The following is a 72,089-nucleotide window of genomic DNA, read 5'->3' on the forward strand; positions in this document are numbered from 1 at the left end:
GACCAGCTCGACACTGGGAATGTAAACCCTTCCTGTTAGTAAGAAGATTGCTTATGGGCACATTTACATTTGATGGCTGGCTGCACTTGGATTCTTTCTTGTATAATTTATCATTATTTTATGTCTTTCTTGTGAATGTTATGTATCTGTTGCAATGTATCTGTGATGCTGCTGCAAGTAAGGTTTTCATTGCACCTGTGTATACATGTATGTGTGCCTATGATAATAAACTCAACTTTGACTTTAAGTTGGTAAATTGGTTTATAATTGTCACATGTACCGAGGTACTGTGAAGAACTCGTCTTGCATACCGTTCGTACAGGTCAATTCATTTCAACAGTGCATTGAGGTAGTACAAGGTAAAACAATAACAGAGTGCAGAATAAAGTGTAAAAGTTACAGAGAAAGTGCAGTGCAGGTAGACAATAAAGTGCAAGGCCATAACAAGGTAGATTGTGAGGTTAAGAGTCCATCTTATTGTACCGGGGAAACGTTCAATAGTCTTATAACAGCAGAACAGGAGCTGTCCTAGAGCCTGGTGAAACATGCTTTTAGGCTTTTGTATCTTCTGCCCAATGGGAGGGGGGAGAAGAGAGAACGTCCAGGGTGGTGGGGTCTTTAATTATGCCGGCTGCTTAACTGAGGCAGTGAGAAGTGTAGACAGAGTCTGTGGAGGGGAGGTTAGTTTACGTGATGTGCTGAGCTGTGTCCACAACTCTCTGCAGTTTCTTGCAGTCACAGAGAGACCAGTTGCCATACCAAGCCATGAAGCATCCAGATAGGATGTTTTCTATCATGCATTGATAAAAATTGGTGAGGATCAAAGGGGACATGCCAAATTTCTTTAGCCTCCTGAGAAAGTAGAGGCACCAATGCGCTTCCTTGGCAATGGCGTCTACGTAGTTGGACCAGGACAGGCTATTGGTGATGTTCACTCCTAGGAAATTGAAACTCTCAACCTTCTCAGTCTCTCATTGATGTAAACAGGAGTATGTGCACCACCCCCCTTCCTGAAGTTAATGACCAGCTCTTTGTCTCAGGTAGTGTTAAAGAAGCAGGGAGTCTGCAGAAAGACTTGGACAGGTTAGGAGAATGGGCAGAGAAGTGGCAGATGGTGTACAGTGTAGGGAAGTGTATGGTCATGCACTTTGGTAGAAGGAATAAAGGTGTAGAATATTTTCTAAATGGGGAGCGAATTCAGAAATCGGAGGTGCAAAGGGACTTGGGAGTCCTAGTGCAGGTTGAGTCGGTATTAAGGAATGCAAATGTAATGTTAGCATTCATTTTAAGAGGACTAGAATATAAAAGCAAGGATATAATGCTCAGGCTTTATAAGGCATATTGGTCAGAACAATTTTGAGTACTGTGAGCATTTTTGGACCTCATATCTAAGGAAGGATGTGCTGGCATTGGAAAGGGTCCAGAGGAGGTTTACAAGAATGATCCTGGGAACAAAAGGGTTAATGAATGAGGAGCATTTGCTGTCTCTGGGCCTGTACTTGCTGGAGTTTAGAAGGATGGGGGGGAATCTCATTGAAACCTACCAAATATTGAAAAGCCTGGATAGAGTGGACATGGAGAGGATGTTTCCCGTAGTGGGAAAGTCCAGGACAAGAAAGCACAGCCTCAGAATAAAAGGACGTCCCTTTCAAACAAGGAATTGCTTGAGCCAGAGGGTGGTGAATCTGTGGAATTCATTGCTACAGACAGCTGTGGAGGCCAAGTCATTGGGCATACTTAAAGCGGAGGTTGATAGGTTCTTGATTAGTAAGGGCATCAAAGGTTATGGAGAGAAGGCAGGCAAATGGGGTTGGGAGGGAAGAATAAATCAGCCATGATTGAATGGCGGAGAAGACTCGAAGGGCCAAATGGCCTAATTCTGCTCCTATATCTTATGGTCTTATCGTCTCTTTTGTTGACATTGAGGGAAAGTTGTCATCATGATTTTGATCTTCACTTTTACAGAGAGTGCAATCCAGGCACAAGAGTGTGACAAAAGTTCATCCTTCTGAATGTCCTCATCCCTGTTTGCACAGACATAAAATATCTGAACCTGTGAAACCATTGCTCATCAGACAGGTTGACATAAAATATGTGTCTCTGAAGATTCTCTTCACATAACATCTTCACAGGTGGACTTATCTCTGCTTCATTTCCTGAGGTTCCATCCCCTCCTTCAGTTTGTCTGCCATGCCTACCCTGAAGCTTTCAGCAACGGGTCATTGCCAGCAGTGTTTCTACTGAGGCACCTGATGAAGCAGTAGTTCAGCAGCTAAACACTCCAGCAGGCACTCCCTGGAGCTTTTAATTCACTCCACCTTTTCAAGCAATCTGTAATCAATTCTGCAGCTGCCTGTGAGGCCTCCCAATGTCAGCAGAGTGCCCCTGTAATTGTGAGTAAAGCAAGAAGGTAGCACAAGCTTTCTAGAGCATGTTCTTCATCTGTCATGTGGAATTTTGAGATCCAATTTATGAAACCTGTGCTGTATAACAATAAACATTATTTGTGTCTAACTTTGGGAAACGTCAGCAGGATTGTTACTGGGAGGTGACTAAAGGTACCCAGTTCAATCTTATGACCAATGTGATTTCACCCAGAAATTATCACTAATGTGATTTACACTGGGTAAAATCATGGCCACTCAAAAAATACAGCACAATGTGATTCAGTTTCCAATCAAAGTTTCTTGTAATCAGGTTCTGAATAAAGGAACCAAGAGTTGGACAAGGTTAGCCTTTCCAGCAATGCCAAAACTGAAAATAAATTAAACATTCTAAAAATACACAGACACAATATCAATTATAAAAACCATTTCAGTGTCTTTATATGCAGAAAGAAGGAACGATATACCACAACGTGAGCTCAAATGGCTCTGGGCATTTCTTTCTCTCTGAACCAAAATAGCACTTAACGGGTCTTTCTGTCACTTTGGCCGGAGTTCGCCAAGAATGAAAATCATTACCTTTAAATGGACTTTGCACTATGGAGGATATATGGAGGAAAGTATGGCCAATTATATCTAACTTGTTCAATGTCTGAAACTACTTTTCTATTTAAGAGCCATTAGAGTTCCATTGAGATCTTAAATGGAATCTGGCAAACATCCATTAAGGTATTTGCCTGAGGTCACTTCTTTCTCATTCTAGAAAATGTCTTCCTTCTTTTATTGTGAGATCACAGTTCTTTATCCATTATAAATATCAGATGAAAATGGAGTGTTCTGCCTCTAGAAGCAACACCACAAGTAATTACATTTCAATTGAAACTCCTGTTGGAATTCCATTTATTTCAAGCACAGTCTGCCCTGGTAATCTAGGGCATTTTGGCTATGTTTCTGGTTCCAAGTCCTTTAGTCTGACTGATTGGAGTTAAAGGGTTGTGCCGATTGGATCATTCTGTATTGTCAGAGGTAACTTCAGGTAAATAATTATTGTTTTGGTTCTAATCCTTGAATTAGTCCTTTGTACTGTTTCATCTGGTTTTATGTGAACATTGTGATATAGCTGAAGTTACATGAGAGACAAAGTTCGTGTTGGAGAGAGAAGCAAAAAGAGGAGTGTGTTGGAGTTGGGAGAATGCTGCAATCTCACTGCAACTAATTTTACACTCTCCTTTTCTGATGTAGTGCCTATTTCTGATCTCATTTAAGACCCCTTGAACCTATTAAGAACATATTATTCTTTCCATCTGTTCTTATGAATTACTCCATTATTATAATTTCTGCTTATGCTGACATCTGTATTTCACACTGTTTAGTCAATTGTGCTCTGCTCTGCTGACTTGATGGGTTGAATGACATGAGAAAATAAGGAACACAAGCAAAATCAAGACGGTAAATTCTGGTCTTGCCAGTAATGCCCAGACCCATAAAGTAAAAAGAAACAAATACCTTCCTCTCTCTGAGGTATGATGCCTACCAGTAGCCATTTTTCCCTTTGATGAGTATTGACTTCAGTTATACCAATGGTCCTTGCTGCTTAGATGTGAAGGGGAGTTACACCTCATCTCTGGGATTCAACTCTTTGGTCCATGTTTGGAATGAGACTATGATGAAGTGTGGAGGTGAGTGGTCTTGGCAAAACCCAAACTAGTCTTCTATAAGCAGGTTATTGGTAATTACTACTTGATGGTAGCACTGACACCTTCTATGATTACAATTCCCAAAATTTCTTTCAGTATTCATTGAAACAAGTACTTAATACTGATTTTGTGAAATGACCCAATATATCAGGACTCTAAAAATCCTTCTTTTTGTCTCCTTTTGTAATACCAATGGGATTCAAAGTCCTTTCTGTGAAATATTTAAATTTAGCATGTTTATCACGAGAAAAAAAACACTGGTCAAAAACACTGATGAAAGGAGAACCCATAATGGATTTTAAAAAGGAGATGGATAAACATGTGCAATAAAATAAATCCATTGGATATAGGAAAGGACCAAGGAATGAGATTAAACTGATAATTTCAGACTATTACATCTGTTTTGGAGATGTAATAGTCTGAAGGCTTCCTTTGCTATTAAAGTTCAGGGTGAAGAAATTGTGCAGGATTCTTCCAATCATCAATAATCTTAGAAGATCAACAGACCTCCTGGGAAAAAAATGTATGTGTTTAGCCTTTTATGCTCTTTCTTCAGGGCTGCACTTAATTTACGACAGTAAATTTGGAGAAATTTCCTACGTCTGACTATAAATTTTTATGTGTCTCTTTTGCAGAGTCATTAATTTGTTTAATATAAATTGGTTAATATTTTTATTAATAGTGCAGAGAGAAATTAAAGTTAGGAATAGAAGAATTTCATCCAACAATGCCCACCCAAAGAGTTTGTTAAATATGATGAAGAGAAAATTCTGATATTTTTTGATTCTCCAACTTCTTATTGGCTACAAATTTTATAGAATCATACAGTACAAAGGGAGACCATTTGACTCATCATGCATGTTCCAGCTATCTGGAAGAGGTACAAATTAATTTCACTGCCTGGAAATGAATCCCCAATTTTCAGAAACCAAGGGTAACATAAAATATTTCACAAATTAATCAAATGAACTGCTTTACACATAAATATTTTACATTTTTTCCCATTTTAAGATCTTTCTCCTTTTATCAACATCACGTCTGAATTCCATTCTTCCAAAATGTATTTATCTCTGTCTAATACACAACCACAACTTGTACAGATAATAGGATAGAAAAATAGGGGGCTATGTGGGAGGGAAGGGTTAGAGCAGGATAAAATGGTGGCACAACATTTGTGGGCCAAAGGGCCTGTACTGTGCTGTAGTGTTGGATGTTCTATAAGCTTTTTAGATTTAATTGTTGAGACAATCATATGGAATCAGTGTATGAATGAGTGGGGTGTGGGGCATAGAGAGGGGAACAATTAAATTGCTGATCAAGTAATCTGTTCATTCCAAAATCACTAACTGTAGAAAATTATCTCCAAATAAACCTTAAAAAGTAGAATAATGTTCTGGATGTATTTGCATCATTGTTGTAAATAGAGCACACATAGATCAGATTGCTCAGCTGAGCTTTCATTTAACTTTGTCCAGACAATGACAGCAGTTGGCTATTTCCAAGTGAATTTGAGACACCTTCGTGCAAGGTGGTGCTGCAACTGCTTGTGAATCTCTCTACTGCTCATTCATAAATAGAGCTCACTTTATCTATCAAATAATGTGAAAGGCACAGAAATTGCATGACGCACCATGCCAATGCATGATGTTTTAGGAAATGATTCTTCATAAGAGACAGTGTGCTGGTTTGAATTTATTCCTATCAATAATGAATAGGAACAGAATGGTGTTGTAAAGAAGAATATACAGCAAAGAAGACCAGCCATATTATCCAGGCTACCTTTATAATATAACTTGCTCTGTGACTGTTTATAATTAGCTAATAATACCCTTCCTCTTTTATGGTTTCTGAATATCATCTGAAAGGCTTGCTTAATAGGTAATGGAACATACTAGAATTATCCTCATAAATGACAATAGAAATATTTCAAGTGGAAAGTTAAAAACTTATTATTTCTAGATACTGAATGCAGAGAAAATTATTTACCTGAATGTCCAATATTCTCCGATAGTTTAACATCTCACAAATATGGACTTACATGCTTTTGAAGATAATTACTGATACATTACATTAATCAGGAATTGTAATTCAAGTTAGTTAGGAAAAGCATTTAAACAATTTCTTGCAGAATAAGATCCACTGTATTGTGCCTTGTTTACAAATAGCTCTGACCTTACTTTGCTTCTGTCTTTAGTTCTTGGCTTGTTGATTTTCAGAAACCAGCTATAAGTTAATGGAGGGTAATGTCATCATTCAAAATGAAGAATCTCATTTGAAAACAATCTGTTTCATTGATCCCATTTCAAATGCGATTTGAGGGAGTAACTTTGAGACTTTGGAGAATAAAGTTCTCAAAAAATAGCCTAAAATTCATACCAGAGGACAAAAATGTCAACATTAAAACATTTATCAACTACTTTGAAAGAAGTGATTAACCATTAAAAATAATTATGTTTATACCACACATAAAATAACTTGGCAAACATTTCCATAGAGATATATTAATTATTCAAAGTTTCAAAGTTATTACCTGTTAGTATGACTCTCCAGGTAAGGGTGCCTGAAGTAATACTACACTACTGACACGCATGATTGATATTTCACCACACACCAACAGTAATTGCCAATATGTGCACTATTTTGGGCATCATGCCCTGGTTTTATCTTTCTGTTACAGTACTCACATATTGAAAAGCCGATTTGAAATGCCCCTTGTTGTCTCAGCAAGACCTGACTGCTCTACAGCAAGGCAAGGTAAATGACAATCAGTTTCAGAAGGAGCAACTGTTATTGTCATATACGTTAAACCTCAATTAAAAAAGTCATACCTCCTTTCTCCACCTGCAGGTATTCTGTCACCTGCTCAAGTTGTTCCTCTGGGACAATCGCCTCTCCATAGTATGAGCATTCTTGTTGTGCCCCTAAATGCCAGCACTTATTATTTTCTTGATCCTCTCCCTAGAGTTTGGGACACAGCCACACGGCCACTGGCAGATGAAAATGAGAGGTAGAGTTTCCATAAAATACTTCAGGCAGTGCAATGGCTCTGATGGAATTTTCACTGGCATTTGGTCAGGAATCTGAGGAAGTCAGCCATTCATTTCAATTGCAAACCCTGTGAGTCTTAGTTGAAAAGTATTCGTTTGGCATCTTCGTTGATACATTTTTTTTCTCAGCTTTGCCTTTATTTTTACTGTTTTTGTCAGCCAGTCTTGGTCTAAATCTTTACTCAGTAAGAACCCATCAGGTAGACCAGACGAACTCCATTGACAATCAAAGAGCCAAGCAATTGTAAATATCTGGGCATTTTTTGCTAGGTCTAGTTTACAGTTTCAATTTAATAAAAGGGTGTAGCTGCTACTTATTTTGTCTTCAAAGTGGGAAAATGATTATCTTGATACTGGGCATATAAAAGGATAATTTCATTAATAGGTAGTGAGTGTTTGCCTGCAAATTTACTCCATATTACTAAGCCTTAGAAAAGTGTCCAGAGAAAAAATTGGTAAAAGTAAGAGATACAAAAGCAAAATACTCCAGATACTGGAAAACTGAAATAAAAAGTAATACCTGTTTTCTGTGACTTCATCATTTGAAAATGCTTCAGTTTGCAGATGTCACATAAGTGGTAATCAGTACCGGCTAGTTAATGTATGTGTCAGTTGTGCACCTTTACATTGTTCCTGTCAAAGACTTGGATGTAATGTCAGAAAGAGGTTATTCTAAGGTGTCAGCCTTAACAATTCTGTTTTAACATACACAATCACAAATGGGTTCTGGACTGCCATGCTAATGCAAATTCAAGAGAACAGATTTATTGGGAAATTCTCAGGGTGAGTTGAGATGCTCAAAGATTTCCATTCACAGTAGATTTCTGTTGGATAGGAAATTATATCCAATTTTAAATACTGTACTTCAATCAAGGTGGGAAAACTAATTTCTGAAGCTTTATTCTATTTCCAATGGTACTGCTCTTTAGTACCTTAACTCCTTTTATATGAATGTTTCATTTTCAAGACCTAATTTAAAAGATATGAATTGAATTTTGATAATTATAGCAAATGGCTGCATGAGATACAGAGCAAGAATGGACCATTTATGTGAATAGTGTAGTGTTACTTCAGGGACCCTTACTTGGACACATCTGAAGGCAACTAGCTTTGGATGTTCTGCTTCATCACAGAACTCGTAACTGAAATCCAACCTAGCACATCAGGTCTTTTCAAGTCTAGTGCAGCAGAGATCCTGATTTTAATTAGTAGTGTTTGTACAAGCATGCCTGGGTTCCCTGACTGCTTCCTGTTCTATGTCATGACACAATTGGTTGTACATTCCTGCTATGCCATGTACAGTAGTTAAAAAGTCCTGAATAGTATTCCTGTCGTGCAAAAGTCCATAAAGTGGAAAGGAAGTTTAAATGTGGCTCATCTATGGATACAAATTCTTTCTGATATTAATTATGCTGCTTGCGCATACTTGTGAAGGTCACCAATTGTTACTACAAAAAAGAAATTCTGCATCATTCTGCTGTTATACAGGATATTTTCTTCTCAAATACCCAGTTCACCAATTTAAATGCCCTTAAAAATGAGCTCTATACTTGTGTGATTCTGTTAGCACAAGGTTATCAGTTTAATACTGCATCAACCACTGTTGTGTGATCGGCAGTGGCATAACATTTTACACCAACAGTAATTACTAATCTCTTCACCATATTGGGACAATTGATTGACTTGGCTTTGGTGCTAGGGAGCTTTGGCTGATGGCAAACAAACTGAAAAATTCTGGTGCATAACATGAATGATATTTCTGACTATTGAAATGATTGAAGATGTGAACAATTCACTCCTTAATTTCATTTATGCCAATAGCATGGGTTTCTTTGGTGAGAGACTGCAAAGTTTGAACATATCTGGTTGTAATTTTTGCTTTCTTCATCAGATTTCAAGGTCACTCACTGATATAGACCTGCCATTCCACCTTTCCCTCCCTTAGCAATGATGGAATCGAAATTGATGATTTCATTTCACCACCAGCCTTTCTCAAAGCTGCCCACCATTTTAAAATTCTCTATCAATGGTGTCCTTGCCTTTAGCTGCTAATAGGGTGTGATTATGTCTCTAAGCATTTCACCAGTCATCCTGGTGAAATTCTTGGAGACGTAATTACACCCTATTTCCTCAGAGAGGTAAGGGAATGACCATATGGCAACAACTCCCGTCTAAACACTGGCACCTGTGAAATTTTGTTATTGTCCCAGTGAAAAACTGTAAGTGCCCATCACTGCACTGCACTGTATGTAGGTATTGATGACTAATGGACTGACCATTACCTAATTCATTCTCCTGTCTCCATCAAACTTGCCCCAAAACAATGGGAGCAACAGAAGCATTGTTACAGAAAATCAATGCTGAAGGATTCAAGGGCCCACAAAGATAAATCTTCTCCCACAGTGGCACTCATAAGGTGGAGAGTGTCCCATGACATCTAAACTGCCCTGGTGTCTATCATTATTATTGCCTATGAAGAGATTTTTGGCTTCTTTACCAGAAATTACAGGGGTTGTTCAGATGAGAATGACCAGGAGGTCCAGGAGCTAATTAATTGTAAATGTAAGGCGTTCGTGAAGCCGCATCCTCCACTTAACCTCAAGGGAAAAGAAACGGCTCTAACGGCAGATGAAGGCTGAGATTCAAAAGTGAATTGGTGACCTAAAGAGCAGAAGGTGTGAGAAGACCATAGGAGATCCAGCAACTCACTGATAGCCATAACATAAGTAAATTCATTAACTTAGTCAAAGCAATCTACAGTCCAGACAGATCAATAGATGCTAAGAATGGTGGAATGAGTTCTTTGCAGACCGCCGCAACATAAAGCTTTCTATGACATGCATGTCCTTGACTCCATCCCTCAACAAGCTCTCTGTTCCAGGCTTACTGCCACCCCAAACCGACAAGGCAAAAAGGACATAAACAAACTGAACAACAACAAGGCCTCATGAATAGACAGCATCTTACCAAATTCTACTGATGCACCATGGAAAGCATCCTATCCGGATGTATCACGGCTTGGTACGGCAACTGCTCTGCCCAGGACCGCAAGAAACTGCAGAGAGTTGTGGACACAGCCCAGCGCATCACAGACACCAGCCTCCCCTCCTTGGACTCTGTCTTTACCTCTCATTGTCTTGATGAAGCAGCCAGCATAATCAAAGACGCCACCCACCTGGGACTTTCTCTCTTCTCTCCTCTTCTATCAGGTAGAAGATACAAGAGCCTGAGGGCCTGTACCACCAGACTTAAGGACAGCTTCTACCCCACTGTGATAAGACCATTGAACGGTTCCATTATACAATGAGATGGACTATGACCTCACGATCTACCTTGTTGTGACCTTGCACCTTATTGCACTGCACTTTCTCTGTAACTGTGACACTTTACTCTGTACTGTTATTGTTTTTACCTGTACTACCTCAATGCACTCTGTACTAACTCAATGTAACTGCACTGTGTAATGAATTGACCTGCATGATCGGTTTGCAAGACAAATTTTTCACTGTACCTCAGTACAAGTGACAATAATAAACCAATACCAATACCATCTCTGCTGAAGTTCTAAAAATTTGATTGAGAAGAACTTCAGTCACAAATGCACAACCCTATCCCCTACAGATGGGAAGAGGAGGACATGCCAGAGGATATCAGAGATATCACAATCATAATCAGCTTCACAAAAGGGGACAAATCCAATTGTAGTAACTACAGAGGGATCTTCCTGCTGACTGCCATGGAAAACATCATTGCCAGGGTTGTCCTCAACCGTCTGCACCCAGTAGCTCAAATAACCCTGTGGATTTCATTCATCTAGATGCATAATGGATATGATGCTCACCACAGACCCAATCTCAGTGAACACCTATATCAAGCAAGGCGGCATCATCACTCCAACACATTTCTCAATCTTTAACGTGCAATGTTTGATCTCATCTCCCAAAATCTTCCTGCTGGGATGAAGCTTTAAAGAATAACATTCAAATAGCAGATCTTATGACCTATCTCAAAGAGCTTTTTGTCAAATGAGGTTCTTGTGATGTAATTTTTATTTTAATGAAGGAAGTGTGATTGCCAAATTACACACAACAATTGCCATGAACAATATTTAAATATAATTAATTCGTTTTTCTTGGTTTAATTTGAAAGATAACTATTGGCCAGGACAACTAGCCACTGAAGATAACAAGTGAACAAGTGATGCTATACTTCCATTATTTCTTCCAATCTACTGTTGAAATTCTGATGGAAAAACAAGAGAAACCTGATAATTCATTTGATCTCCCATCATCATTTCGGCAGGCATTATAATTCAAAAGAGGAGGTGCATAAAAAATTGGAAGTCCTAGTGTAGTAAGGAAGGCAAATGCAATGTCAGCATTCATTTCAAGAGGACTAGAATATAAAAGCGATGATGTAATGAGATGAGATGAGATGAAATATCTTTTATTAGTCTCGTACATCGAAACACACAGTGAAATGCATCTTTGCGCAAAGTGTTCTGGGGGCAGCCTGCAAGTGTCTCCATGCTTCCTGCGCCAACATAGCATGCCTACAACTTCCTAACCCCGTACGTCTTTGGTATGTGGGAGGAAACTGGAGAACCCGGAAGAAACCCATGCAGACATGGGGAGAACGTACAAAATGGTGTTTACTTGGAGTAAAGGGTATTATGAGGCTCTCAGGCAGGAAATTGGAAGATTAAATTGGGAACAGATGTTCTCTGGGAAAAGTACTGAAGATATGTGGCAAATATTCAGGGGGTATTTGTATGGACCTCTGCATAGACATGTTCCGATGAGACAAGGGAGTTATGATAGGATACAGGAACCGTGGTGTATGAAGGCTATAATAAATCTAGTCAAAAGGAAAAGAAAAGCATACAAAAGGTACAGAGAGCTAGGTAATGTTAGAGATCTGGAGGAGTACAAGGCTAAAAGGAAGGAACTTAAGAAAGAGATTAGGAGAGCCAGAAGGGGACATGACAAGGCCTTGGTGGGCAGGATTAAGGAAAAACCCAAGGCATTCTACAAGTATGTGAAGAGTAAGAGGATGAGATGCGAAAGGATAGGGCCTATCAAGTGTAGCAGTGGGAAAGTGTGTATGGATCTGGAAGAAATAGCGGAGGTACTTAATGAATAATTTACGTCAGTATTCACTACGGAAAAAGATCTGGGGGATTGTAGTGGGGACTTGCAGCGGCTTGAAAAGCTTGAGCATGTAGATATTAGAAAAGAGGTAGTGCTGAAACTTTTGGAAAGCATCAAGTTAGTTAAGTCACCGGGACCGGATGAGATGTACCCCAGGTTGCTGTGGGAGGCGAGGAAGGAGATTGCGGAGCCTCTGATGACAATCTTTGCATCGTCGATGGAGACGGGAGAGGTTCTGGAAGATTGGAGGGTTGCGGATGTTGTTCCCTTATTCAAGAAGGAGAGTAGGGATAGCCCAGGGAATTATAGGCCAGTGAGTCTTACCTCAGTGGTTGGTAAACTGATGGAGAAGATTCTGAGAGGCAGGATTTATGAACATTTGGAGAGGTATAATATGATTAGGAATAGTCAGCATGGCTTTGTCAAGGGCAGGTCCTGTCTTACGAGCCCGATTGAATTTTTTGAGGATGTGACTAAGCACATCGATGAACGGAGAGCAGTAGATGTAGTGTGTATGAATTTCAGCAAGGCGTTTGATAAGGTACCCCATGCGAGGCTTATGGAGAAGGTGAGGAGACATGGGATCCAAGGGGACATTGCAGTGTGGATCCAGAACTGGCTGGCCCACAGAAGGCAAAGAGTGGTTGTTGAAGGGTTGTATTCTGAGTGGATGTCGGTGACCAGTGGTGTACCTCAGGGGTCTGTACTAGGACCCTTACTCTTTGTGATTTTTATAAACGACCTGGATGAGGAAGTGGAGGGGTGGGTTAGTAAGTTTGCAGATGCCACGAAAGTTGGGGGTGTTGTGGATAGTTTGGAGGGCTGTCAGAGGTTATAGAGGGACATAGATAGGATGCAGAGTTAGGGTGAGAAGTGGCAGATGCAGTTCAACCCAGATTAAGTGTGAAGTGGTTCATTTTGGTAGGTCAAGTATGTTGGCGGGATATAGTATTAATGGTAGGACTCTTGGCAGTGTGGAGGATCAGAGGGATCTTGGGGTCCGAGTCCATAGGACACTCAAAGCAGCTGCACAGGTTGACTCTGTGGTTAAGAAGGCATATGGTGTATTGCCCTTCATCAATCGTGGAATTGAATTTAGGACCCGAGAAGTATTGTTGAAGCTATATAGGTCCCTGGTCAGACCCCACTTGGAGTATTGTGCTCAGTTCTGGTCACCTCACTACAGGAAAGATGTGGAAACCATAGAGAGGGTGCAGAGGAGATTTACAAGGATGCTGCCTGGAATGCGGAGCGTGCCTCATGAAAGCAGGTTGAGGGAACTCGGCCTTTTCTCCTTGGAGAGACGGAGGATGAGGGGGGACCTGATGGAGGTGTATAAGATGATGAGAGGTATTGATCAGGTAGATAGTCAGAGGCTTTTCCCCAGGGCTGAATTGGTGGCCACAAGAGGACATAGGTTTAAGGTGCTGGGGAGTAGATATAGAGGAGATGTCAGGGGTAATTTTTTTACTCAGAGAGTGGTGAGTGCGTGGAATGGGCTGCCGGCAACGGTGGTGGAGGTGGATACGATAGGGTCTTTCAAGAGACTGTTAGATAGGTACATGGAGCTGAGTAAAATAGAGGGCTATGGGTAAGCCTAGTAATTTCTAGGGTAGGGACATGTTCGGCACAGCTTTGTGGGCCGAAGGGCCTGAATTGTGCTGTAGTTCTTCTATGTTCTATATTCTATGTTCTAAAATCCTTACAGGCAGCGGCCAGAATTGAACCCGGGTCCCTGGCACTGTAAGAGTGTTATGCTAACCGCTACACTACCGTGCCTGCCTGAGGCTTTATACGTAAGACATTGGTCAGACCACATTTGGAGTATTATGGGCAGTTTTGGGCCCCATATCTAAGGAAGGACATGCTGGCACTGGAGAGTATACAGAAGAGGTTGACAAGAACGATCCCAGGAACAAAAGGGTTAATGTAAGAGGAGCATTTGATGAATCTGGGCCTGTACTCGCTGGAATTTAGAAGGATGGGGTGATCTCATTAAAACCTAGTGAATATTGAAAGGCCTGATAGAGTTGTTACGGACTCAGTGAAAGTCCCTTTAAGATAGAGAGTGTGCGTGTATGTGTGTGTGGGGCGTGCTTACATCAATAGAAGATAAAGGACGTAATGACGTTGTTGAAGAAGAAGAAGAGAGAGAGAGAGAAGGGAGAGAGACACCAGCCTGCTTGTTTTCTCTATCGATGGATGAGAAACAATAACTGGGTTTGCTACTGAAATCCATGTATGGAAGTTGGAAGTAATCCGGTGGAGTTCACTTTGTTGCTGACCTGTAGAAGGAAACAGGTATTTGTGTGTGGACGACCACGATTTGGATGCTTTTCGGGGTGAGGAAGTCACTACCGAGTAAACACTGGAGTGTCGTTTGGGTTCCATCGTGGAACATTTGGATTTCGTATTTACTCTCTCTATGTTTCTCTACGTCTAATCTTCAGACAACGGTGGTTGTTGAAGAAGCCCTTGCTCATGTTTCACCTTATGGCTTGCGGAACTGAACTTTAAGAACCATTCCGGAACTTGGAGTTTGGGATTTTGTCACACACACACACACACGAAGAGTTTAGTTTTGGGGTTAACGTTCGAGGTTTAACATTTTTGAATTCTAACATACTAACATTTTTACTTTTATTTTACGTATTATCATAAGTAGTAATTAATAAAATAGTTTTTAACACTGAATCATGCTCAGAGTGTGTTTCTTTTGTTGCTGGTTCGTGACAAAATTGGGGGCTCGTCCGGGATAGTTCCCAAGGTTAACAAGATTTGTCCGGGATCCAATCCAAAGATTAACGAGTGTCGTCTGGGATCGTTCCCCAGATTGACAAGATTTGTTCGGGATTCAATCCAAAGATTGTTGAGGGAGGTCTGATAAATTCTTTTTAATTGGCTTGTGTGTGTGGAAACCAGCAGCAATGGATATTAAGGCATTTTTGGAGTCACCAACCCAAAAGGGATTGGAGGTGGCGAAAAAGGATGATCTGATAAAGATTGCTACAAGGTTAAACCTTACAGAAGTAAAGCAGTCTATGAGAAAGGCAGATATTCAGAGACTGATAGCTGGCCATTATGTGGAAAAGAAGGTGTTTGAGAAGGAAGTGTTAAAACAGTTTCCTGGCAGAGAAATAGCAATTTCTGAGGCACAGGTGCAGCTGGCAAAGATAGAGGCTGAACGAGAGCAAACCCAGTTAAAGATAGAGGCTGAACGAGAACAAAAGAAATTAGAGGCCGAACAAAAGATAACTCAGATGAAGTTAGAGGCTGAACGGGAACGAGAGCTAACTCAGATGAAGTTAGAGGCTGAACGGGAACGGGAACTAATTCGGTTAAAGTTTGAGGCAGAGGAGAAGGAAAAACAGAGGCAGCATGAGTTACAAATGAAGCGTAGGAGTTCGGAATCTGATTCTGATGATGGTTTTTCAGCCAGCAGGGAGGTTCGATTAGTCCCTCCTTTTGAAGAAGATCAGGTTGATCAGTATTTCCAACATTTTGAAAAGGTTGCTGTGAGTTCAAACTGGCCAAGGAAAGGATGGGCTCTTATGGTACAGAGTGTGATTAAAGGTAAAGCTCAAAAAGCTTATTCTGCTTTGTCTGCTGAGGATGCAGCTGATTATACCAAGGTAAAACAAGCTATATTGAAGGCCTATGAATTGGTACCTGAAGCTTATAGACAAAAATTTAGAGACTTGAGGAAATCTGCAGATCAGACTTATATGGAATTTGCCAATGGAAAGAGAATATGTTTTGAACGATGGTACATGACTAAAAATGTAGATGGGGATTTTGATAAATTGAAAGAATTGATACTGGTGGAGGACTTTAAAAGATGTGTTCCAGCTGAGTTAACAACATATTTAAATGAAAAGGCAGTGGAAACTTTACAAGAAACTGCTAGGTTGGCAGATGATTATGCTTTAACCCATAAATCAAAATGGGGACAACCTAAAACCTTTCAAAAGAGTTACAAAGACAATCCAGGTAAACCGGAGATTAAATTGGGAGGTTATCAAAAAGGGAAGGATGAAAAGAAGCCAGGGCTGGAGAAACCTGTTGAGCGCACTTGTTATTACTGTAGGAAACCTGGCCATGTGATATCTAATTGTGCCCTTTTGAAGAAAAGGAAGGAAGCTGTGCCCAATGCTTGCTTTCAGGCAATTAAAAATCAAAAAGGTTTAGGAGATGCTGTTAAAGATCAGTCCTTGCAAGAGGTAAAAGCGGAAAAGTTGGAAGAGGTGAGAAAGGAATTCCGTTCTTATGTATCAGAGGGTTTTGTTTCACTGAATGATGAGTCACCCCAGGTGCCAGTGAAAATTCTTAGAGATACTGGGGCTAGTCAATCTCTCTTGCTGGACAGTGTTTTAAATTTTGGTGAAGAAAGTGACACTGGTGAGGTAAATCTAGTGCGAGGCGTTACAGATGACACCATGTCTGTCCCTTTACACAGGGTGATTTTAAAGTCAAAGTTCATAGAAGGACCAGTCGAGATAAGGATAAGACCTAGTTTGCCAGTGGAAGGAGTTTCTTTGTTATTGGGAAATGACCTTGCAGATGGAGAAATTGTTCCTGTGGTACGGTTAACAACCAAACCAAGGATTGATGAGTCTGAGAATGATCCAGATGTTTACCCATCATGTGCGGTGACTCGAGCTAGAGCTAAAGAATTAGCAAAGACAGACAGTCCAGTGCAGTCTGATGTGGTTCCTTGTGACAGTCCTAAACAGGAAGAAAATTATGATGCCTTATCTGAGACTTTTCTGTCTTCACTGGAGGATCAACATCCTTATAGTGAGCCTGAATTTAAAGATTTGTCTTTGTCGAAGAAGGATTTTATGGTGGAACAGACAAAGGACCCTGAGTTGACAGAATTGAAAGAAAAAGCACTCTCATGTGAGGAGATTGAAAAAGTGCCAATTGGATACTATGTCAAAAATGGAGTGTTAATGAGGAAATGGAGACCTCCTCATGTTCCTGTTACTGAGGAATGGGAAGTTATTCATCAGGTTGTTGTTCCAAAAGTTTATAGGGATGAAATTTTAAACCTGGCCCATAGTATGCCTTTGGGTGGTCATTTTGGTGTGAGTAAAACTGTAGGGAAGATCTTGAAACAATTCTATTGGCCTGGTTTGAGAAAAGATGTGGTGATGTTTTGTCGAACCTGCCACACATGTCAGATGGTAGGTAAACCAAATCAAAAACCCCCTGTGGCTCCATTGAAACCAATTCCTGCTTTTGGTGAACCCTTTTCGAAGGTGATTGTGGACTGTGTTGGCCCATTACCAAAGTCTAAGACTGGAAATCAGTATTTGTTAACCATCATGTGTGCCACTTCTAGATTTCCAGAGGCAATACCCCTTAGAAATATTAAGGCCAAGATGGTGTCAAAGGCTCTTTTAAAATTTTTTACCTTGTTTGGTTTGCCAAAAGAAATCCAATCTGATCAAGGTAGTAATTTTATGTCAAAAATTTTTCAACAACTAGTCTATGAGCTGGGAGCAAAGCAGATTGTATCATCTGCATATCACCCAGAATCTCAAGGAGCTCTGGAGAGATTTCATTCTACTCTCAAAAATATGCTGAAGACTTATTGCTTTGAAAACACAAAGGATTGGGACGAAGGTATTCATTTACTTTTGTTTGCCGTTAGAGAATCAATCCAGGAGTCAATAGGATTTAGTCCGTTTGAGCTTGTATTTGGACATAGGGTGAGAGGACCTTTGGAATTGTTAAAAGAGCAATGGTTAATGAGGAAGTGCACTTGAGTCTGTTGGACTATGTCCAAAAATTTAAAACTCGGTTGGAGAGAGTCTGCCAGCTAGCGAGAGAGAATTTGAAAACTAGCCAGATAAGAATGAAGACATATTTTGATAGACGTGCTCGGCCTAGGACATTTGCAGTGGGGCAAAAGGTGTTGGTAGTTTTCCCTAGCCAAAATAATCCCTTGCAATCTCGTTTTTCTGGATCCTATGTTATTGAATCTCGAGTGACTGATCTAACATATATAATCAAAACACCAGATAGACGCAAGAAAACACAACTCTGTCATGTAAACATGCTAAAACCTTATTATGAGAGGGATTCAGTTGTGGCCTTGGTGGATGATGTAAAGGTTGTTTCTAGAATGCCTGATGTTGATGTTGAGGAAGGCCAATTTAGACCAAATATTGTTCCATCGAAACTAAAAAACCAAAATATCATGGAGAACCTTGAAATGAAGTTGGACCATTTACAAGTTTCACAAAGACAACAGATGAGAGAATTAATTTCAAAATTTAAAAATCTGTTCCCAGATGTTCCAAACAGAACATCGATAATTACCCATGATGTTGATGTTGGGGATGCAAAACCAATCAAACAACACCCATATCGAATGAATGTGGAAAAAAGTAAACTTGTTGATCAGGAAATCAAATACATGTTGGAAAATGATATTATTAGACATTCTACTTCAAATTGGAGTTCGCCCTGTGTTATTGTACCTAAACCTGATGGAACTGTTAGATTTTGCACATATTACAGGAAAGTGAATGCTGTAACAAAGTCAGATGCTTACCCTATTCCTAGGGTGGATGATTGCATAGACAGAGTGGGAAAGGCAAAATTTCTTACAAGGATTGACCTATTAAAAGGGTACTGGTGTGTTCCATTAACAGATAGAGGACGGGAGATTTCAGCCTTTGTAACCCTTTCTGGATTGTATGAATACAATGTTTTACCATTTGGAATGAAAAATGCTCCGGCAACATTTCAAAGAATGATTAATTCAGTGATTCATGGGTTAAAACATACAGATGCCTACATTGACGACTTAGTGACGGGGAATGATACTTGGGAAGATCACATCTCTGCGTTAGAAAGGTTGTTTGAAAGACTTTCCAAGGCTAACCTTACAGTTAACTTGGCTAAAAGTGAATTTGGCCATGCCACTGTGACGTATCTTGGTTATGTTGTAGGTCAAGGCAAGCAAGCTCCTGTTCAGGCAAAAGTTCAAACAATATCTGAGTTCCCTATTCCCACAGGTACGAGGACTGTTAGAAGATTTTTGGGAATGGTTGGATATTACCGAAAATTTTGTAAAAATTTTGCTGATATTGCTCTTCCCCTAACTAATCTTCTGAAGAAGGGAGTAAAGTTTGTTTGGACAGATTCTTGTCAAGAAGCATTTGAGAAGCTGAAAGCCATTTTATGCTACCATCCTGTGCTCAAAACACCTGACTTTGAAAAGCCATTTTCATTAGCAGTAGATGCCAGTGATGAAGCTGCAGGAGCTGTGTTGTTGCAGAAGGGTGACCTTGATGATATTGACCATCCGGTAGCTTACTTTTCAAAGAAATTTAATGAGCATCAAAAGAATTATTCCACCATAGAGAAAGAATTACTGTCGCTTGTTTTAGCCTTGCAACATTTCAGTGTATATGTTTGCACCACTCAGAAACCATTGACTGTATGTACAGATCATAACCCATTGGTGTTTCTGAGCCGAGTCAAAAACAAGAACAGAAGGCTGTTAAACTGGAGTTTAATTTTGCAAGAGTTTGATCTCATGATAACTCACATTAAAGGCAAAGATAATGTGATCGCTGATTGTCTTTCCCGATGTTAAATGTTAAACATGTATCTGTACTAATCTGATAGTCTGTAGTTGTGTAGCAGGATAATTATTAACATTACTAACTGTATGCGCGGGTAAATTTTTCTTGGGAAAAATTTTTTTTAGGTGGGAGGTGTTACGGACTCAGTGAAAGTCCCTTTAAGATAGAGAGTGTGTGTGTATGTGTGTGTGGGGCGTGCTTACGTCAATAGAAGATAAAGGACGTAATGACGTTGTTGAAGAAGAAGAAGAGAGAGAGAGAAGGGAGAGAGACACCAGCCTGCTTGTTTTCTCTATTGATGGATGAGAAACAATAACTGTGTTTGCTACTGAAATCCATGTATGGAAGTTGGAAGTAATCCGGTGGAGTTCACTTTGTTGCTGACCTGTAGAAGGAAACAGGTATTTGTGTGTGGACGACCACGATTCGGATGCTTTTCGGGGTGAGGAAGTCACTATCGAGTAAACACTGGAGTGTCGTTTGGGTTCCATCGTGGAACATTTGGATTTCGTATGTACTCTCTCTATGTTTCTCTACGTCTATGTCTTATCTTCAGACAACGGTGGTTGTTGAAGAAGCCCTTGCTCATGTTTCACCTTATGGCTTGCGGAACTGAACTTTAAGAACCATTCTGGAACTTGGAGTTTGGGACTTTGTCACACACACACGAAGAGTTTAGTTTTGGGGTTAACGTTCGAGGTTTAACATTTTTGAATTCTAACATACTAACATTTTTACTTTTATTTTACGTATTATCATAAGTAGTGATTAATAAAATAGTTTTTAACACTGAATCATGCTCAGTGTGTTTCTTTTGTTGCTGGTTCGTGACAGAGTGGACATGGAGAGGATATTTCCTGTAGTGGGAGAATCTAGGACCAGAGGGCACTGCCTCAGAATAGAAGGACGTCCCTTTCAGACAGAGATGAGGAGGAATTTCTTTAGCCAGAGGGTGGTGAATCTGTGGAATTCATTGCCACAGCCAGCTGTGGAGGCCAAGTTTTTGGGTATATTTAAAACAGAGGTTGGTTGGTTCTTGATCAGTGAGGGCATCAAAGGTTATGGGGAGAAGACAGGAGAATGGGGTTGAGAGAGAGAAATAAATCAACCATGATTGAATGACGGAGCAGACTCAATGGGCTGAATGGCCTAATTCTGTTCCTATGTCTTATGGTCAAAAGATGAGCTGTTGTATTCTAAGTTATTAAGAAATGTAAATGAAAGACAAATGTCCATAGTGTAGAACCCAACCAAGATTAATGGTACTTATCTGGAAGAAAAGTATTGTTCCTATTACCAGTTCACAAAACATTACTTACTCATAACATGTCTTTTCATTCAATTGATACAAGCATGGATGAAGAGCTCCCAAGATACTACAAAGCTTTTAAAGGTTCTTGTTCATATATTCCAAGTGAAAAGTTCTCTTGTTTCAATGATACATCCAGAGGACTGACAGAAATTGGACAGTTGGTTAACATGGTGTTTTCAGATCCCTAGTAGTGGTTTACTGAAGTGACTTATCCTATTGATACCTACATGTCTGTTTCCTTGGTTAGTGAATAATATCTGGGGAAAAAAGCATCCAGATATAAGGGGAACTATAAAAATAAAAATGGGCAAGATCAAGGTAAGCACAACTCACCTAATTAGGTTTGTAAGAATCAATTAGGATAACAACTAGTATAACAAAGAATTAACAAACTATCCTTATGTAACCTACAGAGTTCACATTTTGTCACATTGAATCCAAATCCTTTCAAATGAAGTTCAGAGCAGAATCTCTTCACCACATTGTCACTGGTTTCCCAGAACCACCTCACATTTCTTGCAAATTTTGCAGGTGGTCATGCAAGCCAAAAGACAGACAACATCAGTTACCAATTAGATGCAACATTAAGTAACAGCACCCATGAATACTGAATATTTCTGATGGGTCTAAATCTGGAACTCTGTCCCCAACAGCACTGTGGGAGTACATTCACCAGCTGAATTGCAGTGGTTCAAGAAGGTACCCCCACACCCACCCCCCATGCTATCAAGGGCAATTAGATGTAGGCAATTAATGCAGAACTTGCCAACGATCCTCAGATCCTGAAAATGAAGAAAAACTAAATGAATGAACACATAGGTAGAAGAGGGGAAGAGCTGTGGTCTTGAATCATCTTGGAGTTCATTCTGAAGCCAAAACTATTGCCAAGAGCTAACAGGAGTTAAATTCTCTCTACATCACCACAGCAGATAGATACACTCTGAGAATGTTGGATCATGTTCCTGTACTTCTCCTACTGTCTGATGACTGTGTTAGGATTTCTACTTTAGCCGAGCATTATTTGTTACCCATTATAACAGAAAAAAATGTGGTTACTATTTTAAGTGTTTATACAGAGAACAATTAACAGTACCACAATCTGGGAGAAGTCAGTTATTTGTAAAATAATATCAGCTCAAACATTTAGCTGATTCATTATATCCCATTTACTTTTGCATTGTGCATTGCCAACACTGCAGTTTAATGCTGTCAGTTCTGAAGAAATGAAATGGTTTGCACTGACCTAGCCCACATTAATAAGATGGCCTGAAGGTCGCAATTTATACTTCCTCTTTTAATGTGGTAAAAACCGCAGGCAGCCCACTGCGCTGCTGTTCAATTACCAACAATTGAAAGAAGCTGACCATCCCAAATGTTAGTTGGAGGCCAGTAATCATCATTTGAGAAATCTCCCCCAACTTCTCCCACCCCACTCTCATCTTCCTGAACAGAGCACAATAACCTTGACTTCACTGACATCACTGTTAAAATCCATTAGGTGCTGGTCTGGTTGGCACAGTGACAGCAAAATAAGATAATGTTCCTGGGAATGCATTTGAACATTGAATTCTGTTTTCATAAACGCATCAATCCCTCCCCCACTGCCCGCACTTGCTAGATATTTCTTCCTCAGATTTGTTTTCTTCTCTACACAACCACCACAGGACAATGCTAGGCATGCTGCATTTATGAGGGTTTCATAAAGCCTCCCTCAATCGCCTGAAACACTGCCTGTCAAACCCACCAAAGAATCACTTTTCCCCCTGTGAGGAAAATTGAGCCACAGAAAAGAAAGTAGCTTTAGATTGCGGTTCTGACAGCAGACAGTTTGACTGTGAATGGAGATATTCTGTACTCTGTTGTTTTCACAAGCTCTGCCTGTGGTTTTAGCAATGAATTTCTCCTAAAGGGAGCAGATTAAGTAGTTTTCCAGTTAATTCACTGTGCATCTTTTGTGCAAAGATCACCTTACACTGTAATATCACAGCTCTCTGTACTTGCAGTGAGAATTTTTGTTCTTTTCTTAGTTATTAGCAGATTTCGTATTATTGGAAAGACAGGTGTTTTTAAGAAGAGTTATATTGCCATTTTTTCAATAAATGGTGTCATCATACACCCAAAAGAATACAATTAAAATGCAAATGACTTTGAATTGCATGGGGCTTTTAGGATGTTCCTGAAACTTGCCATCATATTTTTTAAAAGCAAAGTTTGCATAAACGGAATATTGACTCAATTACATTTTTATTTCTCAAAAATAACAATCCCATCAACGAATAATAGTTGGTCAGCTTCTGTAATAGATGACGAAAATTTTTTAAAAAGTGCAGCGGTTGGAAATCTGAAATAAAAACTGAAGATGCAAGAAACACTCATCAAGTTTGGGACCCCTTGACAGACGTTCTGATGAATGGTTCTGGACCTGAAGTGTTAAGTGTTTCTCTTTCCACAGATGCTGTCTAACCTGCTGAATGCGTCCAGCATATTGTATTTCTATACCTGTAATAGAGGAGACAGGCAAAAGCTCTGACAGACCTGATGAGAGTTCTGCCCTTGCTTTTTTTTTAACCTCTTCGTATACTGATGTCAGAATTCTTCAGAAATTTTGAGCATTTTCTGGTTCTGTGACAGATGAGCAGCATTTGCTGCCATCTTCTAAATATTTGAAGACAAAAGTTACTTGTTTCCAGGTAGGTTTAAAAGAGTTCAGTTGTTGCTTCACAGACAGGATTCTACCCCACCATTTCAATTGATCCATTAATAGTTCACCACATGCAGGCATTTAAAGCAAAAGCTTTAAACCTGATATAATTGACTGAAAGTTCCAATATTCTATTTGATGAGTGCTAGTTAGATGGTTTATTGCCCTCATAAATAACTGATAAATTCACTATATTATACCAAAAAGTTCAACCACATTGGAAAGTAATAAGATCACCATGAAGTTTATTTTCCTTCTGCTCTGTTGCAAAAACATATAACATGAACTGAACACTTCACTCAAATGATATTATAAGTGAACAAGCTTTTGGACTATGAGGATCATGACCAGTTTTGTATTTTCTTAATATTTAGCAAAGCACAACATGCAATGTTGGGGCTTTCCTTCAAGCAGGAAGGGAGCTACATCAGCAGTGATACTAACAGTGTGATGGTGGTAATTGCCATCCATTTCCATGGCTAAGTCTGGAAGGATATTAAGAGCAGTTGTATAACCCACTCATAGAATTGCATTGGATAGAATGACACAAATTATGAAGCACATACCTAACTGACCTATATTGATTCCACATGAGGCACCTCCTTCACCATCTAACTATTTCTGTTTTCTCTTTAAGTTCTCTCTCATGAATCAGGTCTTCCCTAAGTGAGTCAGTGTTTCAACTGGTCCATGTAGCAGTGAGTTCCATGAGTTCCATGTTCCCTGCTCTTTGTAATTCCTCTTGAGTTCTTTGTTTGATCTATCAGTGCCCATTTTATATTCATCCCCTGTTGCTCAAGAATAAACTTGTCCTCACATCCATTTTCATAACTTTACTGGTATTCATTGGACATTTATGCCCCAACCTGTTTATTTTTTCTGAATGTAAAATAGTTCTAGTAAATCTCCTCTACACTTTGTCCATTTCCTCAACATTGTTTGCATAGTATGGAAACCAGAAATGTACTTCAGGTGGTCTAACCATGGGTCTATGTTAGTTAACATTACCACACCAATTTGTATTTTATTCCTCTATAACTGAGCTCCATTACTTCAGTTTGTGCCCTTTTCAATTATCTTACTACATTTTACAATTTACCTGTGTATTCCCAGATCTTTTCACAATAATACCCAAGTTAGTTCCTTATCTTTCAAGGAATGTTTCCTCCTTGGTCCTGCCACCCAAATAAAGCATTTTGCACTTTGTTACATTGAATTCCCCAGTACCTACTCTGTAAAATGGTTACACTTTCTTTATTTTGGTACAGTGATTCACATTATACTTGCTCCCATCAACCAGTTTAGTTGTGTCTGATGTGTTTCATAATGGGATCAAGTTCACCTCCCCAGCCTTTTGATGGCAACTTAAGAAACTGTTGGTGAAGTGAGGCCAAGGAGTATTAGTGAATCTTATCTCACAGTGTAGTGTGCAGTGTAACTATTAAACTCAGCTCCATTTATGCTTCATTTGCAAATTTCCACCTTCCCTATTATGAGTTTACTGTACTGTTTCTGGCATTCTCTGCCCAGTCAATTTCTACAACATTTCAACATCTGTTCTCCTGCAACTTAGCTACCAATCCTGGAGCTGAGTCCTGCCATCTTTTGTTTAAAATCAGGTGGCATCCAAATGCAGGATTTCCTTTTTTTTTGCCAGTTCTCACATTGAGTACTCGCAGGACTGTATATCAGAAACATGCAGGTGTCGGGATTTTTCAGCAGGCCTACCAATTAACTGAATACTGTCTTCCCTATTATTACATTGTCCAGACATGTCATGCTGTGCCCACATCAATGCAAGTCCAGTCATTACAATGTTTATAATGTAGTGGGCCACTTCTGATGAGATGACAAATTGTTCACCAACCCTGTCACCTTGGTTAATGGGTCCGAAGCAGCGGCAAGGACAGTAACTGGCAGTGTACTCAAAGTCAACCAGTAACTTTGCAAAACATCCCAAGACACTTCACAGTAGCATCATCAAACAAAATTTGATATTGGGCCACATCGGAAGATATTAGGGCAGGCAGCCAAAGAGATAGACACAGTACACTTTAAAGAAGGAATAAGGGGAAGAGAAGTTTAGGGATGAGTATTCATGCCAAGATAAATGAAATCAAAGCTATCTATCATGGTTTCCATCTCTTCATTTGACCTCTCTTTCTCATGTTAAGCTTTTGCTCTTCCAACTGAAATAATTATTCTATTTGCTGAAATTTTCTCTCAGTTATTCTCCCTGCCCTCACCACTTTCCCTTTCATTTTAATTTCTGCTTCTTTTAATATGATATTTCTAAACAATACTGCCTCTGTTATACTCACCTTTTATTTTTAAGTTGTCTGTTGTAAATCAATAGCTGCCATTGATTGTAACAAATATTGTGCCTGCTTTAGATATCTGTGAACTTTAGCTGTGATGTTTAAGTCAATGTTGTTATGAAACAGACTTGGCAACAACCAATTCTCGTGGTTCTGCCCATATTTGAGTTATAGGAGCAATTTGTTTCTCCATGTGATAGTCAAATGCTTTTCAGTCAAAAAAGAAATCTGCATTATAGCCAACTTTCTAAATTGTTATAATATATCACAGCTATTTGAAGATCATAATTCTTCTCATCACAGAAAATTATTTTATGGGACAGAATCCATATTTCCCATGTAACATCAAGACTATTTGCAAAAATAAGCAATACTTATGTTGTTCTAAAGCTATGGTGTTTTAAATAACTTTCAAAAGAAAACAAACATAGGCAACCAAAGCTTTGTCTGTGATGTAGAAGGATCACTCCCTGACTAGTATTTAAACAATGGACAGTTCTTTTCAGCCAAAATTTTCCATGTTAACCTTGACGGCATTGATTACCTTTATGACTAATAGGAATGAAAACTTATGTATTGAAAACCTGTAGAGGTGGGATTTTTGCACTCACTCAATGCCAGAACCAGGGTCTTCCTTGTCAAGTATATTGTGGATGCAGAGCAAAATGGATCTACTTAACTCCAAGGACACTGGAGTGCTTTAGCTGTGAGTTTGTGAATTATTCCATTTTCTGCACCAATGATCTCTTTGTTTTCAATACCATTGCTGGGTTGTAGATCCAACCCCATTTATTGCTGTATAGATACCATCCAAATTCATTTCATATGGGAACCAGAATCAGCAGAGACAAAACTTCAACCCATCACTGTGAGCTGGGTTTATATCAGGGTCTCAGGCTGTAATCACAGTGACACCCTAACATATATTATTTTACGTGCTTTACTTTTTAATTATATTGACAAGATTATTACAGAGGAATGGGATATAATTATTTAAATTAATACTTATTCAGAAATATCACTAACTACTTTTGGCAGTACATTGAGTAGCACATCAGCAAGTTGGCACATACAATTAGCATGACATTTAAAAATATTCTCACATGCATTTCATATTCATCATTGTAAATATGTTAATTCAAGCTGAGATAAAATTATTACTTTAGTAGCAGCCCATACATGTCTTTGTTGTATCATTGATCATCAAAACTCCTCTTTGATTCTTTAACAAAACCTTTTGCAAAATGATATATTTTGTCTCATTAAGGAAAAGAAAGCTATCATAAGAAAGGGTAAATATTCACCCACACACACTAATGTTGACATGTACACATTGTAAATTAATTAGTTTTATCTCTTTCTCTTCTATCCATGCTGCTGTTCAGCAGACAGGGAAACCAAACATAAGAAAAGCTTTACTCTGGATGCAAACTTCCTTTCCTTGAAAACTCAAACTTAGTGAAGACATTTTATGAATGCATGAAATACCAGTTCATAATCATAGCATAATAAACATTTCTCGATTTTTCTTAATTCACCTACTTGGTTCAAATGGGTGAGCTATACATTATGTGTAAATGAATGCCCAAGATCACAACTGCAATCATGGAATCACAGAATCACAAAATAATTACAGCACGGAAGGAGAAACTTCAGGTTCATACCACCTCTGCATGGGAATAATCCAACTTGTTCCACTGCCCCATCCTCCTCCTTAGTTCTGTAAATTCTTTCAGATATATTATCCGGCTCACCTTTGAACAAACAATGAATCTATCTTCACTACCACCCAGGCATGAGATTCTGGACCCTAATCACATTTTTAAATGCTTTTATTCATGTGTCTTTTGATTACTTAGCCTGTACCCTTCATTCTATGTCTTCTCTTTCGATGCCAATGGGAACTGTTCTGCCTCTATTTATCCTGTCGATATTCTTAATGATTTTAAACTCCTCCATCAAGTTCCCCTGCAATTTCCTTTGTTCCATGGAGAACTACTCCAGCTTCTCTAGTCTAGCCATGTAACTAAAGTCGATCATCTCTGGAATCAGGAGTCTGAGGAGATTTGGTATGTCACCAAAGAGTCTTGGAATTTCTACAGATGTACGGTGGAGAGCATTCTGACTGGTTGTATCACAGCCTGGTCTGGAGGCTCCATTGCACAGGATTGCAAGAGGCTGCAGAGGGTTATAGATTCAGTCAGCTCCATCATGGGCACAACCCTCTCTACCTTCAAGGACATCTTTAAGAGGTGGTGCCTTAAGAAGGCAGCATCCATCACTAAGGACCCTGACCATCCCAGATATGCCCTCTTCTTGTTCCTACCATTGGGAAGGAGGTACACGAGCCTGAAGACTCACACTGAGTAATTCAGGATTTCCGAACGGTCCATGAAACCCATGAATAGTACCTCATTATTCCTTTTCTCTGCACAATTTATTTATTTTAGTAATTTATGGTAATTTTATATCTTTACACTGTACTGCTGCTGCAAAACAACAAATTTCATGACACATAAATCAGTGATAACAAATCTGATTCTGATTCTGACTCTGATTCAGAATCCTGTCTTGAATTCCTATTGAAGCTTAAATCCAGAGCAGGCAGGCGTGGTCCTTGCCAGTTTTCTGATTCTTTGCAGATTGTGCTTGATATTCCTTGGGGAAGAATTGGCAGCAGATGAGGTGAAGACCAGTCACCCAACTCCCCTCAAACCTTCAAACTCTCCAACCACCTTGCTTCAATAAACCTCTGATTGTTGACTGCTGACTATTCATTTTTCAGGCTGCGTTAGAGTTCACTATTGTTAGTTATGATAGGTGGTTAGGAATAGAAAATAAAGTTTCCTTTCTCTTCATTATTTTTTTACTACAGGGTACATAATCTGTACTTATTTTGCCAGCATTCAGCGGCAGCCTTTGCATAAGCTTTTACAGTTCTCTATTGCAGTTCTAAGTACAACCACTGACTGAATTGGTCTCTAATCAATCACCGTGCTAATTGTTTAGATTGCTGCTGACTCAAAGAATGTAGCTTTGTAGCTGCCTTTATTTTTGCAATTGCAAGTGCAATAGAATGAGACTTCGTGATGTTAAAAATAAATATGTCAAAAGGATTAGCGTCAGAAAAGGTCAAGAAGAACAGGGTTCTCTGTACTGACATTAAAATCCACAATAGTAGACATCAGGACCCCAGTACTTCTTTATATTGTAACAACATGGGGGGCAGTTTTCAAAATACTTCAAACATCACATGACATTACTTTTTACAAGTATATCCATATGTACCCAATACCTCATTGATGATGTGGTTATATTTTTAAGTATTAATTATTATTTTGCTTCATTTTAGATAAGACAAACATAATTCAGTGAGCGCTGCAAAAATTATTGTAGCATTTACAAAGTATATCACCGTTAGATAATAGTTTAAGTTACCAAACATGCATTTTATTTAGATTATCACCTGTATTACCAATTAATCCTGGCTGCAAGGTTTCTGAAGATAATACAATCTTGCAAAAATAATTTCTAGAATATTTTTTGCCTAATTTCTTGGGTATTAGCAGTGAATTACCAAACAGAGAATGGTTACCCTGGAAAATGCAAAGTTCAATGAGTTAATAATGCTCTTGCATTATTTCAACGCACTGTTGTAATGAAGTGGTCTGTGTGGATGGCATACAAAACAAAGTTTTTCACTGTACTTCGTTACATGTGACAATTATAAACCAATTTACCAATTTATCAGTTTAAATTCTAATGTGCTAAAAATCCACTGTCAGCAGTCAAGTATTCCATGCCTCAACAAAACCAACAGCAAACAGATTTGGGGAGTACTTAAATGTTGTTGTAACATTGCCTGTGGTCCAGAAAGCACAGAAGTGTTTTTTTTTCCTGATTCTTTAAAGCTCCCCACAATTGGATATTCACCCTCTCCCATCCTATACAAATCCACTTTGAATCACAGGTTCAAATGTATGGGGTGATTGGAGTTTTTTTTCTATTGATAAACGAGTGAAGTAACTTCACTTTGCATACTGTAGAACACATCTTCTGGTATGTCCTCTTATCAAGTCCCAAATTATTCCCTGAATTTCTAGATTCTATACCCATTATTGGTGAATATGTGTCAATGGGTAAACATTCACCTGTTAAACTTATAACTTGGTGTTTCTCTATAATATTTTCCCTTCTTGCAATATAATATTTTGGATTTTACTGAACCAGGTGATAGAAATAGTATTAAGACAGAAAATGCTGGAAACATTTAATCAGTCAGGCAGCATCTGTGGAAAGAGAAACAGTTACTATTTCACGTCTGATATGCTTTGTCAAAACCATATGAAAAGTGAGTCACAGTTAAGATTTTGTTTCATACCGTAGATTCAGAGCATTGCCCACACATGTGTATGTGCATATGCATGGCCTGACAAGAACACATAAAAACACAAACATTCATAGACACAGAGCGCTCCTTGAAAACACCTAACAGAGCTTCCCCATTCCTCAGTTTTCCTCTTCCTTTCCTGAAGCTGATAACATTTTCTGCAAATGATTCCATAGGTGCCAAATGCCCTATTCAAGCAAGCATTCTTCATACGTGAACCTGATGGTTGGTGTTTGACCATTAGGAGCATTCCAGCTGAGTCTAATTCATTTGTTATCCTCCAACCACTAGAATCCAGGTTCATTAGCTGGTGCATCAGGAGAAGTAAATGGTTGATGTTCCATTTCCTTAAGCTCCTGCAGTAGATTTTCATCTTGCTAGGAGGGTGTACAACTAGTATTCTTGGTCAGTCATCTACTGTGGACAACACCTGAATCACAATGCCAGTGTATGCTCAGGTGGAAGATAGAAAATGAATCCTCTCAGTCTAGTTGTAGGGCTCTTATTGACCTACGTGGCTGAGATCAGTTCATTCAAAAATTCAACCTGGGATCGTCCTATCTCTCTGGTTCATTTTTTCAGCAGCCGATACTTTTGCCATAAAACGCCTAGAAAGACATGCTTTTTTTTAAGTTATTACAATTTGTGAAATGTTAATCATAATTTATAAATATTGAAAAAAATCCATGAATTGCCAGAACTTAGATATTTTAAGCATTAAGATGAACCATTTGTTCAGAAGTTATAATTAATCATATTAACATAATGTTTCCTTCTGCTGTCTACTGTGTCAATCCATAAAAATAGGTCAGGCAAAAGGAAAGCTGACCTTAAACATTCAAAACTCTTTCAGGTTCTTGATTAAAAGTAGAAGAACCTAATCAGCTTCTAACACAACATCCTCTGATGAACTCTCTCACCTCTCCACCCTCTATGCTACCAATACCGATGACATGAAAGTAAAGTCAGTATTAAAACAATTGTCAGTCATTTGCAGAGGATTTCCGAGTACCTTCCATGCTAAGCACATTGACAAATCTTATTTTTTTCCCATTCATACAATTTAAAGCTGAAACTACTTTGCAGGGAATCCATTCACTTGCCCAAATGTAACCCTTCTCACTGGCATACGGATCAGACAGAAATTCACTGTTCACCAGAACATAAAATTATTCTATGAAGTAGGATTCCAATCTCGTCTGAAGATCACAGTATCTTGCTGTAATTAGTAATTTACAGAAGGATCACATTTCTAATTTTTATAGTAAAATACAAGTTTGTGACACACACAATCAACCCCAGCTCTCCCCACTTGCTGCAACTCCCCACAACCTGTCTGACATACTGATAAACATATACTTGGTTCACAAAATATTTTGAAAATTTGAAATTCTTTGACAGGATAACATAATTTTGACTCTCTTTAAGTATTAACTTCCTATGAATTTTCACTCCTGTTTTTCTAACCTTTCAACTATATATTTCCTTGCACAAGAGTTATAAAAACAGAGTTTGCTTTTGAGCTTAAGTTGTATTTACTTTTACCGTCAGAGAGTAGAGGGAGGCAGCAAGAATTAAGCCAGCATGCTAATGAAAGTAAACATTAAGTTTCAAAGCAACTATGAAAAAAATTGCTGATGAAAATACAGCACGTCTTAGTTATAGACTTCATCCTTTTCTGTCATGCGATAGCCCACGATTAGTGCCGGCACCTGCCTTATGCTAATATGAACCTAATTGCAGTCACCTTCGGTCAATGAGCTGCTCACTTCAAATCAGTTGGATTACCTGACAAGCCCATCCACTTCAGTCTTGAACCATCTAGAGAGGCTTCATCAGTTTCTCCTGCCCATCCAAAGAACACCTCTTATCCTTCATAATCCCTGGAATAAACTTGTTTCTGGTTTGCAACAGCTTTTTTTCCTTCTTTGTCTTTTTTCATCAGGCTAATGGAGTCGACAGGTACTCTATTGATCTTTTTTTCCCATGTAGTTTCTTTAGGGATTGACAAATTTCCACGTAGCAGGTCAGAGATGTAGGTTTTTATGAAGTGTTCATCAAGCCCTGCCTGTGATTTTTATTTTCTCCTCAACCTTTTCCAAATGCATAACCTTAGAATGCTCAGATGATGCCCTGCAGAGAGCAGGCTTATTTCTCTCCTCGGGTAATCTATTCGCTGTCTCATGTTAAGATGAGTACAGTTGGCTGATTCAAATCTTCTGTTACAAAGCAGATGACATCCAGCTAGATGTCATGAGAAAAGACACACAATGACAATTCACTTATCCCCTCGCAAGAATCAATTCTCCCACAATGCATCTGTCAGAGAACTCTCACTCAGTAAAAGCAATTTCTCTAACTGTCTGACACCATAATTGCTCTTAAATTTTCAATGAATGTTTTACAAGTACTCCCCTGAACCGTGATGAAAAATTCAACTTTTTTTTCTATGAAACACACTATTAAGGAGAAGGTGACATGATGAAAGGGGTCTTTCTTTTCTAAACTATGCCTGGTGAAGTAGGAATTCTTTCATATTATCAGCAAGCTGTTGAACAGAGGATAGATTACTTTCCATTTATTTCATCAGTCAGATTAAAGGCTCTCCTTCACAATGCCCTTAAACAAGCTGTTTATGGTATGTTCCAAGTTGTACTTTTATGCAGTATTAAATCAACGTAAGCATCAGAATGGATATAATAGATAAATCTTTAGAATATTGGGGGAAACTGTTTCCATATGAATCTACTTTCTTCACCTGCCTGTATCTAGTCATACTGTGGCAAAATGTAAAGATGACTAATCGGAATTGAGGCATGACAGCAGCCTAAATAGTCAGAGTGGGGAATTTTACATGGAAATTTCTAACAAACCTGAATGTGTTCAGTACACTGGATGAAAATGCTTTCACAGCATTGTATAAAGGAAGCATGAATGAAGCTTGTATGCAATTCACTTAATTAACTTGTGCAGAGAATAATCAATTACCCGGCTTGTGTGTTCTATTCTATTTTCAGATCGCATCAATACCTCAGCACTATAGGGACACCATGGGTTATTGTCAATTCTGACTATTCCAGCCAGACCTTAACTCCTGGAGGTTGGAACTGGTCAATCTCTCCTTTATCCTTTTGACAGATCCCCTTATTTACCAGGCATCCTGCTCTTTTAGTTTACAGCTGCAAGGAAATCTGTGATCCCCCACAAGAAGGCATGAACAATTAATGGTTGCTGACAACTAGAGAGAGAAATAGTAAACCCCTCTATTAACATGATTATGTGACAAAAAATTACAACTCTTCTCATTTCTCATTGATCTATACTGGTCGACCACATATTTATAAATGTGGTTCTTCACGGAAACTTATGCTTGAATAACAAAGAGACAAGACCTCACCTGAGGGTATGGCTACAGAACATCCCACCCAGTTTTACTTGTGAAAGGATTGTATGGGTATGATGACATTATAGGCAGAATAGAAGGTATCCAGTCCATACACTGGTGAGAGGAATGTTTTGTTCACCAAATTATAAAGCAGTTGAACCAGCTTTACAATTACTAGGATACTGAAACAGAGAAAAAGAAACAGGCCAGAGGGAGTGAGATTAGCTTTTGAGTGTCCAAACAAAAACTGGCACAGACACGATGGACCAAAGAATCTCCTTCTGTGCAGTAAGCTTTTATGGTTCAATGATTCATCTTTGCTCTGCTCTATAGCATGTACACACAACATGATCCTTTTTTGGTATACAACAATATACACTTAAGATATGATCCAATATTTCCCTGGACCTAATTTCTCTTTATGAATAATTTCTAATTCATTGATTTGTTTTTCTATAAAATGTGTCAGATTATTGTTTTAGTCAGTGTTTTCATTCTTTGCATTCACCATTCGATTGCCTACCTGTGCAATTGACTGGTGGGCTGTATTACTTTAGATTAGGACCAAGATAACCACTACTACCAGCAACAGCAGGAATGGTAGGAGAAACACCAGCATCACAAGAAGGAACAGTAAGAGCAGTTACAATGTGCTCCTCAGAAACCTATAGCCCCATAGGAGAAAATGGGTGAGCAGTACAGCTTGAAGGAATCACAGCCAGTCCAGAGAAGAGGAAATATTAATAGCCTACCGAAATATTAGTCTATTAGAAGCATTAGGTGGCAGCAGACCCACTGAAGCAAGACCTGTTGCTGGATGACCATGTTTTACCAGTGATGTCAGAGTGACCAATACTCACTACCTCCTTGCTTCTAAATCATTTTTGAGCTCTGGTGGATACATTGCCAATATCTCACAGCCACTGCAAGCACAAAAGGCAGATTGCAGGTTGCTTATTTTGCTAGGGCATGCACAGAAAAACATATTTCCGGTGATAGACCAGTCAGACTGAGTGGACACTTGGAATGAAGTTGACTGGATTCCCACAGAGGGATGGTATCTTTGACCATATATGTAATAATCGTACGTACCCAGCTGCAGAGGCATGCACTCCACGAACATGCTGCCAGTGTGCAACCATAAGGAGATCTTTATGCAGGTACGTAGTATTCCTGGACAGCTGCATTGATGTTGCATCTTGCAACAATTCAGTCTCCCTAAACCTTTTGAATCGTTAAGGAAGTTCACCCACTCGCTGCTTGGACATAAAGGAGGAACCCAGCCAATGAAGCCCAGGAGCAATTCACTGAAAGTTGTGTACCAACCAATTGAATCACTGAGCAAGACTTTTTCCATACATATCCAGAGGCTTCCTTCTGCACAAATTAGCTTGGATTTCCAGGATGGTTTTCATGTCTTGTGCTCTGAACAATATTGTACATCAATGACATTTGGATCTGTCAGTGAAATGAGATGCAGGGCACAGAGTCTCTTCACATAATTCTGCAGAGAAGAGAATATGATGTGGTCAATGCATCAGTGCACATTGCTGCTGAGGATGATTGGGATGATTTAAATATTGCAGTTCACTTTGTCCCCAGCAGTCCACCCACCTGACACCACATGCAAAATCCACCTCCCACTTCCCCAAGCCCTAGCCTTTGCCCAGGCATCCCTTTCACAGCCTGCCTTAGCTGAGTGCCGTGTTCAATTTCAAACTTCTCCCAGCTCTGATGATCATTGACCTGAAGCATGAACTTTGTCCCTTTTCCCACAGATGCTGTCTGATCTGCTGAGTATTTCCAGCATTTTTTTAGATTTTCAGCATCTGCAGTCTTTTGCCTTTTGCTTAGTTCAGTTTCAATTCATGTCTTCTCATTTAACACAAGTAAATCTCCACCTACCAGCTCATGGTCAAACATGTACAAGATGGGAAAATGGAAAATAAAGAAATAATATTCATATTTCAAAGAAATCTAGACATTTTCTATCTAAAGTTGTATAATACACTCATGTCCTTGCATTGGTGTAAATGCATTGGTTTGCTCTTCCACTTCCTGGCACTTCTACTTTGTGCAACTCCAGTGGCTGCTCAGATCTTTGCTCTGAAAGCCATGACGTCCTCTGGGATTTGGAATGATGTGGTCCCTGCCACAGACTGCTCCGTCTGCACTAGTTTAGGGAAATACTTATCCTTCATGACATGAGACAGACTCTGAGGGACTGACTGACTTAGTTTGGGGTGAAAAGTGGAAAGAAGTTGTGCTGAATCCTACTTTCTTGTCTACTTTCACCAACATTCCCTCCATGGTCTTCCTTCACAGTAAAGAGCTGAGGGTCAATGATCAATGGATCCATAGGAGCACTGGTAATAAGCCCAGCTAATAATCAATTGACTGGTGCCTTTGACACTTTAAGTAAATGATTCCTCTTTCCTACTTGAGATTGGCTCCTCCAATTTGTCTGCACGTATGCAGCATGTGGGTCCTATGCCAGCATGTACATCGGCTGCTGCTCCACAAGTAACCTGTCCATCAGTGGTCTCTAAGTCAGACTATCTGCATCCAGCTGACCAGAAAGTGTCAGTCCCACTGATTAAGCTGCAGAATCTCCTCTTCTCTCTAGCATCATCATTTCAAAGTCAAAGTTAAGTTTATTGTCATGTGCACATATGTGCACAGATGCGAAGAAAATCTTACTTGCAACAGCATCACAAGCTCATAGCATCATATAAGCAGCATTCACAAGAAAAGCAGAAATTAAACAGAAATTACACTCAATGTTGACAAGAAAGGACATATTTAGAACAAAAAAAACGAAGTCCATTTTAGTGCAAAGTCATCACAGTGGTCATAGTATCGCTAAACTGTAGTGATTAGGGTTGTGCCAATTGGTTCAAGAACCGAACGGTTGAATGGTTGGTTCAACTGATGGTAGCTGTGAGAAGATGGCATTGCCCGGATTTGATCCAGTTCATTTGTGATGTGAGATGCCAAAAGTTTGTCTTACCAGTCCTACACAAATATAAGTTTCATTGTCATTCACATGACTCCCATGATGGTGAAATAACCTCCTCTGATGAGCTGTCATCTTCCTCCTGGAATATAACCTGCTGGGTGCTTGAAGTGTCCATGGAAAATTATCTAACTCAGAGTAATTATTATGCATGTAATCACATTTCACTTGTTGCTAACACGGTCCACACACTTGTTGCTAACACGGTCCACACACTTGTCCACTTAGCTGGTGATCAGAGGGCTGTGAAGTCACATTGGCTTAGCACTTCAAGAGTCCATGGATGTCCAGGGACAGAAAGTTGGCAGGCCTCCTCTGATTCTCTGACTCCCCCCTATGTCCTATACTCTATTTTGCAAGGAGAGAATGAAGAGTGAAGGCAATGGCATGCAGTGGATGAAAACATTTGTTGATGGTGCAGCCAAGCTATAAAATTGCAGAAAGAGAATGAGTGATAGTAGGATCAAAATCAGAATCAGATTTATTATCACTGAGGTGAAGTTTGTTGTTTTGTGGCAGCAGTACAGTGTAAAGACATAAAATGACTATAAATTATAAAAAATAAATAAATAGTGCAAGAAAAAGAATAACGAAGTAGTGTTCATGGGTTCATGGATGAACAGATGGGTTTGTGACAATGTGTATAGGCAAAGAAGGATAAGTTCATCCATAATCCAATTTTGATTCAAGAGGATCAGGGGTTAAAAAGCAGTTGCAAGGATCAGGGCGTAGCTCAATGTACCATGCTACTCACTTTTCCTTTTCTGGTTGGATGATTAAACCACTTTTAGTGTTGAATTTGCGAGTATGTTTCTGTTGCTAATCACAAGTAAAAACAATGCTGCAAAACTCAGCAGATCAGGCAGCGTCTGTGAGGAGAAAAGCAAAGAAAACATTTCAGCCATTGGCCCTCCATCAGGCATGGAGAAGTGAGAAGACTTGCGTTTTAAGTTACAGCAAGAGTGATGGATGGAGAAGACAAAGGGAATGTCTGTGTTAGAGTGTAGACCAAGGTTGACCAGGTGATACATTGCTTTCAGAGCCATCCAGTTAAAAGATGAATGAGTGCAGATTGAGAGATAGAAAAAAAAGAATAAAAATAGCAACATGTCAGAATTATGAGGTGCAGAACATGGCAGCAGCTGAAAGTATGAGATAAAGGTGAGATAAAAAAGATGGTTGGAAATACACAGCAAATCAGGCAGCATGTGGAAAGAAAAAAGCTGAATTAGTGTTACAGGTGGATGAACTGCCCTCAGAACTGGCCAGTTCTGAGATAAACAGGAAAAGCTGGCTGCATAAAATTGTTGAAATGAATGTTGAATTCCTGAGGGCTGCAACATGCCTGAATGGAAGATGAGGAGCTGTCCTCAGGCTTATGTTGTGCTTCATTGGGACAATGTAGTAGGCCAGAGTGGTCAGAGCGGGAGGGGGATGGAGAATTAAAGTGGCAGGCAACTGAGAGTTCAGGAACGCCCTTGCAGACTGAAGTATTCTGCAAGGCTGTCTCCGAATCTGCATTCAGTTTCTCCAAATGTAGAGGAGGCTGTATCATGAGCACTAAATGCAATAGACTAGTTTGGAAGAAATGCAAGTGAATTGCTGCTTCACCTGGAAGGACTATTTGTGTTGCTGGATATTCAGAAGGGACGAGGTAAAGTGTTTCCTGCAGATACATGAGAAAGCGTGAGAAGGGGACAAGTTATTGCTGATGGAGGAGTTGACAAGGAGTCAGAAAGCAAAGTTCTTCCCCTTCCCTTTCTGATGATCACATTGGCAACCATGGCTATGCCTTATTTCTTTTTCACTCGGAGGCTTCTTCCTCTCTTCCATAAGGAAGTGTATCTCCCTGTGAGCCTTTGCAGCCTTCACCATTATACCCAAGGAGATGCCACTAAAAAGGTGACACAGCTTTTGCATGCCTGGAGTCCGTTTTGCCAGATCCCTCGGCTCTGCCCCAGCTCCAATATCCGTCAAATTGCTTGTTTGGAATGACATTTATATACTGGATGTGACATTCAATCACCCTGATCACCAGCATTATCCACTCATGCTGATTGGCTGTGTTAAAGAACTGCTGGCAGAGTGCTACACTTATTTCTCGTGTTTCCTGTGTACGACTGATCCCCACATCATCCCAACAATACTCTTCTCCACCCCCACCCTTCAACTATTGTCCCAGCTGCTAGTGCCTTCAGAATTTATAACCTTGGCTCAGTAAAATATGTCTAAGAGTTAGAAATCATGAGACACACCAAATATCATTTCTACGAGACACAAGAATTTCTGCAAATGCTGGAATCTGGAGCAATACACAAAAAGTGCTGGAGGAACTCAGCAGGTCAGGCAGCGCCTATGGAGGGAAATAAACAGTCAATGCTCGTTTCTATATTATTTCATTATGATGAAGATTACTAATCAAATTGCCACTCATAGGTCTCAAAAAATCAATATCACTCAATATCTCTGTGCACATCTTAATAGTCTATTCTGGCAACGGTGGTGGAAGCGGATAAGATAGGATCTTTTAAGAGACTTTTGGATAGGTACATGGAGCTGAGAAAAATAGAGGGCTATGGGTAAGCCTAGTAATTTATAAGGTAGGGACATGTTCTGCACAGCTTTGTGGGCCGAAGGGCCTGAATTGTGCTGTAGGTTTTCTATGTTTCTATGTTCCGCCTATGTTTATTTCTGTCTCTTGCAACAATAATTGATTAACTTCTGCTTTCCATTTTTATATTGACAATGAATAGTCAAAAATGCATTATGAAGATGCCTGCAGTCTCGTTGGTTTATGACATCAGCAACTTCTAGGTTTGTTCCTGGATTTGTATTGGGTTAACTGATTTTGACTAAATTAATAGTTAGGTGCTGCAACTGGATTAAGTTTTGCATGAAATAAAGAAAATAATCAAAGATTTTTCACCCTCTTGCTGCAAAGTGAATTGGAGTGAATGCCAGCTGAGGAACAGATTGGTTGTTGGCTGTAATGCAACCAATTATCCTCTAGGCATACACAAACCTTTGCTCCATGCTGTGAAATTAACCAATGAGTCTTCAACAAAATCTTCTCAATGTCAAATAGAGCTACATCATTGTCCCCAAAATGGTTCTCAGTTTTCCTGTAATGTTGAATCTCATCTTGAACAAACTTCCAGCACAAGTGGAGCTAATCTTCAGAACTAGTGGGAAGTTATTCAACCTACAGTAATACTCTCCAGAACTAAAGTTACCCAATTCTCAGTGTGCAGATGAAGCTAAAGGGAGAGCTGCAAGGCATTGCTGACACTTTCACTGAAATATACAAGGGGATAGGTCTGACACTCAACATTCGTAGGACAAATTTCCATTACCAAACTGTCCTTGCTGCACCACACTTCAGCAATAAAGGTTCATGACAAGATCCTGGAAAATACGGACCAATTCCCATATCTTCCGAGCCATCCATTGATGAAGCCAAACATTAGTGATGAAATTCACTACCTCCTTTAATGTACCAGTGTAGTCTTTGGTCATTTGAGGAAAAGAGTATTTGAAGATCAAGACCTCAGTCCTGGAACAAAACAAATGGTCTGCCAAGCAGCAGTGATCCTGCCCTCCTTTATGCTTCCAGACTATGTCCATCTCAACGTACTGGAAAAATATTATCAATGCTTTCTCTGCATAATTGTCCATATTTACTGGGAAGACAAACCAACCAGCGTCAGTGACTTTTTCATGGGACGAGATTACCAACCAGACAGAGGAAAACCTTCATTTATATACTCAAGACTCCCTGAAGAAATGCAACATCCTGACTGACTCCTGGGAAACTCTGGCCAATGATCAATTCAAATGGAGAAAGAGCATTTGAGATGGCTTAAGAATCACAAGGCCAGGCATTGGAAACATGCAGAATACTTGTATAACTGGCAGAAGGAGCAAACCATTTCACAAACTACCTATCTACTCACCCTGTCAGGCATCTCCTAACCCACCTGTGGAAGAGATTGTGATTCCCACATAGGCCTCATCAGCCATCACAGAACCTCCAAAGCCATAGTGGAACAAAGTCATCCTCGATCCTGAGAAACTGCAAGAAGAAAAAGAGGAAACATGCACAAGAAGAAGTGCCTAAAGAGCAAATTTAGGATTAGTACTATAATATACACCAGATCAATGACTAATAAATATATCCCTTCAATACTTCTCAAAGGAATGGACAAGGGAGACAACATATTTTTAGTAAGTATTGTGGTTGGTTGCTACAAATGTAAAAAAAATAAAAAGGAGAACTCAAGCGTGAACAAAAACATTGCAAAACAATGTACATTAACCCTCTTCTTTAGTTTTCTCCTCTGACTCCTTTACACAAATACTTATACATCTGTGAGATCATATCCCTTCCTCTCAACAGAATTAGAGGAGGAGACAAAGCAAGGGCAAGTGCAGAGGTCAGTAAAGGAACTGACAGATGGACCAAACATGCAGGGTGAGTGGAATGAAGAAAAGTGCAGGTATATTCTAGTAAAATTCTCATCTGTATTTACAAATTTCTCGAGGGCCTTGCCCCTCCCTATTTCTTTACTTTCCACAACCCACTGAGATCTTTGTATTCCTCCAGTTCTGGCCTCCCTGATTGTCTTCATTAACAGACCTGCCTTTACTTACCTAGGCGTCATGTCTTTTAATTTCATCCCTAAGCCTTTCACCTCTTTACCTCTCTCTCCAACCTATTAAAATCTGCTGTTTTGACCAAACCCTTGGTGATCTATTGGAACACGTCTTTTTTGTGATTTGTTGTCAATTCATGTTCCTGTAAAGTGCCTAGGGATATTTTTGGCATATTAAAGGTGATTTTGATTAGATAATTATAAGATGGCTAGTATATACAGACCTGGTTGGTGTTTTGAATTTTACACAATGAAATTTTGCATCATTGTGTCACTTCAGATTAATATAAAACAATGCAAGTGAATGTGGATGTTACAAAGCAGCTTTTGGAAGTGTCAAACACATATACGGTTGTTTCCCAATGCAATTTGTCCACTACACTTTAAGCAAATAAACATATGATGAGATGTTGTATTGTATATTTAATACCTATTACAGCTAGCACCATTTGACTTTACAACACAATGACTGCTTCCATGAGAGATGCCACATAGAAAGATCAAAACTAAATTTTGACAGACTGCTTATTCTCTTATTTGTGTTTCAACTTTTTTAGCATTTGGTGCAGTCATATTCAACCATTTTGGATCAGTGCCACCATGCATACCAGAGCAGCAGCATTTACATCTTAAACAATTCTGAAAGGGATGTACAAGAAACACAACCTATTTTTAGATCCAGTAGGTGTTAAGTTTGTTTGTCTCTATTGAAAAAATGCAAAGGAACCCAAATGTAAGACTTATCTTTCTGATTCCTTTGCTGACCGCTAAAATGCTTCTGATTATAACAGAAAATTTTTATCAACTGAATGTGCATAGGATGTAAATGAGAAGTCAGAGAATTTTGCTGCACATTCTTCTTTGATAGAAAGATATAAATGATAGCACTCAAACATATCAATATTTTGAATATTTTTAATATCCCATAAGGTCCAGCAGAAGTATTGTTGGTCAAAATAACCTTTTACGCAGCACTGGAGCAGTATTTTCTGTAAAAAAAATGAAAAAGTTTACTTCTAAGTACATATAAATCCTTTCCCTGAATAATAATACATTATAAACACTATTTACTATCTGGCGACATTATGGATTGAAAGGTGAGTTCAAAGTACTATATACAGTATGTCTGTCAAATAAATATCATCATCTTAAGAGGTACTGACCAGAAAGAGTGCCTGACCTTGTTTCAAAATTATTATTGCACAAGGAACATGAGTTCCATATAATTTACTTTGCAGAAGAATATTTCAAAATGCATTATAAATTTCTTGCCTTATGTCAGGTAATTGGAAAGGCCAGCCACATTAACAAAATGTAAATACCTATTTCATACAGCTTTCTCAACTTTTCTACATTAGCATTATTGACTAAGGCATGCTTGATTGAAATGATAATAGTTAATGGAAGGTTAATGCAAGAGTCAAGGGATGGAATGGCTTTTATTTAGCTTGGGTTTATTGATTAAAACAACTTAAACTGATGATTAAGCTGGTGAAATAAAACACAATTCACTTTACTAGTAATTTATGGGAAATCCTATGTGTGACTTAGGATTCTTAATGAAATTTCTTCTGACTTGGCTTGGATGGCTAAAATCTTTTATTGCACACTTGTTACATCAGAACACAATTGTTTAAATGTAAATGGTGATTCCCCTCCTATTCCTAAAGGCATTGCCTGTGGTGAAATATCTTCTTCAAGCATTCATTGTTTGTGTAAAAGTATGAAAGTACTTTGCAGTGATGTTTAATGGCAGAGCTGGGATGTGCAATTTACAGTTAAGGATGTCTCTTTGCCAGCCCACACATGCCCACTTCCAGCAGAGGTCACTGAACAGCACTCAGAGGTGGGGACTTGTGTCAGGTTTTCCTCATGCTTTTGAGGCTGAGGTTGAGTTTAGCATCGTAAATATAGTTAGCGCAATGGACTGCAAATTGAGTCTAATTTTAATATATAATCCCTGGTGAGTACAGGATAGTTTTGCTGATCTGTTGTGGAATGCTATTAATTTATTTTTGCCATAGCACAGTTCTGTGTGAATGTCGCATTATTAGAGATCCACTCTTTAGGTATTAAACTTAAATTCTTTCTGATTCCTTCAGTGGACATAAAAGCAAAGCAGGTGAGCTCTCCAGACCGAATCAAAATCTATCTGTCAACCATCACCTTCAATGGAGATTATTTGGTCACTTAACTCATGTATGTTTGAGGGATATTGGATCTAAATTGAACTGGATTCAGCCCACTGCACGGACATGCTGTCCACGTTTCACACCTGTCCGCACTTCACAGAGCAGATACACTGGGTTCAATGAGCTGAAACCCCCAAACTCAGAAACCATCTAATAAGGCACAGTGCCGTCCGAACGGTGAGTAGGATTCAATTGGCATATTGTTAAAGCCCTGGCTTCGAATGCCCTGACAACATGGACAGGAGGCAGAGCCTTGTCTCCTTTGAAAACCTGTCAAAGCACTGCAAGACTTTTTAAATGTCTCTTATAAACAGATATTTTAAAGCCAGTAAAGTTGGTTTGGATAACATATAAAGAAATAAAAAAAAATTTCATTCTTATAAAGAAATCAATAAAAATAACTGTGCACATTAAAACACTGACATTTTAAGAACAACAAACTAAAAGATATATAATCTTACTTAGCGTTTCTTAAGTATTCAACTGAGGCAGGAATTCCAACAATTGAATGTGTACCCTAATCCTCTGCCAATCTGACAGGTGCAGGCAGGGAGAGGCAGATTCCCCAGGGTAATGCAATAGAGTGGATCGACAGATGTGTCGACATCTGCCACTCAGAACGTTCCTTCAGGAACTATCAGTTATAGCCAGGTTGACTTGGCCAATTAGCTATGAAGTGTTTTAACAACCCAAGGTTGTGAAAGGCTCTATATAAATACAGTCTATTTATTTCAAAATATTGAACTTTTTTGGAGAAATAATTCATTCGGAAGATATAGACTATTGGGTTGCTATCCATCCAGTTCACTTTTTATCACCCTATAATTCCTGATGTTTAAAATATCTTTGGCTAGAATTATTTATCATATATTCAATATTATTATAGATTTAAACACCATAAAATGTGCAGTGGAAACATAGTTGGTGAACTTCAGTTGAAGCAGCAATTATTTTGCTCTTTCATCACAATGTGGATTGACCATTTTGCAGAATACCTCCATTCATTTTCCTAGATTTTGGTCACATTTCACTTTAATTCTCAGTTCAACTTCCACTCTGATATCGTTGTCCTCAGTTTTTTAAACACTGCTCCGATTAAGCTTGAGGAAAAGCGGATTATTTTCATCCTTGCACATTATATCTCACCCCAAGGCAAGCCATGTCGAATACACTTAAATCATAACTTATGTTTTAAGAAAGTGGTGCAGTTGTTAAGATTTAAATAAAGTATTTTGTGTCTATTGGTAGATATTAAGAATTATATCCATGTTAACATTTTTACTTCTTTTACTTGCTCCTGGTTGTTCTCTCAGAGAATTTAAAATGTAGTGTCCAGAAGCAAAGCTCAGTACAAAGCTCTGTGAGCACAAATACATGCAACAATTTCATTTGCAAAGGGAGTTCTGAATAGGGATTCCCCCTTATACATATGGAGCCAAGATGCAACAAGGGATTCCAGCCCATGTGCTCTTGTAGATCATAATTCAAAATTGATAATGGGAACATACTACTGGGTTTGTAAAAGGTCCAAAAATAGAAACTCAGTAAAGTGGAGCATCTAAAGAAGCATTCACCTCCATGCTCAATATTCAGATCCTCATTTGCTAGCTCGAGCAAAAGCAGTGGCTAAATCAACAGCTGTTTGTGGTGTCCTTGATCTTTTGGATAAAAATTGGATTGCGTCTATTAAAAATTGCGTGTATTAAAAATAGTTGTGTTTAGCACTAATGTCCAACAAGTTTCCCTCCAAAAATAATCAAAATTTTGCAGCAAACTACTCATGTAACTGGAACAGTGATTCATTCATCTGTGTGTTATAATCAGTGCAGGTGGATATGCAGAGCTAGGTGTGGGGGATTTTTATAGATCATCTGAGTTTCCCTGCTTGATTATTGGTGGATAATATTATTGCTGTTGACTGGAGCATGGAGAGGGTAACTTAGCTGCAGTAGGGATTATGATTTTATAACCTCCTTTGGAGAAATGTCTATCAGGGATTCTTTCACAACGCTTGCCGGCCATGTTTACTTCTCCTGCTCGGCTGGGAAATGAGGTTAAGCATGCTGAACAGAAGCATCCCTGGCAACTTTCTTTTTTCTCTTGCTCCTGCTTCTTTTTAGATCCATCCTCATAGGCTCCTGGCTTTCTTGATGCTCTTCCTCTGACACCAGCTTCTGCCTTGAGTTGATGCAATAGAAACATAGAAAAAAACATAGAAAAATCTACAGCTCAATTCAGGCCCTTCGGCCTACAAAGCTGTACCAAGCATGTCCCTACCCTAGAAATTACTAGGCTTACCCATAGGTCTCTATTTTTCGCAGCTCCATGTACCTATCCAACAGTCTCTTACTGCAGCATAAACAGCACACTATGCTTAAATCTCCGCATTTGCTTGGCATGTATTGCAGGATTCTTTCAGGTCGATGCAGGCAATTAAATGTTCCATAGTTATCCTGGTACTTGTGTGGCTCTCATTGCAGCTGTGCTTAGCTGCTGTGGTTAGGGCTCAGCAGCTAGTGTGAAGAGCCAGGGTAGAAGAAGGATGCTTTTGTCCTCAGGATCATCCCACCAACTAATGACGACTGTTAATCAGTTGATTGAGTGTCACAGGTGCAGCATGACAGATGACAGCATAAGGGTCATGCCTGATACCGGTAAAAAACTAGATTCACTTACCTATGCAGGGGGACCATGGGTTACAGAAGACCTGACTTATGGAAATCCAACTTTATGCAAATTTTCTCAGTCCCTGCTCTCAGGTACGGTACTCGCACCTATTCACCAGGAAACAATGCAGAGGCCACCCTTTGAAAAAGCCAATGCCTTCTCCAAACCCTTCTTTAGGTAAAATCAAACCTAGCAACCTGAGTCGCCTCTTGTTAGCACACACACTTTCTTTTATGAAGCTGCTAATAGTTTTCTCACTGATGAACAGATCAGCTCTGCCTTTCACTCCACCTGGGCTGCATTCAAACATTTGTCACAGTTCACTTGCTGGTAACAACTCCTGCTGCCTACGTTGATCTTTCCAGTCTACTCTTTGCAAATCAGTCCCCAAGGGTTGTTGGGGCTAAAGATTTCACATTATAATTTTGGGGAAAATTGTCCATTTCCAACTTAATTCAGTTTACTAATAGTGCTCAGAAACGGACCTCCTGTTTTACACATGGAAGTGACAGGTCCAATTTCATGAATGCTGCAATTTCACTGGAAATGTTTGCATAATTATCATCTAAAAATAGCCCCGTGAGATATAATCTTGATGTTTTTAAATTAAATTGAGAAGAGTCATTTACTCTAATTCTTCCATTTCTGTATAATTAAACTAGAAAGTTAAACATTTGTTCAAAAACGTATAAATGGTTGTGCTAGGCAAGAACAAAATAATTAAAATAATATCCAAATATCTGTTAAAATAGATATTTAGAACTTAGAGTCCTGTGATGAGATTTATGTGCTGGATTATGCTGCACTATAACAATGGTTGTTCACCTGTGGGGAAAAGCCAAGTGTAAGTATGTCCTCTTGGGAGTAAAATTTGTCTTTGGTCTCTGGTGCTAAACCAGTAGACCATTGGTTATATTCAATTCCATACAGTTTTATTGAAGTTAATTGAATTAAATATGCAGAAATTTGAACACAGCTGAAGTTTCAGGTGTTTTGTGATGGCAAATGAAGATGAATTTCTTTCCCAATCTCTCAGCTGAAATAGACTGCCCTCAGTGTACTGACTTGCATAGTGATTCATACTTAACTATATTGCAATGAGATCTGAGTTGGTCTTAGAAACTCAGGCATTTCAATTTTGAAAAAGGAATTTCACAAACTTCCAGACTAATAATGCGTCTGGCAAGTTCACTTCAAAACTTCTATTCCTGTTTTTCAGATATCACGTGCTGATGGTGACACTATTACTACCACTTGTACCTCCTGTAAGCCCATCCTTTGTCACTTTACTTATTCTAGTGCAGTACCTTCCCTGTTTGCCTTGACCAGCACCCTTTTTTTCACTTAATCACTCCTGTTTCCAACCTGTCTCAGATTTTCCCTTTCTTTCTTTTCTCCACGTGTCCTTGATTAAAATTTGCTATTTCTTTAACTTCCACCACTTTTGACAAAAGGAAATCAACTTGAAATGTTGGCCTTGATATTTACTAGGACAGGACATTAACTGGGAAGATGGGGGCAGGGCAGAGGTAGGGTGAAGATCTTTTGGTCAGAAAATCTGTAAGCTTTTCCTGAATGCTGTGTTAATTTTCTCTGCTGTCTATTTTCAGCAAAAAAAATCCATTTTAGAATGACTGAAACCATGATATGATATTCAACAACACAATGCTTCTGTTATCCTACTTATGTCATTGAAAATCCAAACGCATTTCACTTGTGTATTGCTGTTGTTGTTTGATGCAACTTGCCTATCTTCTCTTGTCATTTGCAAGTTCATATAATGATAACAAAGATTCAAAATGACCAGAAAGAGGTAGAGGTGCCAGCAAAACAAAAGATAAGAAAGTGGAAGAACAGATGGTAAACTTCCTCCTGATATTTCTGAGTGTGATGAAGCAAACAGTGACAGAGAAAGTGAAACATTTGCTGATAGGAGCAGCAGACAGTTGAATACCACTCCACACTATCAGTGTTAAGGAATGGGCTGCAAAGAGGAATGTACTTACAGGGCTGGGAAATTTTAACACTAACACCAAATCCACATGACAGCTTCCAAAAGGAAAACATAAATAAAAAGAAAAGCACAATTTTGACTCTTGTCACATAGTCGCAAATTAATGTTTCTTCTATCAGCCTAACAAGCTTCTAACTATTAACCAACTAATTTCTGTCTCCTAAAGTACAAGTTTAACCAGGCTAAAGAATAAATCATTTTTTGTCTATAAGTTAAATAAGGCGGCAAATATCAGTCTCTTTCAATTTGCTTAAAGAAATTGTAGGAGTAAATTTGTTCAGGCAAACTCAAGTGGCTAGGAATTTCCACAGGATATCGTGCAATTACTTCAACAGAAGATTAGTGAAATCTCAAGAGCATCAGCCTAAATGTTTGGTTTCAGCAATTTATGATATTATCCTGTATATGTTCTTCTGAAGCATACTCCACAAACATTTTGGGTTAATTTCTATACTCCTAATTTGGAAAAACATGTAGGATGAATTCTGTCTTTGAGATAAAATTTGGAAGCACCAGTATGGTTGGCTGCAAGTTCAGTCGCACCAGGTAACATAGTTTGGTTACCTAACATGAAGAAAATAATCTTCCTATGTGGCTTTCTTAATCTGTCAGGCTTGATTCAATGGCATCAGTCTCACCTTTGAGTCAGAAGGTTATAGGTTCAAGCCCCACTCAAGGATTTGAGCACATAATCTCATATAACACCGCCCTCTCAGCTCTTCTAAGGTACTATTCAAAGAAGAGCAGAGTTTTCATAGGGAGGATGAGGTTGGAGAGGGTGGTGAGAGAAGAAGCCTGGTGTCAAGATGAGAGGTTCTTGGACATTAGTAACGGTGGAACGAAGAGGACACTGCTGTATCGAGTTTTATTTACTGAATGGACAAGGTTCATGAAGTCTTTCCAGCCAGTGTTAAGGTTGAATATAGAGAGATTAGAGTTCAGAAAGATAAGAGGGGTACACTTCACTAGATACCTGTCATAGAAGAAGGAAGTCAGTCTAAAAATTATTTTGCTTTGTGATCTGCCTTTGTGAACCTTGCCAGTGAATTTAATGTTAAACCTGGTTTCTAAACACAGGTGGGTGTTTTGTGTACGGGCTTGTAAATGCGTTCAGAATTCTTTGTGTGTGCACCTGTTTTTATGTCACATACACAAAGTGTATTTGCTCATGAATGGTGATGGCCTCTCACACAGAAGAGTCTTTAAGGACAGTTGAGCCTGCTTCTCTGTTGGTCAAACAAGTCTGTGGCCATTGAGACCAACAAGTTCGGCTTTTTAGAGAAATAAAGGACTGCAGATGCTGGAATCTAGATGAAAAACACAATGATGCTGGAGGAACTCAGCAGGCCAGGCAGCATCCGTGGGGAAAAGCAGGCGGTCAACGTTACAGGTCAGGACCCTTCTTCAGGACTGAAGATAGGAAAAGGGGAAGCCCAATATATAGGAAGGAAAAGCAGAGCAGTGACAGGTGGATAAAAGAGGGGACGTGGGGTGGGCACAGGGTGGTGATAGGTAGATGCAGGGAAGAGATAGTGATAGGCAGGCGTGGGGGAGGAGGGGAGAGCAGATCCACTGGGGGATGGGTCAGGTTAGTCCTCTTCAACATTTCTTTTGCCATTCATTTTCACAGCATTCTCTCTCCCCCATCTTATCTTCCACCTGTCTTCTTTTGCTGCTGTACCCACACCCCCCCCCCCCCCATCCCCGATTACTTCTCCAACACTTAACACTGCCCCAGAAAGATTGCTTGGTATGCCAAATGGATGGAAGAACAATTTTCTATCTGCATGTATAACATCTTTTTTGTCTCACACTGTGCACTCCACCCTGTGTGTGATAGGGTGCTGCTGGGGCAGGAGATGTGCACAAAATAGATCAGGGCCTTCCTTTGCACATCTATCAGGGCAAGGAAGAGTTACTCGACCATTGTGTTTTGTTCCCGCCTACCAAAATGATCCCGGAAGGCAAAGTAGAGCTTCTGACTGAAGTCACCAACAGCACACTCATGCATAGAAATTGGGTTTCACCAGACCTTAAAGCCATTATTGTGCTTAGAGCTATTAACCAATCCCTTCCTCAACAAAACTTTGTGAAATTGCCTGAAAAGAGGTTTCAAACAATGCTAGGACACTTTGCACCCTGAAAGGTACTTTAAAACGGGAACTGTGGATTTCCCAAAGGGAGCCACAGAGATCCATTGCCATTGCAGGACCTTTGCTGAAGAGTTCACAGGGAGGGTCGGCAGTGCTTAAAATATTCATCCCCATGGTAGACACAGACAAGCAGCACAAAAGGCTGCAATGGAGGAGAGGGCAAACTCAGAGTAGAGAAAAAAAGGTAAACTCCAGTCTGTGTGGGCACCCTCATTGCCATCCACTGCTCTTGTGGAGTTCAGTGGCTTAAATGACGCCACCATCCATTAAGAAGCAGAATCATCAGTGAGGCAAAGATTGCAGTCTTATATACTGAATTGCATAAAATTACAAAGTTGCAAACAATTTGTGACCAAGGAAAAATGATTGGGAAAATATTGTGCCAATGAACCTAGCAGGTTTTTTGATCAATACCGTGATGTCTGAATGGAGGCATTTAACCCTGCACCTTATTCAGAAATCTAAGCACAATGACCTCCTTTTCTTTGTCACTGCCCAACGAAGATCAAAGAATTTACATTCATGAATATCTCTCAATCCCAGCAAAACTCTGTCACACCAAAGGCCCTGGACTGTATGTGTAATAGAATGGGTGTTGTGTGTGCAAACAAAGATCTTTTTCTCTGCTAGCTCTGCCAAGGAATCTGGCTGGGGTGGCAGTAGGGTTTGGAGAGGTGTTGGGGGAGTTGGGGGGTTGGGGAATGATGGCAGAGATAGGGAGATGGAGGGCTGAATATACCCGTCAAGGCAAAGATGGGTGCTGTGACAATGGTGACATCATCTGGTGCGCGCTTGATGCTGGGAAACCATTAAGGCACTGATATGAATAGCACAAGAAAGGGCCAATCCAGTTTAATGATGGGCGTGATTTCATCCTGAAATAGAGTCATGGAATTATAAAGGGATACAACGTAGAAACAGGCCCTTCAGCCCATCGAGTCTGCACCAACCATCAGTCACCCATTTTACACTAATCTTATATTAATCCCATTTTTTATTCTCCACATATTTTCGTTAACTCTCCCCAAAGTCAACCACTCACCTATATACGAGGGGCAACTTACAGTGGTCAACTAACATATCAATCCACACATCTTTGGAATGTGGAAGGAAAAAGGAGCACCCTGGGAAAGTCACACAGTCACAGGGAGAATGTGCAACCTTCACTCAAACAATACCCAAGGTCAGGATTGAACCTGGGTCTCTGGAGCAATAAGGGAGTGGCTTTACTAGCTGTGCCACTGTGCCATCCAAAAACCTTGTGCAAGCCAAACGACGAAGCTGAGAACTCAGTGTATTTTGCATTGGCCGGGATTGGCAGCATGATCTAACTTGGGTTAAGTCACTATTACATGTCATTTGCATTATCAATCTAATTTCTAGGCTTCAGAATCTTCACTCTTAGTTTCTAAGAACCATGAAATGTGATTGTTTTGTTATTTTTTCACAGGCACCAGTTCTGGTGAGGATCTGCTTTCTACCACTGAATGTGAACACACTTGAAAAATGTTACTTAAAGAGCTCTTCAAACTTCTTCAGTCCGATCAGGCAATCAGACATAATTGCAGACTGCACTATTCAACAGGCAGCACTTATACTTACCCCAGCTACAGGACCAATTATTAACATTGAGCAAACTGTGTGGGAGGCAGTGCATATATACGAATCTGGGGTTATGTGATGGTGAAAATGTGGACTGTCCTGTTTATTCAGAAAACATGTTATTAATAAATGATTGAGATGTAGTTTATGCGCATCATTCATCAGTAAGAAAATAAGCACCAATAAAATATTTTTACATAGAGGTTAACCTTAAAGATGATGGGCATTACAAAGTAGTTGGGCTGATGGCAGTTGAATTGGATTGGGGCTGTATCTTGTTCATTGAGAATTAATTGTGCTTTTGTCATTCACATCACACATGCACACACACGGGAATCAAAAGGCATTGTAGTTCTACCTCATTCAAATATTTAAAGAGCCTTGTCTAGAAATTCCGGCCCAGCAGTGCTAAATTATGCCATACAGTGGTGTTAGTGTGTTGCTTTTTACATCTGATATTTATTTTATTAATGCCAATGGAATAAATTTCAGAGGTAGAGTATGCTGATGATATTGCAGTGTGTTTAGTTCTTTGGATAAACAATAGATTATGGGGCATTTGACATTGTCCTTTATTATTTAAATGGAAACTACTAAATATTGCTTCATGAAGTGCTGTTGGGGGAGGAGGGTGGTCCAAGTACATGGAATTCAAAAGGTTAGCATGCAATGAGTACATCAAATAATTTGGAAAGATAATGGAATGCTGGACTTTATCGGTATGGATGCCGGGATTTATTGATATTCAGGGTCATGGATTATAAAAGAAGTTTTGATGCAATTTTCCAGGGGACTGGTGAGACTACACCTGCCATACTGTTTACAGTTTTGCTCTCCATATATAAGGAATTTGGTCTCCATATACAAGGAATTGCATTAGAGTTAATGCAGAGCAAGTTTGCTGGGATGAAGTTCACTGGTTTTCATTTGATTTTGAAAAAAAGAAAGCTGATCTTGTTGAAGAATATGAGCTTCTGGAGGAGATTGACAGGGTGGATGTTAAGAAGATGGTTCACCTGATAAGTTAATCTCAAACTAGGGGACATACTTTCAGCACAAGTGATCACCCATTTAAGACAAAAATGAGGAGGAATTTTTTCTCTCAAACAGTCCTGAGTCTTTGAAATTGTCTACCCCGGAGAGCTATGGAAGCAGAACCACTGAATACATTCAAGGTGGAGAATGACAGTCATTTAAACTCCAAGGGAGTCACAAGAAATGGGGTGAGAGCAGGCAAGTGTTGTTGATGCCATGGTTGGATCATCCGCAGGTCTTACTGAATGGCAGGGCAAGCTCGAGTGATGAATTGGCTACTCCTGCTCCTTATTTTTACATGTGTTATGATTTTTTCATGTCCAGTATTGTGAACTGACATTTATGTTTATAAATTTTATGTATTTTATTATAATGTTTTTATATTATATTATCTATTATATTTATCTTATATAAAAGGTCATCGAACCTATTTGAATGGAATTTGTTGCTGGAAGTATTGTTTGATTTAATACCCACTGAAGATTGTACAGCTACTGGGGTGAAACATTTTGCTCAATATTAACATTCTTATCACCCCAGTTTTACTATGTTAGCTGGGTCACTTTCTTGCCTTTGAGTTAAGCAGTTGGGTTACATATTCATTTCAGAGACATAACCACAAATATTGTCTGAAATGCCATTATAATGTTGAAACATTGTTTTGAATGAGAAATGCAACCAAAAGCCCCTTATGTCCTTTCAATTAGATGTTAAAAAATCTCACTGAACCTATTGGAGGAACTGATGAGCTGGCTTCGATTTCAATTTTTTTTCTCAGTTGTGGGTATCACTGGCCAGGTCAGACCAGTGTGGAAGATCTCAGCAACTACGAGGTTTTCCCCAATTTTACAACCAATATTTACCATAATTTCTTGATTATGGAGAATCCATGCAGATGGAACTTTGCTTTTAGCCAAACCCATCAGTCTGCAGATCACAGTGGCACTGGGCCACTGATAGCATAACACTCAATCAGGGGAGATAATCACATGGAGGGTAGTCACTTACAATGGAGATCATAGAAACATAGAAAAACCTACAGCACAATTCAGGCCCTTCGGCCCACAAAGCTGTGCCGAACATGTCCCTACCTTAGAACTTACTAGGTTTACCCATAGCCCTCTATTTTACTCAGCTCCATGTACCTATCCGAAGTCTCTTAAAAGACCCTATCATATCCGCTTCCACCATCTGTTCCACCGGGAGCCAATTCCACACACTCACCACTCTCTGAGTAAAAAACTTACCCCTGACATCTGCTCTACACCTTCTTCCCAGCACCTTAAACCTATGTCCTCTTGTGGCAACCATTTCAGCCCTGGGGAAAAGGCTCTGACTATCTACCCGATCAATACCTCTCATCATCTTATATACCTCTATCAGGTACCCCCTCATCCTCCGTCTCTCCAAGGAGAAAAGGCCGAGTTCCCTCAACCTGCTTTCATAAGGCATGCTCCGCATTCCAGGCAGCATCCTTGTAAATCTCCTCTGCACCCTTTCTATGGCTTCCACATCCTTCCTGTAGTCAGGCGACCAGAACTGACCACAGTACTCCAAGTGGGGTCTGACCAGGGTCCTATAAAGCTGCAACAATACCTCTCGGCTCCTAAATTCAATTCCACGATTGATGAAGGACAATACACCACATGCCTTCTTAACCACAGAGTCAACCTGTGCAGCTGCTTTGAGCATCCTATGGACTCAGACCCCAAGGTCTCTCTGATCCTCCATACTGCCAAGAGTCCTACCATTAATACTATACTCTGCCATCATATTTGACCTACCAAAATGAACCACTTCATACTTATCTGGGTTGAACTGCATCTGCCACTTCTCAGCCCAACTTTGCATCCTATCTATGTCCCGCTGTAACCTCTGACAGCCCTCCATACTATCCACAACTCCCCCAACCTTTTTGTCATCCACAAACTTACTAACCCATCCCTCCACTTCCTCATCCAGGTCGTTTATAAAAATCACAAAGAGTAAAGGTCCCAGAACAGATCCCTAAGTTACACCACTGGTCACTGACCTCCATGCAGAATACAACTCTTCAACAACCATTCTTTGCCTTCTGTGGGCCAGCCTGTTCTGGATCCACTTTGCAATGTCCCCTTGGATCCCATGCCTCCTTACTTTCTCAATAAGCCTTGCATGGGGTACCTTATCAAGTGCCTTGTTAAAATCCAAATACACTACATCTACTGCTCTCCCTTCATCGATCTGTTTAGTCACATCCTCAAAAAATTCAATCAGGCTCATAAGGCAGGACCTGCCCTTGACAAAGCCATGCTGACTCTTCCTAATCATATTATAGCTCTCCAAATGTTCATAAATCCTGCCTCTCAGGATCTTCTCCATCAGCTTACCAACCACTGAGGTAAAACTCACCAGTCTATAATTCCCTGGGCTATCTCTAATCCCTTTCTTGAATAAGGGAACAACATCCGCAACCCTCCAATCTTCTGGAACCTCTCCCATCTCCATTGATGATGGAAAGATCATCGTCAGAGGCTTCACAATCTCTTCCCTCACCTCCCATAGCAGCCTGGGGTACATCTCGTCTGGTCCCGGTGACTTATCCAACTTGATGCTTTCCAAAAGTTTCAGCACCTCCTCTTTTCTAATATCTACATGCTCAAGCTTTTCAGCCCGCTGCAAGTCCTCACCACAATCACCATACACACTTTCCCACTGCTGCACTTGATAGGCCCTATTCTTTTGCATCTTATCCTCTTGTTCTTCATATATTTGTAGAATGCCTTGGGGTTTTCCTTAATCCTGCCACCAAGGCCATCTCATGTCCCCTTCTGGCTCTCCTAATTTCCTTCTTAAGCTCCTTTCTGTTAGCCTTATACTCTTCCAGATCTCTAACATTACCTAGCTCTCTGTACCTTTTGTAAGCTTTTCTTTTCCCTTTGACTAGATTTATTATAGCCTTTGAACACCACGGTTCCTGTATCTTCTCGTGACTCCCCTGTCTCACTGGAACATGCCTATGCAGAACTCCACACAAATATCCCCTGAACATTTGCCATATTTCTTCCGTAATTTTCCCTGAGAACATTTGTTCCCAATTTAAGCTTCCAATTTCCTGCCTGAGAGCCTCATAATTCCCTTTACTGCAAGTAAACACCTTTCTCGTCTGTCTGTTCCTGTCTCTCTCCAATGATATTGTAAAGGAGATAAAATTATGATAACTATCTCCAAAATGCTTTCCCACAGAGAGATCTGACACCTGACCAGGTTCATTTCCTAGTACCAAGTCAAGCACAGCCTCTCCTCTTGTAGGCTTATCTACATATTGTGTCAATAATCCTTCCTGAACACACTTAATAAACTCCACCCCATCTAAACCCCTCACTGTACGGAGATGCCAATCGATGTTTGGGAAATTAAAATCTCCTATCACAACAACTCTGTTATTATTACACCTTTCTAGCATCTGCTTCCCTATCTGCTCCTCGATATCCCTTTTACTATTGGGCGGCCTATAAAAAACACCCAGTTAAGTTATTGACCCCTTCCTGTTCCTAACCTCCACCCACAGAGACTCTGTAGACAGTCCCTCATGACGTCCACCCTTTATGCAGCTGTGACACTATCTCTGATCAACAGTGCCACTCCCCCACCTCTTTTGCCTCCCTCCCTGTCCTTTCTGAAACATCTAAAACCCAGCACTTGAAGTAACCATTCCAGTCCCTGAGCCACCCATGTCTCTGTAATGGCCACCACATCGTGGCTCCAAGTATTTATCTAAGCTCTAATCTCATCCACCTTGTTCACAATACTCCTTGCATTAAAATAGACACATCTCAAACCGTCTGTCTGAGCATGTCCCTTCTCTGTCAGCTGCCTATCCTCCCTCTCGTACCTACTACAAGCTTTCTCTGTTTGAGAGCCAAACACGTCTTCCCCAGTCTCTCCAGTTCGGATCCCACCCCCCAACAATTCTAGTTTAAACTCTCCCCAGTAGCCTTAGCAAATCTCCCTGCCAGGATATTAGTCCCCCTGGGATTCAAGTGCAACCTGTCCTCTTCATACAGGTCATACCTGCTCCAAAAGAGACCCCAATGATCCAGAAATCTGAATCCCTGTCCCTCACTCTAATCCCTCAGCCACGCATTTAACCTCCACCTCATTCTATTTCTATACTCACTGCCACATTGCACAGGCAGTAATCCTGAAATTACTACCTTTGAGGTCCTGCTTCTCAACTTCCTTCTTAACTCCCTATAGTCTTTTTTCAGGACCTCATCCCTTTTCCTACCTATGTCGTTGGTGCCAATATGTACCACGACCTCTGTCTGTTCCCCCTCCCTCTGCAGGATATCTTGGACGTGATCTGAAACATCCCAGACTCTGGCACCTGGGAGGCAAACTACCTTCCGAGTTTCCTTCCTGCGTCCACAGAATCACCTGTCTGACCCTCTAACAGAAGAGTCCCCTATCACTACTGCCCTCCTCTCTCCTTCCCTACCCTTCTGAGCCACAGGGCTGGACTCTGTGCCAGAAACACTGTCACTGTTGCTTCCCCCAGGTAGGCTGTCTCCCCCAACAGTACTCAAGCAGGAGGACTTATTGTCAAGGGGTACAGCCACAGGGGTACTCTCTAGTACCTAACTATTCCCCTTCCCCCTCCTGACTGTGACCCACTTGCCTGACTCCCGTCGCCCCGGTGTGACCACCTGCTTGTAACTCCTTTCTATCACCTCCTCATTCTCCCTGACCATGCGAAAGTCATCGAGCTGCATCTCCAGTTCCCTAACACGGTCCCTCAGGAGCTGCAGTTCAACGCACCTGACGCAGATGTGGTCATCCTGGAGGCTGGGAGACTCCAGGACCTCCCACATCTGACACCGAGCACAGAAAACCGCACTCATACTACTTCTTTTCCTCAAATCACCTACTTCTCCTCGCCCCTTTAGCGCTGAATCCCATTGAGCCAAAGCCCAATCATTCTGCTCCCTCTCACTCCACTGCCTGCTCCGACGCTGCCCGCTGAATATCACCATTTACCCCTCTCCCAAGTGTTTTACCTTATCTCCATGGCAACCCTTTCAGCTGCTGTCCTATATCTGCCATAGAGAGTGGTTCTTTAAGGTCTGACCACTTTTTCAGATTTCACTCTGCCAGTGATGTGGTAATTCCTGCAACTGTCATCAGAAATTGTGCAGGTAAAGTCTTAATGCACTGGTTACCAGTGAAAGGCATCCAAACAATCTTTTACTGCATTTTTTTACAGTTTCCTTATTTTCTATTGGTCACTCAATTGGGCTTTAGGACAATGTGTAACACCCATTTAGCCTGAAAATGTGTCAATTCCAATTTCTAGCCTGTTGAAACAGTATTTTCACCAACTAATTGTGTAATAGAAGATGTTTTGGCTCATAATAGCATCATCCCAGTAACGGGTGAATATAAACACTTAACTGAAAGGTCTTGTTCAGCTCAAATAGGAGCATACAATAGGAGCAGGGCATCTAGTCCTTTGTGTGATATTGCCATTCAGTAAGGTCATGGCTGATCTGTGACCTTCCTCTGTATAGCCACCTTTGTTTCATATCTCTTAATACCTTTGGTTAACAAAAATTCATCAGTCTTAGAATTGGAATTGGTTTGTTATTGTCACTTGTACCGAGGTACAGAGAAAAACTTGTCTTGAATACCGTTCATACTGATCAATTCATTGCACAGTGCACTGAGGTAATACAAGGTAAAACAATACAGAATTCAGAGTAAGGTGTCACAGCTACAGAAAAAGTGCAGTGCAGATGGACAAAAGGTGCAAGGTCATAACGAGGTAGATTGTGAGGACAATAGTCCATTTTATTGTATTAGGGAAACATTCAATAGTCTTATAACAGCGGGATAAAAGCTGTCTTAGAGCCTGATAGTACGTGCTTTCAGGCTCTTGTATTTTCCATCCGATGGGAGAGGGGAGAAGAGAGAATAGGATCTTTGATTATGCTGGCTGCTTCACTGAGACAGCAAGAAGTACAGACAAGAGTCCAGGGAGGGGAGGCTGGTTTTCGTGATGGGCTGAGCTGTGTCCACAACTATAGATTCCCAATTAATGAATGACCTGACATCAATTGTTGTTTGCATTATTCACTGCAATAAGAGAAAATAGGTTACTGGGAAATATGGGGAATGGGATTGATGAGATAGCTCTGAGAACTGACATAGACTTGATGGGCTGAAAGGCTGCCTTCTGTGTCATAAGCAAAGGACAAATTTGAGATAGAAGAGGCTCCTAACTTCACTCCTAAGCAGCCTACCAAATTCCAACTTAGTCCCAATCAAAGAAAATATTTTCTATCTGTCTTATTACTTCACCTTAATATCATGAATACATCAATCATAAGAACATAATAATATAAGAAATAAGAGCAGGAGTAGGCTCTTGGGCGTTTGGGCCTGCTCCACCATTCATCAAGATCATGGCTGCATCTTTCACCTCAATGCCTCTTTCCTACATTATCTCCATATCCTTTGATTTTTTTGGTGCCCAGAAATCCATCGAAGGTTTTGTGTTTTCAATGAACTCAATGACTGTGACTCCAAATCATTCCAGAGTAGAAAATTCCAAAGTTTCATCACCCCTGAGTGTGAAGAAATTTCCCCTCGTCTCAGTTCTAAGTTGCCTTCTCCTTACTTTGAGACCATGACCCCCAGGTTCTGGACTCCTTGGCCAGGGAAAACATCCTCCCCGCATTCAGCAGGTCAAGTCCTGTAAGAATTTTCAAAGTTTCAATGAAATCAAATTATCACTTACCCTTCTAGGGAAAAGAACCCTAAATTTCAGTAATCTGTATAATATGATTGCAAATGATAACATACAGAACTTGAAGAAGAGTGTGCAAATGTGGGCCCAGGCCATTCTTCCCCCTTTGACATTCAAACCCATTCTCTGGGATTTTTGTTGCCCTTAATTTACCTGCCACTTTTCCATTTTAATTAATATCAAAATCTATGTGTTTCAAACTTGGACTTTTCAGATGGTCCCCCATCCACAACATTTTTGTGGGAATTAGATTTCTGCTATTCTATGTGTAAACATTCTTTTTGGTTTGCTTCTTAAATGCTCTAGTTCTGGAATTTCTCTTCAGGAGGAAATAGCAATTTTTATTTCCATCCTGTTGAATCCATTAATCATTGGAAACATTTTAAGTAGCTTTCCAAAAGGGAACTGGATAAGGGATTGAGGAGGCTATTTCCAGGACAATGGGGAAAGTGTGGGGAATCAGAAATGGCAGGATTGGTCCACTACAACTCATTAGGCCTCCTTCTCTCTCATGATGATTCCTTGATTCTATGATTCATTATTTTCCACTGCTGTCAATACAAACATGGAACACACATAGATGGCATAGTGGCACAGCTATTAGAGCCATCGCCTCATACCACCAAAGACCCTGGTTCAATCCTGACCTCAGGTCCTGTCTGTGTAGAGTTTGCACATTCTACTTGTGAGCACGTGAGTTTTCTCCAGGTGCTCTAGTTTCCTCCCACATCCCAAAGGCATGAAGGTTGGTAGGTTAATTGGCTACTGTAAATTGCCCCTAGTGAGTAGGTGAGTGGTAGAATCTGGGGTGAGCTGATGAAAATATGGGAAAAATTAAGCTAAAGGATTAATATAGGATTAGTGCAAGTGGTAGTTGATGCTGGATTCAGTACACTGAAGAGATTGTTTCCAACCTGTATTTCCCTATGGCTCTGTGACATTTAAAACACCTGCTATTTTTGTATTGTCATGTATATTTTTACCTTTATCTCTTTGTATTGCAGCTACATTCCCTTTGTGCAATGTGATATTGGCCAGGCCACGTATCAAACATTTCTCCTGATTATTGTTTTCAATGAAATCAATGTTTACTGGTGGCCCAGCTGATAGTCACATCTCACATCATCACTCAAAGTCAGAATTACTTCCCATTTCTCTGCATATGTTTTTAGAAACTTTGCTGTTAAATTTAATATGGGTTGCCAATGTTTTCATATTCTGTATTACTTTGCATCCTTTCTTGTGCTTTGTATAAGGATAGCTCTCCCAGTTCTATGGACTTCTGTAAACCTTTACATTTATGTCCACCTTTTCTCTAAGCTTGATACTGATTCATAGCTTGTTCATTGGACCAAGGTTTCTTTAGTACAAAAGGAAAATCTCTGCCTTTTAGTAATATTTATTAGCATTATAAGAATGATCTTTTTGAATCTTTCTCCATGGTTGAGTTTACCCATTAATAGTTTTATCCAGTTGACTGTGGTCATTAAGGCCTGTTCCTTCAAAGTTTTTCTTAGTTAACAATGTTCTTCCTTCTCTCTCTCTCTCTCTCTCTTTCTCTCACTCTCTTCCTCACTCTCTTCCTCACTCTCTCTCTCTCTCTCTCTCTCTCTCTCTCTCTCTCACACACACACAAAATAAATCCATCATTTTCTTGTCACAATTTGCAAAATGGTTGGAGTGGACTTGACTTGGCTGGGACTTGGTTCCACACAATTGCCTTAATTCTTGTAGAAGTAAGTACTCAGAAATGAAAGGAATATTGTCATGCATAACTGAAGTAAATAATAATCTCAAGCCATGGATTTTCAAATATTGGCTTGAACATATGCCAATTATTTCTTAATCCATTGCTGCAGATAGTTACTAAGTTGAACAACAAGATACTAACTCAGTATTTAAAGGAAAATGAAGAAATATAGGGCAAGATCTTCAATGCAAGTTGTTATCCAGGATAAAGAGAATAAGGGAGAAGGCAAGTTAAATCAGAAACAACAATAATTTGATGTTTTAAAATTTGGAATTTGTATTTCTATTTCATCGGGCAGGAGGTGCAGAAGCCTGAAGTCCCACACCTCCAGGTTCAAGAGCAGCTACTTTCCTTCAACCATTCGGTTCTTGAACCAACTGGCAAAACCCTAATCACTACAGTTTTGCAGCACTATGACCACTTTGATCACTTTGCATTAAAATGGACTATGTTTTTTTGTTCGAATAGTGTTTGTTCTTGAGAAAATTGTGTATAATTTGTGTTCAATTTATGTTTTTCTTGTGAATTCTGCTTATATGATGTTATGTGCCTGTGATACTGCTGCAGGTAAGTTTTTCATTACACCTGTGCATACACGTACTTGTGCACATGACAATAAACTTGACTTTGACTTTGACATTTTTCTCCAAAATCAGCCACAAAATGACCAACCTGAACTACATCATTTAAATGTCATATTGTGCCCATTGATAGTGTTCTTCCTTCTAAGTCTGGAAATCGTAGGTCCAAACTGAAAACCCAGTAGTCAGACAGACAATACTCCATCCTGGAATTTTAAAAAGGCTATTTTTTGACAGAGCATTGAACTAAGCCCTGATTGATTTTTAAAATACATTAAAGATAATGTGTAGAACATTGCTCTTGATGTCCAGGTGAACATTTATCCCAAAGGCAGATTTGCTCATTTTCTAACTCATTTGCTATTTGTGACTTGGGATCTTGCAGTTAACTGCATGAGGATGGCTAGCATCTTTGACCATATAATAATGGTGGTCTTTGAAATTATTCAGTGGCTGTGTAATGCTCTGGGAAATCCCATGTGCTTAAAATAAAGACCCCACATTGTTATGTGAACATATCTTTATCCCCTGAAAGGTTGCACTCGTGCATTGTGCACAGTTATGTTTTCCATCCCATTAAAAGGACAACAGAACCGAGATATTACAGCTGTTGAGAAAGATTGAATAGATTTTTTTTAGAGAAGACTTTTTTTAAGTGTTTTGCAAGTTTTGGACAGGATAAATGAGGAATGAATGCTTTCACATGGGAGAACTGAAAACCAGAGGCAATAAATTATAAATCCAAATGAGGAATAAGGAGTTTTTTTTTATTCAGAAAGTGTTTAGCATGTGGAACTTGCTACCACAGGAAATGATGGAGCTAAGTTGCTTGTTGCTTGTAAAAACAAACTCGACGTGTACACAAATGTAAAGCGAACACAGCGACATGCTGAAAGGCTGAGAAGAGCTAAGTGGAATGGGATGAGACTCATGAGGACTATAAACACCAGCACAGACTAATTGTGCCAAATGTTATTTTATTCTATATCTAATGCAATTTGAATCAATTATATTAAGTTCCTAATAACACGGAAACTACTTCATATCACTGTGTTATTAAGCCTTGGAATCTTGTGGTGGGAAGCGACAACACATTTTATTCTTTATAACAAAAAACAATGCAGAAACAGATGTGATCCAGCATTCATGCAGGAAGGATGCAAATATTGTTTCTCTTGATGTCCCAGTAACACGCATCTTATCTGAAACATAATTCCAGGTGAAAGCAACTAGGAACTGTTGTCTAACCAATGTGCTCAGAATTCCTAACCTATTCTTCCTCATTAAATAAAGTAACACAATCATGCATATTTGTGGTAAACAATAACTCTGTCAATTGATGTCCAAATACAGCAGAAGTTCTTCAGTCCAAATAATTGCAGTTGGAAAACATTTGAAATCTGAACTTCACAAACAAATGAACTTTTGAGAAACACTTACCACGGTAAACAGTCCAAAAAATAAATGTAATATATAATCTTTTACAAGTTGTGTGGCTGTAGATCCAGGAGAGGATGCAGCAATAGATCACTAAGCCTGCCAGTGATTTGGGGGGATTTTACAGAGACAGCATTGGCAGCATGTTTCCAGTGCTCCCAAATGCCCGTTGAATGGACTTCAAATCTCAGAGCTATACAGGAGGGCAGTGATTGCTGCCGCTTATGTTTCAGGTTTGATCTTCAGACACTCTTTAACTTAGATGGACAAAGGCTGTGCTGCCATATTGAAGACAATGTTGAATTTCATCATTGATATTTGCTTTCATTAAGAAGAGTCTCCTAAGAAATGGGAAGTGCTTCTCATATTCCAGGCTTCGCTGTAAACCTTTATTGTCAGATGTTGTATAGCAGAGACTGGTTGGCAAAAGACCCTTGCTTTGTGGATACTACATGTGAAGTCTATCCTCTCTTACGTTTCAGACAACAAGCCAATGATGACTTGGAAGCTCGGCCTACGAATATGTGCATCATCAGCTTACTGCAATTTTGATGACTCAAGTTGAGATGATCTTGTTTTTGGAGTGGAGGTGATGAAGGGTGGATAGTTTCCTATTTGTCCTGTAGGTTAACTTCACACCAACAGGAAGCTAATTGAAGCTGAGGTGCAATGTTGCAGCAAGAAAGATTGAGAAAAGTGTCAAGGCAATGACGGCCTTGTTTGACATACGTCAACACTGTGATTGGGTCTGCTGTGTACCCATTGGATAAGATCACAACCTGCATGCCATCATGAAGCAGGTTTGAAATGGAAATTAATTTCTGTTGGCATCCTAATTGAAAAGGGTACTTCATAGTCCCTCTTGATCTACTGAGTCAATGTCTTCCGTGAGGTCAGATAAGGCCACATTTAGAGGTTGATGCTACTCCTTGAAGTCAATGCACCATGAAGATTATGTCAGTTGTTCCTCTAGATGGAGGGAATTCATATTGTGATATGGAAAGCAGATGGGTGAGCTCATTTGGGGAGTTGTTAAACAGCTGAGCCTTGTCTCCAGTCATCTTATAGCCCTTGCTAGTGGAACAAGACTTTTCTCTGCAAAATCTGTGTGTAATGAGCATTTCACATTAAAAAAATCGTGCACATTATCAGTATAAACTTGGGGATCTGGAATGTTGGGACTCTTGTAGACAGACCCAGCATCGCTCTACTATTATAGCCCAGGAGTTCAAATGTTTTGACATTAATATCAACTCCCTGAATGAGATATGATGGACAGGAGATAACAGGGCAGTGTGTACACTTTCTTCAGGAAATGCAGACTGGAAGAGGAACACTGTCTTCATTTAGTGAGCTCTGCCATCAAGATGGAATTACTTTGGCTTCATAAGGACTCTCTTTTGGGGTAGGTGAATGTTGCAACCCTGAAAGCTACTGCTAAAGCTAAGGAGGATTTCTACTTCAATATTGCAAAATCCCTGCCCTATATCCCACAGGGTGATAAACAAAGCAACTTCAATGCCATTGTTAGAAAATATGCAATCTTATGATTGTCCTCCTCCTGACAAAACGCTTGACGCGTGGTCTTGACACATCCAACATCCTGTTCACCAGTGAGACAAGCACAACACCTCATGGCAACACCTTCATTCAACTTAGATATCGTCATTGTCTGAGCAAGAGACTTGCATCAACCGTGTCCAGACAGCATTTTTTAAATTTAGTTATTCACAGCACATGCACATTGTTGGCAATACCAGAAGTTATTGTCCATCTCTGATTGCCCCTGAACCGAGGTGACGAACCAACCAAGTTGATAGGTCTGGAGTTACATATAAATCACACTGTGCAAGGGCAGCCAATTTCTTTTTCTTCCAGACATTCATGAATCAGATTGCTCTTTTTGTTGCTATTACCAAGTTCATCTTTTTAAACCTTGAAATGTATTTAATTACTTTAATTTAAATTACCCAGCTGTGTAATGGAATTGAACCTTTATCCGGGAATCAACAGAACTTTCCTCACCAGTCCAGTAACTGAACAATTAATGTTGTACCAGAGGAAGGACTGTCGGACTGATTACTACTTTATCTGCTTGATTATCTCTATCCTCCTCACCCCAAACAGCATGACAATGGAAATATTGCTGCAAGAAAGTTAATGTTAAAAATTTCAAGAATCCTGCAAATCGAGCTCTTCTCAGACATGTACAACCTGATGACAGCATATCCACACTGCTTGGACTGATCTGAAGCACACTATAACTAGCACCAACAAACACCAGGACTGGTTTGATGAGAATGTCCAGGAGATCCAGGAGTTAATTAACCACAAATGCAAAGTGTACTTGGACTGGAAGTTACATCACACCTCAAAGGAAAGAAAGATCTTGGCAGGAAGTTGAAGGCTAAAGTCCAACAAAAGAAAATAATGTAAAGAACATATGATGGGTGGAAAGAGTGCAAAAGGACCAGCAACATGCTAATGACCTTCACGCAGAGGGTGATGGATAGATGGAATGAGCTGCCAGAGGAAGTGGTTGAGGCAAGTACAGTAACAACATTCAAAAGACACTTGGATAAGTACTTGGTTAGGAGGGGTTTAGAGGGATATGGGCCAAATGCAGGCAAATGGGACTAGTTTGGTGGGTACCGTGGTAGGCATGGACATTGGGCCGAGGGGTCTGCTTCTGTGCTGTGGTACTCTATGACTCTATGACCATGCCTGTGAAGACTATCCAAGGCTCAAACACCCAAGACCCATCCTCCTGATAGCTAAGAATGCAAGACAGTTTATCAAGAACAGAGAGGAAGTCAGAACCTGCTAGAATGAACTGAATCATCTTCTACTGCATTTCACAGCAAACTCTCCGGCACAACCTCACCATCAACCTTGACTGAGAAAAGTAAAGAAAGGTCCGATGCCAACTGAGAAACAATAAGGCCTCGGAAGCCAGTGTAATCCCTGCTTAAGTTCTAAAATCATGAATTTATACCCTCATCTTCCACATCTGGGAAGAGGAGGGTATATCAGGGAACCTCAGTAAAACCATAATTGTGACCACTTTCAAGAAAGGAGGTAACTCTATTTATGATAACTGCAAAGGGGTCTCGCTGCTGTCTGCCATAAAGTAACACCATTGATGGCACACTGCACAAAGATTTTAGTTTTGCTCTGTCAGCATGAGCTGTATGGACTGGAGATTAGTGAACCAGATGGACTTTGGAACAATTAACAGGCAGCTCCAGAAATGTGCTTAAAATTGTGATTCTTTCACATTAGATCATTTAACTTGTTCATATTTATAAACCACTCATTAAATGGATACAGGCAATGATTACACAACCTGAATTAGTTGGGTTAATGTGTTAGCAACACAAGTGCATTGGGATGTCAATGACTAATGCCTAATTGTTATTTTAATGTCCTGCCCATGATGTTCATGCAGACTGGGGAGAGTTAGGGCTTGTGTGGCATGCCTTAAAGTAGGTTATTATTTATTCCTGAATATTGTTGCCATTGTTTGTCAATGTGAAATCTTCACAGATCATCTTTATCAAGTGGATTATAAATGGAGTGAAAACATGGACACAGTGGGCACATCTCAATAGAGACACAGCACGGAAACAGACTCTTAAGCCCACCAAGTCCATGTCAGCCATCAACCACCCATCTATACTAATCCCACATTAATCTCATTTTTAAAAAAAAAATCTCTCTCCATTCTACTGGAGAAAAGCTGAAAACGTTAGCCAAAATGCATCCTTATTCAGCTGTCTCCAAAACAGAGAATATTCTTCTTGCTCATTGTGGTGTCTGAAAATATAGTTTACATTTTTGGAGCAGAAGTGGATCACTTAACATAACAGAAGACAGTACAAAATATAAAGAACATGAGGTATTCCTCAAATAAAGGAGCATACGTTCAAAAGCAAACTTGAAACTTTACACCAGTTTTATTTTAAGCTACTATGTGTTAAGAATATACAGGAACATGTGCTATAAATATATTTTAATAGCTTAATGTTGATCATTGAATTCAGGTTATAAAATACAAGCATGACCACTTCTTCAGAATATAATCCATTTACTGTGATTTTATTTTTCAAAAAGCTTTGGAGTCTACTCAGTTAAGAATGGAACACTGAAGATCAAAGCATTCAGTTGTATTTAGACTAAGTTTTGTCATTTCTGGAACAGTGATAGCACCTATTATTTTGTGCTATGAATATGGTAAAATCAGAAGTTCAAGAGAATAGCTGCAGCCTAATCAGAAGCCACAAAGCATGCACAGATGAATTAGACATGTAATATATTTTCCCTGCAGAGTCTGAAATCATAGAAGAAAGAGCCTTTGCTGGAGGCAGTCTGAAGTGCGATCCGGCACTATGGTCATCAAAGGGCAATTCAGGGATGCTCAATAATCCTTCATTATGGACAATTACAGTATAAAAGCCATATGTTGGCCTGACCATATGTTGTACAGGTGCAAACATCTGCTGCCTGGGCGAATAAATAACAGACAATAGATTATATTGAGGGAGCTGGAGAAATGGATAACCATCATTACATGTTTTGGGGCTTGCTTAGATTCTCCAGTACAGTGGTGCTCTCCCTGGCTGTAAGCAGCTCAAGACCCTACCATTAACTATGCATAATTGTAACCCAGACGCATAACAGCAGGACTCTATCAATATCTGACCTCAGGATCACAGTCTACTTATCGGGCAGTGGGACATAGGGGAGACTGCAAACATTTGACAAACCCAGCAGGCCCAGGCTGTGTGTGTGGGGTGGGGTGTTGGCAGTGTGAAGGGGTTGGAGGGGGGACTATCAATGTTATTGGAAGGAATTTCATTATCAGTCTGCTATTCCATTTCCATCGAACAACTAATCGGTGTTCAGTGAAATAACTAACAGCTGGGAGGGAGGTTCGTGCCTGAAGAGTTAAGAAAGTTAAGAAAGATTATGGGACGTTAGCTTTCATAAATTGAGGGATTGAGTTTAAGAGCCACATGGTAATGATGCAGCTCTATAAAACTCCGGTTAGACCACACTTAGAGTACTGTGTCCAGTTCTGGTCGCCTCATTATAGGAAGGATGTGGAAGTGTTGGAAAGGGTGCAGAGGAGATTTACCAGGATGCTGCCTGGATTAGAGAGTATGGATTATGAGGAGAGACTAAGGGAGCTAGGGCTTTTCTCTTCGGAGAGAAGGAGGGATGAGAGGAGACATGATAGAGGTGTACAAGATATTGAGAGGAATAGATAGAGTCTGGGCACCAATGCTCAATACAAGAGTGCATGGCTTTAAAGTAATGGGTGGGAAGTTCAAGGGAGATATCAGAGGAAGGTTTTTTATCCAGAGAGTGGTTGGGGCATGGAATGCATTGCCTGGGGCGGTGGTGGAGGCAGGTACATTGGTCAAGTTCAAGACATTACTAGATAGGCATATAGAAGAATTTAAAATAGAGGGATATGTAAGAGGAAAGGGTTAGATAGTCTTAGGTGAGGTTTAAAGGTTGGCACTACATTGTGGGCCAAAGGGCCTGTATTGTGCTGTACTGTTCTATGTTCCGTGAATCTTCAGCCAAGGAGATGGAGTTGGTCACTGACAATCAAGAAGAGGGATAATCTGCCATCATGGTTTCAGGGAATGTTCACCTTTGGGATCTGGTAGAGAAAGGATATTGGGTTGCGAAATGTGAGGTTGGCATTTGGGATGGAAAGAAAAGAGGCAGCAAATATGAGACCAGATGCTTCCTTGAGGGATTTGCAGGAGCAGGTTAAATCAGGCTTACCAACCTTTGGGAAATTTAAGCAGTGGCAGTGAAATTTATATCAGACTCCCAGTTGCTCCATGGCTAATAATTAAAGTTTGTAAGTAAGGAATTTCTCTCTTCTCTGTGGAGTCCTTGGACTTATTTGGAAAAACAATTTATACAAGCTTCCAAATTATTAGCCAATCTATATCTCTCTTTCAGATACTTGCTAATCAGCAGTGAATTTCCATTTTTGTTTTATTTAATGTTGGGGGGGCATAGATAAGGTTATGGAGTTATATGGAAACATTCGACTCGAATCATCAATGCTGACCAAAACGTCCATTTGAACTAGTCCCTTAAGGTGAATGGTCACAGTATTTTCCCCAGGATAGGGGAATCTAAAACTAGAAGGCAAAGATTTAATTTAGAGGGGAAAAGTTTAAAGGGGGTCTGAGGGGGTAACTATTTCACACAGAGGGTGGTGAGTATATAGAATGAGCTGTCGGAGGAAGTGATAGAGGCAGGTGCAATTACAGTGTTTGGAAAGCATTTAGATAGGTTCATGAATAGGAAAGGTTTAGAGGGATTATTTGGTCCACTATTCTCTTCTTGAGAAGTTTGTGGCAATTCAGTCGAGATGAGAAATTGGTCTGCACGACTCCCATACATGTTCAAGGCTGTTTGAAGAGCAAGACACCTTCAGTTTCCCTATCCACTTCTTAGTTAGATAATGGTTTAAAATGAGAGCAGGAAAATAAGTTACCAAGAGGATGCAACCTGTTATTTGAGAGGACAGCATGAAAGAAGTATGAAAGCAAGGGTATGCATGGTAGTGTAGCGGTTAGTATGATGCTATTACAGCGCCAGCGACCCGGATTCAATTCTGCCTCCGTCTGCTAGGAGTCTGTACGTTCTCCCTGTGTCTGCATGGGTTTCCTCCGGGTGCTCCGGTTTCCTCTCACATTCCAAAGACGTACGGGTTAGGAAGTTGTGGGCATGCTATGTTGGCGCCGGATGCGTGGCGACACTTGCGGGCTGCCCCCAGAACACTCTACACAAAAGATGCATTTCACTATGTATTTCAATGTACATGTGACTAATAAAGATATCTAATCTTAAAAGTATATGTCATTAGGTTAATAAATTCACTTTATTGTATATTTTATGTTGCCTCTGACTCTTTTACTGTAAGTGCATATTTGGAAAGCTATACAAGTAAAACTCCAACAATTTGGTATCCAATTATTCGCAAATCCCAGTGTTTCAGCATCTGGCTCACTCATTTGCATCAGTAACGTAATGAATCTATTCTACCCTTTTCTGTGCCATTGAATGTAAAGCAAATACCAAATGTTGTTTTGCACCATATCTTTATTCTGTGTTGTTCTCTATATTATTGCTGAGTAAAACAGGTGAAATGAAAGTGTGTTGGTATGCAGATGAATCATGGTTTTCTTTTGAAACTCAGTGATATCACCATGGTGAAATTTATTTTATAAGGAAAAAAAAGATGAGAATGGTTGTCTTTCCTCAATGATACCATGATCTGAGTTATCTTGCTGCACATTTTAAAGTTGTTCTAATTCCTTCAGTGGGTTTAATAGTCCAGAAGGCCTGCTAACCCATCACCATCAAAGTTGCGAGGGTGCGGTGCTTTGAAAGTGGTCTACTGGTGGGCACCCAAAAGTTCTACCTTTTTCAGGGGATAAGCTCCTTTCAAAATATAAATTAGGACCCTGGAGTCACAATTTCCAGTTCAAGTTGCATCTGATCAAAGCCTACACTGTGAATGATCTGATTAGTTCCATGGCTGATAGAAATGATGGGATATAACGAAGGACCTAATGAAATTCAGCAGGGTCCCTTAGGCAGACTACAGTGTTTGTGTGCCCAACATCAAACTCTTGAAACAGCCACACTATTCTGAGCTCCTGCACAGGAAGAGATTACCAGGAGGACAGAGGAAATGACTCAACAATGTTCTCAAATTCTCTTTGAAAAGGTGTGACAGAGGGGATTGGAATGTTACCAGCCACCAAAAGCCTCACATGCACTTGAATCCACAGCCATCATTGTGGACGTAAGATCAGTCTTCCGGAGAGTGAACCCATGGAAAGCACTTGGCCTGGATGATGTCCCTGACTGTGTCCTTAGATCCTGTGCAGATCAGCTGGTGGGGGTATTTGCAGTCATTTTTAACCCTCCCTGCTTCAATCTGAGGTTCCCACCTGCTTTAAGAAGGCCACTACCATCCCGTACATAAAAAAAACAAGGTAACATGCCTTAATGACTGTCGTCCAGTGGCTCTGATATCCACCATCATGAAGTGCTTCGAGAGGCTGGTCATGGCATGCATTAACTCCAGCCTCCCACACAGCCTCGACCCGCTGCAATTCGCCTACCACTGAAACAGGTTGACATGGACACCATCTCCCTGGCCCTATACTCATCTCTG

Source organism: Pristis pectinata, chromosome 2, assembly GCF_009764475.1.
Source record: "Pristis pectinata isolate sPriPec2 chromosome 2, sPriPec2.1.pri, whole genome shotgun sequence".
Classification (NCBI taxonomy): domain Eukaryota; kingdom Metazoa; phylum Chordata; class Chondrichthyes; order Rhinopristiformes; family Pristidae; genus Pristis; species Pristis pectinata.